This window comes from Sapajus apella, unplaced genomic scaffold, assembly GCF_009761245.1.
Source record: "Sapajus apella isolate SASKATOON/1434 unplaced genomic scaffold, GSC_monkey_1.0 scaffold6, whole genome shotgun sequence".
Classification (NCBI taxonomy): Eukaryota; Metazoa; Chordata; class Mammalia; order Primates; family Cebidae; genus Sapajus; species Sapajus apella.
Window position 1 is genome coordinate 29,150,749 of NW_022436946.1, and position 72,089 is coordinate 29,222,837.

Consider the following 72,089-nt stretch of genomic DNA (forward strand, 5'->3'; position numbering starts at 1 on the left):
GTCATACACTACCCACTTTCTATTGCATAGATTCTGGGCAATTTAAATTTATGTTGCATAAAATGTGTCCATGCAAAATCAGCTTTTTCATTATTGAAGGGTAAGAGAAGGATTCTGGGGTATCTCTAAACATTTATTTTTAGTGCTCTCATTTACTTCAAAGCCGTTCATTTGAGCACAAAGAACACTTCATTATCTCAATGTATATCTTTGAATATTATATTTATCAGAACATCTTTGTTGTTGTTTTTATTTGCTGTTTGGTTGGTTGCTTTTTGTTCCTGTTTATCATATTTTATTCAAACAATTCATGCAAATCTGGAGCATTATGTCTCTGTCAATCAAGTTTTTTCCAATTCTTGGTGTTATTTTTGAATTTCAAGCTTAACTGACATTTAAGATTTAATATTTTTTTTTGTAAACAAAAACTTAGAGTGGTAATCTGGAAAAGAAAAATACCAGTATACCGTCAGCTCTGTATAGTCAATTCATGCTTTTTTGGGAAATGTAAATTTCTTTTTTTGTTTGTTTGTTTTGGGATGGAATCTTGCTCTTTCAGGCTGGAGTGCACTAGCTCAATCTCAGCTCATGCAACCTCCATTTCCTGAGTTCAAGCAATTCTCCTGCTGTAGCCTCCTAAGTAGCTGGGATTACAGGCGCACACCACCACACCCAGCTAATTTTTGTATTTTTAGTAGAGATGAGATTTTGCCATGTTGGCCAGGCTGATCTCGAACTCCTAACCTCAGGAGATCCACCTGCCTTGGCCTCCCAAAGTGCTGGGATTACAGGCGTGAGATACCAAGTCTTGCCGGGAAATATAAATATCTTCCAATAAGACTGATATATTAGAGAACATTTTAAGCATTACTCAATTTTCATGTGCCTATATGCCATTTCATTTGGAAGAAACACTAAACAAATACAGAAACCTTCACTCAGCAGAACCAAGCTGCATAGGAATACACAAAATTCACACATGCACATACATGAGACATCTACCCATTACTTCGATTCACCATCCAGAAAGGTGTATGTGTGTGTTGTTGTTGTTAAAGACGGAAAAGAATAAAACATGTATAAATGTTTATTTGAAAGACCCAGTACAGTTTAGAGAAAAGTTGAAAAAAGAAGAAATATCAAAGAGAGGAAGAGTAAAGATTCAGAAAGATAATGGTGTGGGCTCAATATTATACAAGATAAATTAACCTTCCATAGGAGAAAGGCATTCCACTCATTGTAACAGGAAAGGAGGATCCAGGATGACTTGTCAGCTTGGCAGTGGGAAATGTGATGGTGGGAAATTTGGTGGTGTAGCTTGTCTTACATCTCCCATTATCTTTGTAAAATGGAAGTCAAGGTAGTCTACAGAGAATCAGGGAGGAAGGAAGGAGTCAGAAGTTTGAAGAGAGTAGAACAGGTCTAAACATTAAGAATGCTGATTAGAGACAAAATGTAATGAGCTTGATATGCAAGGCCTAGCTGAGACTGGTGAATTCATGGTAGTAGCAATATGCTGGACCTAAAGTCATTCTAAATAATATATACATTAAAAAGTCTCATGTTATTAAATATTCACTTATTTATTTAAGGGCTGTATGTAACTTATTTACCTGAAACTTCAATGTTGGCAATTTAGATTGTCCTCCAAATTTTTCTGTTATAGCTAGTTAGATAAACATCAGCTATCTCTACCTTTAAACTAATCTGCAATAATCTTCTTAGGATATATTCCTAGAACTGGAAGTGCTGGATCAAACATAATGGTAAAATTTGCATTTTTAACAAATAGAAATAGTATTTAAGATAATTTAAAAAATAAAAAAATGCACATATTTTGAAATGTATTTTTAAAATAATTTTTCAGGGTTTATAATGAAAAAAGTAATTCCTTGTGCCCCCAGACTCGATATCTGAATTCAATCTTAAAAATAATTTCTTGCATTCTTTTATATTTTTTTCCAATCTGTTCCTCCCCATCTCTATCTTATTTTATGCTGCTCTGTATTGACATTTTACTTTTAGACATTACTGATCACTTCTTAAAAGAGAACCTAAGAATCTGGCTCCCTTACATATCACCAGTCCACACACAGGCTCATCATTTACAAACACAAACTTCTTAAATCAATATTTAGAATTTGAAGTATGATTACCAATAATTGGCAGGTGGCCTCATCCTCCTGTCTTTTTCTCTTTGGCAGATTTTAGGGTATTATGCTCATCTAAAATTTGTGAGGGTTTTTTGGTTACAATTTTATGTTCTTTGTCCAGATTGTGAATCTTTTTTATATTTATTAGGCTAAGCAGTAATAATTTTTTTGTAATTGAACTTTTCTTCCTTCCTTAATTCTTAGAATTTTTTTTTGTATTGCATATTTCTGAACAATTTTCTCTTTTTAATTTCCTGTGTCTTATTGTGGAAATCATTATATGCATGCTCACACACAAACAAAAATTACACACACATTTCCCCATCTTTATCTTTTGCTTTTCATGATTTTTTCAACTATGTTTCTCAAGTCTATGAATACCATTTTGTATTTGAGTGTCTTAAATTTTACTGCTCTAAATTTATTTTCTATATCTTTTATTTTTCTTATATTTTCTTCAAATTTTCTTTTTCCTTTGCTTTTGTTGTCTGTTGTTATTTTGTTTTTTGCTATTATCTTTAAAATTAGAGGTTTCCCCCAAATACCTAGCTATCCTTAGCTGTTTCAAATTTGAGACCCAGGCACTAGAAATGTGACTGAGATGTGTTGACTGAAGGTGTCTTGACATGAATAGCCTCTCTTATTTAATTGATGATAGAAGTCTGATATGCAATTATTAAATACATTCTACTTAATTATATCATTTTGTACTATGTTTTTCATTTGTAATCCAATTTTTGTCCCTCTCTTCCTATTTTTATTTCATTTTGACCTTTTTGTTGCTTAATTTCTCTATAAGCTTTTAAAGCTATACCTCTTTGTGTTATTTTTAGTGGCTCTCTGAGGGATTACAATGTATTTTCTTAACTTTTCGTAATTCTAATTAGACTTAATTTTGCACTGCTTCATGTAAAATTTGAGAATATGATGACTAGATAGTTTCATATGGCCCTTAAGTATATTTTAATCTAAGGCGTTACATCTGTAATCCTCAGAGTATAATGTTGTACATTTAAAAAAAATTGATACGTTTTAAAGAAATTAAGGAAATAATATTTTATACTTACACATACACATTTACCATTTCCAATGCTCCTTTCCTCCTTCCTGAGAATCTGAATTTTCCTTTGATCTTATTAGTTTTCAACCTGAGGAATTTCCTTTAGCATCTTTTTGTGATGCAGCTGTGCTGACCACAACTTCTATTAGACTTTGTTTATTTGAAAATATCTTGCCTCAATTTTTGTAGGGTAACTTCATTGAATGCAGAATTCAATATTGACAGTTTTCTTTTTTCCTTCCCTCCCTCTTTTCCTTCCTTTCTTTCCTTCCCTTCCTTCTTTCCTCCTCCCATCCCCTCCCATTTCCTCCCCTCTTCTTCTCTCCCTGCTTCTCCTTCCCTTCCTCCCTCCCTCCTTCCTTCCTTTCTTCCTTCCTTCCTTCCATTATGTTCTTGTACATGCTTTTAATAACATCTTTATAAATCTCTATATAATAATCAAAACATCTCATCATTCATCTACATTCTTCTTTGTGGTTGAGTTTTTATTTTTATTTTTTTGAAAAAAAAATCTGTTTATTTTGCTTGTATCCTAGACATTGTATATATGTGTAGTGATTCTATTCTCTTATGTTTCTGTAAATATTTTCATGGTTTATTTTATTTCATTTGATTGGCAGTTAATTTAGTTGAACTCAAACTCTAAATTATTTATCTGCTTTATGAGGCAGGAGTTGAAGCTTGTTTGAGCACTTTTAGCTTTAGTGGGATGCTTTGCATTCACTCAGTTTATACATAATTTAAGAATCTTCTATTTATTTGTTCAGAGCATATAAGCATAATATTGGATTCTCTATTTGTTACTCTCCTCCCTTTGTGGATTTATCAATTTCTAGCTTCTGTGTTTTCCTCAAACTCTGTCTCGTGATATCTTAGCCAAAAACTTGTCAATGTTCTCTGAATTTTAGCTGTCTGTATAAGGCAGTAATTGGGAAGTATCTTCTTCCAAACAGCCATAAAACTAGAAAACGTATCCAGTACTGCTTATTTCTTCTAATTGCTAAGTTCCCTGCAGTTTGTTTCTGGTTTTATTCATTTTCACTATTTCTAAAAGTTGATTTATTTTAAAAATTGGTCCAGTGTTTATAATTGTTGTCTACAGGAGCATTGATATGATACAAACTATGTCACCTTTGCCAGGAGTAGAACTTCCCCATTTCAATATATGGCAGCATGTCTAACCAGTCATTCAAACTCCAAACCAAAATTTTGTGTTTTAGTGCTTTCTTTAGGTTATGACCACCATCTCGTATAATCTATTGGAAAGTGATATTATCTCAGTCTCCAAAATATGTATTTAATTGGATCACATTATTTTTCCTACTGTCTCCCTAGTTCAAACTATCATCTCTTGATTTGACTGACACAATAGCTTCTTAATTATTCTTATTGCTTTCATTTCTTCCCTAGTACAGTTGGTCATGTCTATCAGCCAGAATGATCTTTCAAAATGAGAAATCATATCACTTTTCTCCTTAACTCAATAAGAATTTTCCATTGTTATTCAAATAAAATCCAGCCTCTAACGATAGTTTCCAAGTCTTTGTAGAATCAGCTCCTGTTCATCTCCTTGCTCGAAGTTCCTAACTCTCTTCTCATTCAACTTCATACTCTTTTACATGTTTTTTCCTTACATGTAGTCGGTTTATACTCACCTCAGAAACTTTGCTTTTTGTCTTAGATCTCAGAGAAGCTTCTTCCTAAGCACCTCAGTAGTGCGTCCTCAATCGAGTTTTCTCTGCTCTGTTTTCCTGTTTTATTTTCTTCAAAACAGAAACAATTTTTCTGATTTTAAATACTTATTTTTGTATACACATATATATTTCCATATTAATGTTCTTATTATCCGTTTTTTTTCTTAACCATGTCACCAAAATATATTTTCAACCATGTCACCAACACAGCTTTGACACATGATGGGTTTTGTTCTTACAGTTTTGTTTAATAAATTATTGCCAAACTAAAATTATAGTAATTCACATTTCTTATACATTTTTGTCAAAAAATTATTTGTTACTTTGGTATTTTGAATTGTTCGAAATCATACATTGTTCGAGAGAAATAACTCTAGGTCCTCATAATCTTCTTTATCTTTTATTATGTTATATCTTCATGGAGAAGTGTACAAGACAGATTCTTCTAGATTGGTAGATTCACAATTAAATGATAGAATCTACATTTTCAATTGATAACTTGTGACCTGAAAGTTGTCCTTAATTTATTTTCCTAACTTTTTATTAGTGAACAAAATTTAAGATTCTAAATATTCACTTAGAATTAAAATAATATATTAGCATATATCTTCATTTGGCAATTAGAAATGTCCCCTAGAATTTGAAATGTTAGGTTCTACTTGTTTGAAGTCAACTCCAAGCCAACAGAAAGCAGAAAACATAATATCAGAGCTATTAAAGCTCTTCAACAATTAAATAACATATAGCTACTTTTCCACAATTAAGCAAAAACTATTCATTTAAATAGCAATGATCTTGGCTTTTCTCCTAGAGAAAGTTATGAGGGAATAAATTCTATAGAGTAAAGTTAAGGAAAAATTAAAAGACACAGCATCTATTCTTTTTCAAAACAGCAAAAAGGCATAATATAGTTGACTTAGTTTTTAGTCTTGTAACACAGATCACTGATGTGTAATAAGTTGATGATTTTGTTGTGCATCATAGAAGCTAGTATATTCCTAAGGTTGGCCTAACAGACCTTAGAATGCACTGGTAGTACTTTGTAACATTATATGCTTCTCTGTAAAACTCTCCTACATATGTTAAAATAATTGTGTTTAAATTTTTTCTTTGGTGATTTGATGAGAACAACACATATACAGATACACCATCACATGTATTTTTGCAAGATAAAAAAAAATCTGTTACATTTGTTGTGCTTTCTCATTAGGATTATCTCTTATTGGAAGTATTTCCTTCATATTATTCTCAAGTTGTAAGTGGTAGAGAAAATGGTGTTGCTTGATTTTTTTTTTTAATCCAATGTTGTTTTTGTACTTTAGTATAGAGACAAACTAAGTTTAATGACAATTTTACAGCTTTTGTCCTGGTGCTAAAATGAAATTGATCAAATGTACATTAGAGCTTTTAGACTCCAAAACATTCAGAAACCTACAGGGAGTTATGCTTGAATAGTATATGATTTATCAAAACGACTGCATTTACAGCCAGGTTACTCATTCTAAAACTCCAATTTACCTGGATCCCATGGTATTTCTCCTTTTTTTATTTATATTTTTCTAAATGGCCTACAGCACTTTTGATGTGAGGTTCTATCTTTTAACTTTTATTTTAGTTTCGTGGGTACATGTTCACATTGGTTCTATAGATGAATTACATGTCACGAGTGTTTGGTGTACACATTGTTTTGTCATCCAGATAATAAACATAGTATTGTAAACTATGTAAACTACCCAATAGGTAGTTTTCCCTTGTCACCCTCCAGCCATCCTTTACCGTAAAGAAGGCCCCAGTGTCTATTTTTCCCTTCTTTGTGTCTTTGTGTTTTATTGCTCCCTTCTTTCTGTCCATCTATACTCAATGTTTAGCTTTTACTTACAAGTTAGAACATGAAGTATTTGATTTTCTGTTATTACATTAGTTTGCCGGGGATAATGACCTCCAGTTCCATCCATGTTGCCACAAAGGATACTGATATGAGGATCTTGGATCCTGAGAATTTGATGTTTTTAATCTGTGATGTCCAGATGCCAAAAGAAATGAAGGCAGTATCTTCCAACTTAAAAAGCAGGTGATTCAATTCCACATAATTGAGCAGTACTACCAGTTATGTCTGGTGATCTGTATTTGCAACATTGCTAAGGGATTATATACACTTACTTTATGATTTAAAAATATTTCACTTCATTCCTGTAGACAGCTAGCATAATTGTGCCATACACATTTTATGAAAAAAAAAAAAAAAGGAAAGGGAGAACAGGATTAGATAGGAACATTTCTAACATTAGATACTCAAGATTACTTTTTAATACTGTAATTTCTGTGAACCTTTTGTGAACAATACTATTATCATGAAGTAATAACAGTGGAGTTTTTCAGGTTATGTTTATAACTTATGTTTCTAATAAACACAGCTTCCAAAAGAAAGACGGGAGGTCTGCTTTTGTAGAGATTTTCTCCATTTATACTGTCATCCTAGTATTTTCTCTTCCCATTATGCTGACAGAATCAGCACATTAACAAAATTGTCTGCATTATGACAACAAAATTATGGCATTATATCAGTAGACCATAAAGAAATGGTTCCATTAGTAAAAATACTTCCTTACAAATTGGATTCCTTTATTACTTTCTGTAGAAAGGATCTATCATATGAAAATATAGCAATGCACTTCTAAATCTAATGATGTTCTTTACTGGTGTTTAGCTGAATGACTATTTCCATTACATGAATAATGATGATCTTCCTTTAGTATTTATAACCTTATAGTGCCTCTTGTTCATACACAGTTTGACGATGCTATATCAATTGTCACACCATTTAAAAGACAAGTGTCCTATTTTTTCCTCATTGATATCACTTTCACTTTCCTCAAGAGAAATACTTAGGAGCATCAGAATACAATAATCTTCGATCCTATTGCATTGTGGCCCTCAGAGAGAATATTGAAGGCAACCGATTAAAAAAAAATGATCCAGAGGGAGGCAGTTTGAGCATTCCAATTTGCAAGTGAATTAAAAAATGCTTCTTCTTTTTCAAAAAGATTATCCATATTCATATAAATTGTTGGCAGTACAGCCGGGGCATAATAATGCCTAAAGTTCTGGATAAACCACAGTACAGTAAAGACAGGTCAAGGAATACATGATAATCTTAGCCCATTTTTTGCCATTAAAGAGACAGTCCTCCTTCTTGAGTTAATGTCTGCTCCCTTTATCCAGATATCTGTATCCATCACTTCATTGAGAACCCTGTGTGCAGATGTTTTGAATTGATGGCATGTTGGGAAAAATAAATTCAAAAACATTTTTTAGTTATATTATGTGCCTGCACCGAAAGTTTTACTTTTAGGCCTGCCTCGCCAGCATGCAGCCCATGTTCTGGTAAACCAAGCTGTAATCTGGACAAAGGTGAAACCACAACAAGGTATTTAATAATAGTCTTTGATTTTTTTTTTTCCCTCAAATCACAAGTAAGATGGTGTTCAACTAATAACATAATGTATCATTTAAAAATTTCAATTCTTCAAGTAGTTTATATATTTAGACAAAATGATTACTTAAAAGTAAAGATTTTGCTTTAACGCAGTAGCCTTATTAAAACTAAGTAATAAAAAAACTGTTATTAAAATATTTTCTTAACTTCCCAAACATATAATGAAAACACTAAACATATCACACATATTATAAATATGTTTACTAATAATATTTGTGTGTTTTAGAAGATTCAAAAGTGAATGCGTGTGATATGGTCTGAACTTCTCCTAAGTTGTTCTGTCTGTCCATTTCCAGGTCTTTTGGTTAGAAAGGGGATTTATCTTACTCTGAGAACACTGCATGGGCACTAGGATACTACTGACTCTAGCCTAGTTTTTCTTGTCATTGTATTTACCATACAGGTAGTGCCTAATATTAACTAAGGATGGTATTGTGTATTGGATATTTGGAGGATATGTTGATTAAAATACAAGATGCTCAATCTCTGGAAATTCATACTTCAGTGGAAAAGGGACACCTTTTGAAAACTCTAATATTAACATTGTAAAAATAATCATTACACTGTTTATCATAAATGAAGGAAAGATTTGTTTCAACAAAAGAAATATAAAAAAGCTTATTTGAGAATAAGACCTGATGTTTGAACTGGAATTTTAGAGAATAATTGATTGAAAGTATAGGTGGCATAGTTGGAGAATACAGTTTGGGTGAAGGATCATCCATGTGCAGAGTGAGAGGTATTAAGGGAATGGTAAGGACACTGATGAAGCTAAGGATATATCCCATAAACCAGGTGGTGTAGAAAATAAAGCTGCTAAAGAATAAATAGAAATTTATGAAACGCTTTAAATTACAGGCCAACATTTTTTTCCCTTTACATTGAAGACAACCTGAAATTTTGGGAACAGGGGTTAACATAGGATCACATCATCTGTTTTAGAAAATTATTCTTGCTGCAATTGGTTAAAAGGATTGTAGGAGAAACCATATATAAGAAGATGAAGCGATAGTTTAGGAGCTGTGCAATGATAGTGGAAATATGGACAGTATATAAATATGACAGAGGGTTTAATAATATAAATAGCAGAATTTGGTGACTAGGTGAATATAGCAGTGAAGAAAAGGGGGAGCAAACAAAACAATAATTATTTTTAAGCCAGTATACCTGAAAAAGCCGAGGTAATAAATACAGATTGGTTGGTATTGCTGACAGTAAGATAGGAGAAAAAAATACATCCTTGACATAAGTGATCTCTTTCTTTTTTTTTAATGAGCTTTGAAAAAAAAAAAAAAAAAAAAAAAAGAGCAAAAACAACTTAAAATATAGGTTGTCGCAGTTCTGACTTAAGGTTTATCTTATGGATCTTGCTCATATATTTTTTTCCCAGAAGCAGTAATTTCTTTCTTTGTTTTTAACTTATTTCAATAATTTTGGGGGTACAGGTGGTTTTTGGTTACATGGATAAGGTCTTTAGTGGTGATTTCCAGGATTTCAGTGCACCTGTCACCAGAGCTGTGTACACTGTACCCAATCTGTGGTCTTTTGTCCTTTATCCCTCTCCCAGCCTTCCCCTCTGAGTCCCCAGAGCCCATTGTATCATTCTTATGCCTTTGTGTGCTCATAACTTAACTCCCACTTAAAAGTAAGAACATGAAATATTTTGCTTTTCATTTCTGAGTTGTTTTATTTAGAATAATGGCTTTCATATCCATCCAAGTTGCTACAAAACATATTATTTTATTCCTCTTTATAGTTGAGCAGTAGTCCATGGTGTATACATACTCACTCATTGGTTGATAGGCATTTAGATTGGTTCCATATCTTTGCAATTGAGACTATGTTGTTATAAACATGCATGTGTATGTGTAGTTTTCAGGTAATAACTTCTTTTCCTTTGGGTAGATACCTAATATGGGACTGTTGGATTGAATGGTAGTTCTGCTTTTAATTATTTAAAGAAACTCCATTGAAGATGGAGATTTCCTTAGTGTGAAAGTATCTCCTTTTCGCCACATCCATTCCAACATCTATAATTTTTGACTTTTTAATTATGGCCATTCTAAGGTGATATCTCACTGTGGTTGTAATTTACATTTCCCTGATGGTTAGTGATGTTGAGTATTTTTTCATACATTTATTGGCTGTTTGTACATCTTCTTTTGAGAATTGTGTATTTATGTCCTTTGCCCAATTTTGAGATTATTTGTTTTTTTCTTGCTGATTTCTTTGAATTCCTTGTAGATTCTGGATATTATTCCTTTGTCAAATGTATAGTTTACAAATATTTTCTCCCCCTCTGAGCATTGTCTGTTTACTCTGCTATTATTTCTTTTACTGTGCAGAAGCTTTTTAATTTAATTGGGTCCCATTTATTTATTTTTGTTTTTGTTGCATTTGCTTTTGGCATCTTAGTCTTGAGTCCTTTGCCTAAACAAATGTCTGGAAGAGTTTTTCTGATGATATCTTCTGGAGTTTTTATGGTTTTGAGGATCTTGCTGATTTTTAATTAAGTCATTTGTTTTCTTTTTACTGAGCTTTTAGTTATTAATATATTCTAGATACAAATTCTGTAATATATATGATTTGAAATTTTTTCAGGATTAAAAATTGTTATTAACAATGTCTTTTGAGGAGCATACATTTTTAATTTTATGGGGGGAAATCCAGTTTATGTTTTAGTTTTTCTTTTATGGATTTGTTTTTAGTGTCCTATCTAAAAAATCCTTCCCTAACTGAAAGCTACTAAGATTTCCTTCAGAGTTTTCTTCTAGTAATTTTATAGTTTTAAGCTTTACAATTACAAGTATGATCCATTTACAGTTACATATTTATACATGGTGTAAGGTGTGTATCCAAATTATTATAGTTTTGTATATGGGTATCTAATATCTTCATTATCATTTATTGAAAAGAGTATTCTTCTTTCAGTGAATTGCTTCTACAGCTTTCTAGAACTTAGTCATCCCTACATGCATGAGTCTCTTTCTGGACTCTATTCTCGTTGATTGATCTATCTCTTTCTTTTTATGCTGATATAGCAGGTCCTTGAAAAAAGTACCTTTCAATCGGATAATGTGAGTCTTCCAACTTTGTTCTTTAAGATTGTTTTGGACAGTCTACATTCTTTACATTTTCAGATGAATTTTAGAATTAGTTTAGCAATTTCTACAAAAATCTTGTTGAAACTTCAGTTGGCAGAATCACTCATGGTGAGCCACTACAGATTACATATTTTTGGCAAGAATTCTACTTCATAAGTGACACTGTGTCAGTAGGGGCCACATGATGCCTGTTTGTCTGACATTTAGTGATCCATTGAAATGTATCACACAGTTAAGGTCTTGTCAGCCCTGTTTCTCCAAAGTAGTTTCAGTTTTCCCACTTTAAACATTATAGTAATCTGTGAGATAATAACTTCACACCATGGAAAATTAAAAATTTCCCATCAATGTTTTCTTTATTGGCTTAGCCTTTAGTCATTATTGTTTTTAAATGCAGAAATAGGGATTCAGTTAACAGACAAAACTAATTGCACTTCTTGTTTATTCTTGGCCTCATATCTCCATGACTAGAACTGGAATTTTCATATTAAAAATTAAGATACACGAAGTTATTGCACCCTGGCTATACCACTGACCAGGAGTGTGGTCTTGAGCAATTTTGTTTTGGCATTTCTGAGCTTCAGTGTCTGTTCCACTTTAATTAGGACAATATCATTTACTTCTTTTGGTTGTTCAGAGCACTCATTATCATATGAAATGAATAATAATAGTGAGTAAAGCAAAGATCACCTGATGGCCATCAGACAGACCATCCAGAAGTAAAACTGCTTTATCTGAGGGATTTAGAAGTAATTAAACTTCACTATCATCTAAAGCAGGCATCTGGTATGTTTGGCTTCCTCCCAACATTTTATAAGTAACAAGAATTTCTATGCATCTCCAGAATGCATGCATGTCAGAACTCATTGTGTAACCCTTGCTGACATCAAGGCACCAAAATGTCTACAAATGTAATCATTTATCATGACCAGCGTGGCTAATGTGGTCCAAATTACCCTTAAACTCCAGCTACAAGGTCTGTAAATTCCCCTAAGGAAAGTCTACTACAGTGTGTTCAGTCCTCCCTTGCTAAAGCTCTCTCCTGCACTCTGTGGCAGTGTTCTTTCTATCTAATAAAACTTTCCTTTTCAAACCTATACTGTTATTGGTAAATTATTTTTACCACCTGCAAGCCAACCACTCTCCATTGCCAGAGCTCTGACACCTCACCAGGCAAATAGCATTTATTGAAAACTAACATGCAAACAAATACGCTAATGTTTCTAATCCTTACAGAAATCCTACAAAGCCAGGCCTGTTAAAGCCCATTTTGCAAAACCAAGATTCAGAGAGATTAAACAATTTGTTTAAGATTACAGATTAAAAGGCTGTGCTGGAATTCAAATCCAGGTCTGCCTGATGTGAGGAAGGGTACTATTAATATTTCCACTTTTGGGGGTTGTCTATCATGACCACTTATAAAAGTAAGCTTCTCTCATAGGGTCTAGAACATTTGCCTGAGAAAATGTTCTGGCAACCCATTGCCTTAGTTGCTTATGAGGCACTGAGTGTGGGGAAGAAGCAACGTAACTGTTGGAATCCTGATTGTCATCGACTAACATGTCATTTCTTATCAAGTCACTTGAACTTTCCCAGATACCATTCTATCAAAGGAGGAATAATATTATTTTGCCCCTTCTACTTTAGGGGCCTGTGTGAATGAATGCTAAGTCAGGTAATATACTCTCATATGCATTGTGTTCTGAAAATTTATGAAGCCTGTGATTGTATCATTTTAATTAATATAATCAATTTTGACCCTTCACCCTTTGCAAAATCCAGGTAATATCTCTAACGACAGGGGACTTCAGCCAGAGTTGTTTTATATGGCACCACAGTAACAGCTTCATCAAATATCAAGACCATCTCGGCAGGATGATTTATCAGTTAACAGGAAACTGAAAGTCATATTATTTTTTTGATACAAGTTGACTTCTTTGCCTTTCCAGGTGGTTTCAAAGTATGCTAGATATCCTTATTTACTTGGACATCTTTGTTTTGAATATTTCCTTTAGGTAACTTTCCTTGAAGAGAGGTCTTTAGTTTTAATTTTCAAGTATCGTTTATGTAACTCTCACACATAGGTACTATGTAGCACAATATAAATAAATAATGATTTGACATCTAAAATCGAAATGTAAAAAATTATTAGTGATTTGGTATACTGAATAGGGAGCCATATCTCCTTGGCCTGTAAATGCTGACTATGTGACTTTTTTTTTTTTTCTGCTGAGTAGTAGAGAAGATATACATAAGAAAGGGAGAAGAAGGAGAGGCTGTTGGTGTCCCTGAGCTACTCTACTCACTTTATAGGTTTCACATCATTTTATAATGCACTAAATGTTTTATAATATTTAATTGATGAATACTACCATAAATCTTATCACTCACTCAAATTATCTCATAAAAAAACTAATCTCAACCTCATTTTCTTCCTATTAGTGATTTACCTGACAAGTTTTTTGAAAGAATTTGGATTTGTGATTCAATCCTCCCTTACAGTATAGAATAAGGGCTAGTGACCTAAGCATAGGCACTAAATTAAACAATTTTAGTTTGGGTTTGATTGGTAATTTAAGGTGGAGATAGAGTTAAAGATGAAGTGCTATGAGTAGGGCAATCATTAGAAGAATGAAAATTTGAAAACCAAATAATGTGTAAATTTGTCAAAGTACAGATAAAAGAAAAAACAAGATTAAAATAAAAGAATAACATTTAATCTGATACAAAAAGTGAAGTTTCATAAAAATCATGGTGAAACTGAAAGGTACCTTTAGGAAAGAAAGGAAACATTTTATAAATGACAATGTGGTAATCCTAGTGCAAATGCTTGAACTTACTGCCTTTATAGGTACCCATAACTTATATAAATTGAAAGGGTATATTTTTTATTACTGGAACTCTTTTCAACATCAGTGCTCTATGACAATAAAAAAACACAAATTAAAACACAGATAAGAGAAAAGATGTTTCTTTTTTTTTCTTTGAGACACAAATAGTTCTAGTGGTAGTGGTCAATGAGCCCGTGAAATAAAATTATTTGGAACTCTGAATGAGTGCCAAAATTTTGTTTCAAACACATTTCTTTTAGGTATATAAGGGTTATCATTTTAATGTTTATAGTCGATAGAAATAGTAAACAATCCTGTCCTCGAGGAACATTTGATGAGAGAGAGTAAAATCAGAAAATGCTAACTTGAAGAAGTCCATGAATAAACTTCTAATATTACACAGTTTGAATAGTTCTCAATGGTTTGTTCAAATGTCCTCAAATTTCCTTTGCAATTCTGCACCTAATTAATTCTGATCTGTCCTATAATTATAGAAAAAATAAGAATAATGCAACAACATATCCAAATATGATTTACCCAAATAATAAAAATAGCAAAGGAAATTTACTATACTACATACATTCATATCCTGTGATGTAGCATGTTTGCTTTGCTGTTTTTATTACTTGGGTAGCCATACTTAAATAAATTAGTGCATTATTAATATTATAGTAAAACCCACTATATATTTTTTTCAAGAGAAAATTGTTATTCTTACAACAATCTATCTACAGATTAATCATTATAATAAGCAAAATGCCTAATTTGTAAGCAATCATAATTGCTTCCAAAAAAAATTTAACATTCCTTTTCATGGACTTTGTGTCCAGTACAATTTAACTTTAGGCATTTTTCTCCAAGTGACGTTTGGAACTCACACATTCCATTAACCATTCATTCTGAACACATTTTCTGTTTTTTCTAACTCACTGAAACATCCTCACTGTACTATACACAGAAATGTACTTTTCCCCAAAGTCCTCCTATTAAGATTCACCTATCCTATAAAGCCTTATTCAAGTTCAGTGACCTATATGCTATTACCTCAGAGCAATCCTTTCTTTCATATTTTGTTCCGTAGTCCTTAGCACTTGTACGGTAGCTTTTAATGTGCTCTTTCTGTATTGTACTTAGATAACGCTCATTTAGCACAATGCCTTGACCATAGAAGAGAATAAATGACTCTAGTATTACTCATAATTATTTAGATGTTGAATATTTAGTCTTTAGGAAATCCATTTCTTTAGTGGATTCTTGATTTTGCAATTTTCTCTATTTTAAAATGCCCTCATCTGAGGGTATTTTGGGAGAAATGAGAAGAATCCCATGAAAATCATTTCAACTGCTTAATCTGATTTGATTAGAAAATTTTAACTAGAAATTAAATTTGACAGATTATAGAATAAAAATATTTGTATTATGTATGAATTACATACAATTTTGTATAGTAAATAATTTGTCCAAAGCGACAGGGCTTGCTTTTGTCTTTAGTTTCTGAATGGCAGTCTTCTTAACACTTGAAATTTCTCAAGTGATAGGAGTGCCTTCCTCATTCATGATGAGACCACACCTGATAGTTTATGACAAATAGATGACTAAGGGTCAAGCCAGATATATGCAATAGTTTAAGTTTGAAAACTGAGCATGCCAGAAAGACCAATTATGTTATTACAGTTTTTGGACTTTGAGTTATTTGAGGTTACAAGATGGAATTCAAACATAGGGCTAATGAATCAATCACCCATGGCTGTTCAATGAGTCGGCAATATCTCTAGACACCCACGCTTAGGTGAGCTTCCTGGATTAGTATAGTAATACTACACACATATTATCATGCATTGACGTGAGAGGGTTATATACCTTATGATGTAAGAAACTTTGCATTTAGGCTGCCGGATTCTGACCTATGTCCCTCTTCCTTTGGCTGGTTCTAATTTGTATCTCTTACCTGTAATAAACAAAACTATGAGTATAATGTTTCACGGAGTCCCACAAGACTTTCTGGGGTGAGGGTAGTGTTGGTAAACTGCAAAACTTGGATTTCTGTCAGAAGTGAGAGTAGTCTTTTGTAAACTCTTCCATCTAACTTTGTAGCTGGACCCCAACCAATTGTAGTCAGGATTGGAAGAGTTGGATGGATTTGATGATCTGGAGGACTGTATTCTCCACCTCTCAATTTGGCTAACTATGAACAAGTTCTATAAAAGCAGAGCATCTCTGAGTTATGAAAACATCTTATAAAATTTTATATTTTGTTCCTACTGTTTCTTGCTCATAGATTTATCAATTATTTTTCTCTGTGACTTATTTATTGAAATATCTGTCCATCTCACTATACTCTGAGCTCATTAAAGTGAAAGACAATTTCAAATTAATTTCTGTACCCAATGCATAGCTCTAAATATTTGGTCAATAAGTGTTTATTGAATGAATGAATCAATCAATGAATGTTTGGAATGGTGCAATTTACTCAAGACAGATATACTTAAGCTCTATCATTAGCCTAAGACGTTGAGATTTTGTGAATTTCAGTATCACACACTGTCTTTTAAACAAATAAAATTATTTTATATAGTAATTTTAGGGCACTACTACAGAGCTAAGAAGTATCATCTTTTAATTAAGAGGACATATATTTGGGAGTCAGAATAATTGGGAGGAAATCACTTTTCCCATTTAAACTCTTGTTTCTTCATCTATTAAAAAAAAAGAATAAGGTTATAATAAGCAGTTTTTAAAAATGGGTGAGAAATATATTATTATTTACTATACTATTATTACTATTTTTAAATTAAATATGTAATATTACTATATGTGTAAGTAGAATATTTAGGTATTATTGAATATACATTTTGATGCATACATATGTATGTATAAAGATTTAGTACACATAAATTTATACAATTTAAAACATTTCCTCAGTATTATAAGAATCATAACGAGGTTAAATAATTGAAAAAATATATTTTAGATTTGATCAAGGTTGATTAATCACTATTTTCTGATGACCTGTCAAAAGGTACAAAATGTGAGAGGCCACTTTCAATCTAAAGCTATGTTTGACCAAGGCCTTTTATTAAGAGCAAGTTGAAAGTCATTTCAGCAGTAGGTAAATTATAGTTCCAAGTAATGTAAATTATTGAATATCTTCAAGAACACAGACATATTTTATGTTCCCATGGAATATAATGCCTTTTCATTTATTCATTTGCTCATTTGTATATTTATTTATTCATTCCTTAAACAAAAATATATTGAGCATCCACTATGCCCCAGGTGTTATGCTAGGTGCTAAGGTTACAGAGATAAATTAAAGGGTCTTTACCTTCAGGAAGTAGCCAACTTATAGCTCAGTTTGTTGACTTTTTAAGAGTTTAGATACATCAATAATAGCTTGTACATGTGCAAATAAACCCACTTGAGAATTTAAAGGTTTTTGTGAGCAGTTTTTGTGAAGGGCTGTGAGAAATGTACAGAATAACAAAATTGAGCTCATATTGCAAGACCCAGAGTCGAAACTTCTTTAAAGTGCTGAGATATTCAGTTGTCGATAAATATTAAATATAGGGATAGTATCTCTATGAGACCAAGTTAAAATGAAAGCATATTGCATACATGTGTATAATTTATGACAGTATCCTCCAGATGACTCTAGTACACTCTAATGCATTAAGCTAATTCACTAGCTGACTTCTTAGACTCTGAATGTATGCTGTAGGACATGGAAGTTCTCACACATGTAAATAAACACAAGTGTACACAGAACCCAGCTTAAGTAAGATCAAGACAATGGAGCAGTTTGAGAGGTCATGTGGGATGGCGATGGCAACTTGTATAAAAAAACAACCATTTCTCTATTTGCCTGGGGATTGTCCTTGCAACTCATACCAGCCTAACAGTTGGGAAAGTGAATGACACAGAGCAGAAACATAAATTTTGAATTTTAACAGCATTAGGATTTTTCATCTTCTCTTAGATATGCTTGGATTCTAGCGTCTAAGCCAAATAAAATGCTATCTCTTCACTTTCATTCAAATGTATGTAACTAGCATTTTTGAAACATGATCTGTATGATGCTCATGGTAATGATGTTATAATACAAAAGTATACTATTTCACAAGTCAACATTCTCTCTGTAAGTAAATGAGTTTATTGAGAACTTTACATTTATTATAGTACTCCAAGCCCAAATATATATAACTAAAATGTTTGCCAGGTATTTATAACTTATAGAAAAAATTTGGCTAAGTGATATTTGAATGACCATGAAGCCAAATGTACGCAAGTTATAAACACATTGGAAAATTTTTTAAAAGAACAAAAGAAAAATGTAAAATGTGAAGATAACGAAATACATCAGACTAAAAATTTTATGAAAGTTTTTAAATTGTTACTAAAACATGTACAAATAGTGAGAATATGTTAGCATTTATAAAACTGTAAAGTTTATATTAAAAAGTGACAAAAGAAGATGTCTTATTTCACTTAATATGCCATATAGAGGTGTAAACAGCATGACTTGCTTTGAGTTAGAAAATGCTGAAAGGAAAAAGTCAACTTTATTCTGTGGAAGAAAAGATCTTCACTTGTCTCAGCAAGAATTGGCTATCTGTAACTGTTTAGAAGTTTTAACTACTTAATGAAAGAAAATAGTAATCATATTTTGGTTGCTTTTATTGAGCTAAAAATTTAGAAGTCTCTCTATCATCACATAGCATAATTCTTTGTATTTACCACATGTAACTATACATGATATTTAATATGGTATGCAAGTCACCCAGACCCCTTACTTCACTTAAAAAAAATTAAAGTATGTTAATTTGTAAAACCATGCATTTAAAAAATTGACAAGATGGAAAGTATCATTAAAATAATGATTTTCATCATTTTGATCTAAGATATACATAACAAATTTTATTAATTACACTGCTTTGGTTAGACAAATTAAATGAGAAAGAAAACATTTTATATAGTCATTAAAGAAAACATTTTATACAGTCATTAAATTAAATATAAAAGTTTGAGAAAAATGGAAACATCTTGACTTCTTAGATTTTTTGTTGTTGTAGTAAATTTTATTCTAAAACCAAATATTGTGTTTTTATTTTAGTATTGTATTATTTGAAACCTAGATTTAGGGAAAACTAGAATTCAGAGTTTTCATTAGCTGCTATTGCTGAGTGATCTACAGCAATTCATTTAAGCTAACTAAAACTGACTCAACTACATAAATGTCTTCCTGACAGGTTTATACTGAATAATACAACAAATAAAGAAATAGAAAATAGATATGAAGCTTATAGCTTTAATACTTGAATTATTATTCTAAGAAATTTCAAGTAATTTCAGCATTTATAGCCCATATACCTTCAAATGTAATTTGATACATTTTATCAGTAAAGGTACATGAACAATAAGGAACAAGTGTAAAATCAATAAATACGTTAAACATGAAGAGGGAAAGGTGAAGCATTCACCATTTAATATAATTATAAACATTTAAGTTTAAATATTTTTCTGAGCTTCCTTGAAGTTAAAATAAAAAGATATGAAAATTCTTACTCCATTTCTTCATGAGAGATTGTGTTTCTTGATCTACAAAGATATTCTTAGAGAAAAAGTAAACTTTTAAAATTCATCTGACTACTTTCTATTTGAGGCATAGCATAAAAAATACTAATGAAAGAAGAATTTTTATAGAAATTAAGCTGATAAACTCTGTACAGGCCATTTTCTTGTTCTAATTTGATGGAAGAATGTCACATAGCCACCAGTCTGGCCTCACTAAATAAAAGTTAACCATTCCCTCTCTCAACCAGGATTCTGACAAAATTTCTCTTCCAGAGAATTCAAGTTTAATCTCTGTTGAGATCTCAGTACACTGATACATCTGCATATTGCAGTGCTTTAAACATTAATTCCTGCTTGCCATTTAACCAGTAAAAGATGAAATAAAGAGATCCCCAACAGCTCATGATAAAGAGAAAAGACTACAATGGAAACATACCATCAGCCAAGGCAGAAAGTCTGAGTCAGCAGGGTCTTTTAAGTCATTGCTAAGTAACTATAAGTGGCTATGAGATTTCCTATGGAAATGGATGGAGAGGCTGTTGTTGAAACGCCCAATCAGACCCTATGGCAGCACTGAAGCCAACAGCTCTAACCCTTCTGTTCACAAAAAGCCCTTTCCTGAGACCTTTCTCCTGTATGTGTTTAACACCCATGGTGGTGTGGAGTCTAAGCTGCTTAGGCATGTCCTGCTGGGTCTTCCGCAGCAGCTACTTTCAAAGACTAGTGCCTTCCACATGGAACAGGACACTCCCAAGGGCACAGCTTAAAGGTTGTCTTTTTAATTTTAAAATTATTTTTGTGGAGAAAATTTTAAGTTATGCTGGGATAAGTTATTATAACCAAGACTAGATTATTCATTAATTTGGACAAAAAAAAACTATGGAAAATCAGAATGGATGAAAAAGCAGTTTGAACGAAGACAAACCAGAATATGCCTGAATATGCCAGCAAAATGCAGAATGTTCTCATCTATGTGCAGGGCAAAAAGACAAATAAGAGTACTGTATCAGATGCCTTAATTATTTAAAACTTATAAATTAACTTATATCCATCTTCCTGTTAATATTCCTACCCAGACTCCCAACCCATTCCCTGGTACGGCCCTTGCACTCGGAAGGCAAAATTAGCTGGTTTCTGCTGCCTGTGAGTCTGAGTGAACTGGATATGCTAGGACAGGACTGGGCAAAAGCTGAAGTCAGACCACGATCTCCTGGACAGTGACCAAAACCACCCAAATCTGGGATTAAGACAGGGTAGACACACTTCCCAAGGAACCATGGTCAGTGAGTTTACTTTACCATCCATTCACTTCTCTTTTCCAGCTCAGGATTTCTAGGTCCCTAGGTGCCTCTCCAAACTAGAACACTAAAGCAGAGTAGAGGGGGACCACAGTTGTCTGGTTGTTGGCAAACTCACTCTACTTGGATGATTCTGAAAACTATCTTTATTTAAATTCTTCAGTTTTTCAATGCAGACATTGTAATTTTCTCCCCTATTTTCTACCTCTGTATTCAGGTACTCAATTTAACATTCTCTCACCTGGGGGCTCATTTCAGCTCAAGTAAACTTCTCAGTCTATTAATATTTACCAGTAACTGAACTGAAGTAGAAAAAAAACTTAAAGGATCAACAAAAATGTCTTTAGGTTTAGATGTTTTGTCTTTGTGATATGAGGGCACTCTGCAGTGCAGGACACAGGGATGAACCCTTCTGGTCCAGACCTAAGGTCAGTACCTCAATGCTGTTGCAGCAAAACATTAATCTTTAGTTTCATTTTGCTTTTTTTTTTTACCTTGTCTTATAATGCTGATTTATTTCCAAGAAACCTTGTCATGAAAATGAAGAATGTATTTTGTCCCTTGAAAAATGGGACTTTAGTCCATGTATTTTCTTACAAGGCAAGCCTGCGGATTCAATGCCCTTGCTTTTTGTTATTTGTCATCAACAAGAAGTAATTACAAGAAAGTGGACCTAAACAAAGTCAAACTGTTATTTAATCCTAATCCCAAGTTTCAGTTTGAAGAGCTTAGATAACCAAAGGTAGTAGAAATGAAATTATCCTGTCCATTTACAATAAACTATTGTAACTATTCCAAGTATAGAATTTCAATATTATTGTGTTTTTTTTTTCTTGGATCTACCAGTACTGAAGAAACACTGATAAGAAAGGAAACATTACAAAGATCTACCTTAATTTTTGTAATAAGTTACAGTTAAAGCTGTTACCTTTAATTATTTTTTAACAGGATTATTCCCATAAGATGCCTAGCCTTTAATACCAATATAAGAGAAAGGGTGTGTGAAATACTTTTTCTTGAGCTTCTTATTCCTAAACCCTATTGTTTCATGACGAATGTCAATGTATTTTAATCTTTGTAATTTTAAATAGGTGAACATACCAATTCTCTGGGATTTACCAACATTGAAAATGTCTGCAGTTTTGAATGACTCTTGGACTAAGAATAGAGTAGAATAGCACTTATTTTAAAATAAGTTATTCCAAGGTCAACTCGTTGTTGTAAAAATATCAGTAATTTAAGGTACCCAAAGGTGTGATAAAACAGAATAGTGGACTTTATAAATACATAGTCTTTAAAGTATCTGCCCTTTTCAGAGTAAACTGTGTTCATTTTAAGACTGGAGAGTTTCTTGGGGGCGATGAATAAATGGGGAGGCTCTACGCCACATATTGGTTTATGTTAATAGTTTATAGCTACATTAATCTCTGAGTTGAGCTCTGAATTTAGTCATTTGGAAGTAAAAGCTCTCTAGAGAGATCATCATCAAGAAATAACTAAGCAATTGTTTAAAACTAAAGGCTGTTTTCTGAATTAATGAAACAACTTTCTGTATGGATAATCTAAAAATTACAGGTGATTTCCTATTTATCTATTGATGTATTTTAATGAATGTGTAATAACCTGAGAAACGAGAGATTTTCCAACTTATAAACTTAACTGAAATCATGACTACAACATGTAAGGTAAAAATGAGTTTAGTTAGTATTTAAATCAATCTTGCTACAAATCAAACATGTCATAATTTTTCTTATTTTTCCTATTTGATGTTTTAAAAGTTGCATCTACCTTACCAAAATTAATCAATTCCTTCTGTATGCTAATTGAATATTAGAACTTTAGTGTTACATTTTTTTGAAAAGCCAATAGTTTAAGTGATCCTAAGTGTATGTGTAAATTCTAGTAATGACAATTTATTCTCTAAATATGCACCATATCTAAGAGATAGTTCCCTCAACCCAAAAATATTTGTCTGTGTTGATTATATTTTCATCCTTTGGAGAAATACCCTACTACCTTTTATTTTTCAAACTCAGAATTTATCCATGTTATTTTTTAAAACTGAGGACATAAAATTATCTTTAGTTTTATGTTACAATTCTACCCTATAATTTTAGTTTTGACAATGACTTCATTCCTTTTAAATGTTTACAATGATTCTTTCATTCTCTAGTGATAAGAAGAAAAATGCCTTAAAACCCAGCTAGAATAATAGTGTGGGGAAGGCTGTATATCCACACACGGAAGTATAAAACTGGACCTTTATTTCACATGATACACCAAGATAAACTGATAACATTAAGTATTTAAATACAAGTTCTGAATCTGTAAAACTATTAGAATAAGTCATAGAGAGTAAGCATTTTCATGTTGGTCTTGACAATGATTTTTTTGGATATGACCCTAAAAACACATGCAACAAAAGAAAAGTAGACAAATGGGACTGCTTCAAACTAACAAGTATCTGCAAAACAAAGGAAACATTAACAGAGTGAAAAGATGATCCACAGATTGGGAGGAAATATTTGCAAGCCATACATCCAGTAAAAGTTAATATCCAAAAATACGTAATTAACTCAAATTTGACAGTAAGTAAACAAATAATCCAATTAAAATGGGCAAAAGATCTGACTAGACATTTCTCAAAAGAATAGATACAAATGGCCAAGAGATATATGGAAATGTGCTCAACGTTATTAATCATCAAAAAATGCAAATTAAAACCACATCCAATTGGATGGCTCTTATAAAAAAGACAAAAGATAAGTCTGGATGAGGACACAGAGAAAAGAGAAACTTTGTACACTGTGGGTGGGAATGTGAATTAGCATAATCATTGTTACCCACAGAAATAAAAACAACCATTAGAGAATATTACAAACACATCTATGCACATAAACTAGAAAATCTCAAATGGATAAATTCCTTGACACACACATCCTTCCGAAACTGAACCAGGAAGCAATTGAATTCCTAAATAGACCAAGAATGAGTTCTGAAATTGAGGCAGTAAACAGCCTACCAACCCAAAAAAGATCAGGACCACATAGATTCACAGTTGAATTCTACCAGATGTACAAAGAAGTGTTGGTACCATTCCTACTGAAACTCTTCCAAAAAATTAAAAATGGGGGACTTCTCCTTAACTCATTCTGTGAGGCCAGCTAATCCTGAAACCAAAACTAGGGAAAGACACAACAAAAAAAGAAAACTTAAGGCGAATATCCCTGATGAACATCAATGCAAAAATCCTCAACAAAAGACTGGCAATCTGATTTCAGCAGCACATCAAAAAGCTTAACAACCGTAATCAAGTAGGCTTCATTCCTGAGATGCAAGGTTGGTTCAACATACGTGAATCAGTAAATGTGATTCATCACACAAACAGAACCAAAGGCAGTACCACATGATTATCTTAATAGATGCAAAAAAAGACTTTTGATAAAATTGAACATCCCTTCATGTAAAAAACTCTCAATAATCTAGGTATTAAAGGAGCATACCTCAAAATAACAAGAGCCATATATGATAAACCCACAACCAACATCATACTCAATGGGCAAAGCCTAGAAGTATTCCTCTTGAATAGTAGCAAAAGGCAAGGATTCCCTCTTTCACCACAGCTATTCAACATAGCACTGGAAGTTCTGGCCAGGGCAGACAGACAAGAGAAATAAATAAAGTGCATTCAAATAGAAATGAGAGGAAGTCAAACTATCCCTCTGTGGATTACATGATCCTATATCCAGAAAATCCTGCTGTCTCACCCCCAAAGCTTCTTAAGAAGCTGATAAGCAATTTCAGGAAAGTCAGGATAGAAAATAAATGTGCAAAAATCATTAGCATTCCTATACACCAACAGTCAAACCAAAAGCCAAATCGCAAATGAGCTCCCATTCACAATTGCTCTCAAAAGAATAAAATATCTAGGATTATAGCTAACAAAGGAGTTGAAAGATGTCTAAAAAGAGAACTACAAACCACCACTCAAATAAATCAAAGATGATTAAACAAATGGGAAAACATTTCATGATCATGGATAGGAAGAATCAATATTATTAAAATGCCCATACTGCCCAAAGCAATTCAATGCTATTCCCATTAAACTACCATTGACGTTGTTTGTAGAACTAGAGGAAACTGTTTTAAAATCCATATGGAACCACAAAAGAGCCTAAGGAGCCAAGGTAATCTTAATCTAAAAGAACAAAGCTAGAGGCATCACACTACTTGACTTCAAACTATGCTACAGGGCTCCAGTAACCAAAATAGCATGGTACTGTTATAAGAACAGGCAAATAGACAAATGGAACAGATTAGAGAACCAAGAAATAAGATTGCACACATACAACTATCTGATTTTCGAAAAACTTGACAAAAGCAAAGAGGAAATGATTCCCTATTCAATAAATAGTGCTGGGATAACTGGTAAGCTGTATGTAAAAAAAAAAAAAAAAAAAGAAAAAGAAAAGAAACTGGACCTCTACCTTACACCATATACAGAAATTAATTCAAGATGGATTAAAAACTTAAATGTGAAACCCAAAACTACAGACACCCTGGAAGACAGCTTAGGCAATGCCATTCAGGCCTAGGCACAGGCAAATATTTTATGATGAAAACAGCAAAAGTAATTGCAACAAAAGCAGCAGTTGACAAATAAAATTTAATTAAACTTAAGAACTTATGTATAGCAAAAGAAACTATGAACAGAGTAAACAGACAACCTGCAGCATGGGAGAAAATTTTTGCAGACTATGCATCTCACTAAGGTCTAATATCCAGCATCTATAAGGAACTTAAATTTACAAGAAAAAAATAAATAATCCCTTTATAAAGTAGGCAAAGGGCATGAACAGACACTTATCAAAAAAAGACATACATGTGGCCAATAATCATATGAACAAAAGCTCAACACCACTGATCATTAGAGAAATGCAAATCAGAACCACAATGAGATACCATCTCACAGCAGTCAAGATGGCCATTGTTAAAAAGTCAAAAAATGGGTCTGGCATGGTGGCTCATGCCTGTAATCCCAGCACTTTGGTTGTCTGAGATGGGTGGATCCCCGGAGCTCATAAACTGGAGACCAGCCTGGGAAACATGCCAAAAGCCCATTTCTACCAAAAACACAAAGAATTAGCCAAGTATGGTGGCATGTTCTTGTATTCTCAGCTCCTCGGGAAGCTGAAGTGGTAGGATAGGTTGACCCTAGAAGATGGAGGTTGCAGTGAACCAAGATGGAGCCACAGCACTACAGCTTGGGTGGCAGAGTGAGACCCCATCTCCAAAAAAAAAGAAAAAAAAAGTCAAAAAATAACAGATGCTGGCGAGGTTGTAGAGAAAAATGAACACTTATACACTGTTGGTAGGAGTGTTAATTAGTTCAACCATTGTGGAAAACAGTATGGCGATTCCTCAAAGACCTAAAGACAGACATACCACTCAATGAAGCAATCCCATCACTGGGTATTTACCCAAAGAAATAGAAATCATTCTATTTTAAAGACACGTGCACACGTATGTTTATCACAGCACTCTTCACAATAGCAAAGACATGGAATTCACCTAAATGTCCATCAATGACAGATTGGATAAAGAAAATGTGGTTTGTATAGACCATAGAAAACTATGCAGCCAAAAATGAATGAGATCATGTCCTTTGCAGGGCATGGATGGAGATGGAGACCCTTATCCTTGGCAAACTATGGAAGAGAAAACCAAATACAGCAAGTTTTAACTTACAAGTGGGAGCTTAATCATGAGAACACTTGGACACATAGAGGGGAACGACACACACTGGGGCCTATTGGAAAGGGCCAGGTGAGAGGAGGGAGAGGATCAGGAAAAATAACTAATGGATACTAAGCTTAATACATGGGTGATGAAATAATCTATATAACCACCCCCATGGCATGTTTACCTATGTGGCAAACTGGCACATCCTATACATGCACCCCTGAACTGAAAATAAAAGTTAAAAACCAGCATGGAGGTTCCTCAAGAATCCAAAATAGAACGTATGTTCCAGCAAACCTGTTTCTTGGCATGTAACCAAATGAAATAAAATCAGTGTCTCAAAGAGGTATCTACACCTCCATGTTGATTGCAGCATTAGTCACAAGAGCCAAGATTTGGAATCGACCTAAGTGTCCATCTTTGGTTGAATGGATAAAAAGTGCAATACACACAGAGACAGCACAATAGAATACTGTCTATCTTTTAAATAGAAGGCCGTCTTGTCATTTGCAACAGCATGGATGAAACTGAAGAACATTATGCTAAGTGATATAATCCAGGCGCAGGACACAGGAAGACAAATTTTGCCTAATTTTACCTAAAGTAGAATCTAAAACAGTAGAAATGGTAGAAACAGAGAATAAAATGGTGGGGGTTTTCAGGAGCTGGGGTAGAAGCATGAGGAGATGTCGGTTAAAGGGCACAAAGTTTCAGTTCAACAGGATGAAGAAGATCTGGAAAGTGACTGTTATAGATTGGCAATTCTAGAAATAATAACATATTTTCTATTTGGAAACTGCTAAAGTAGTAGGCCTTAAATGTTCTCAGAACAAAAAAAATGATTGTGTGGGATGATGGACATGTTAGCTAGGTACATAGGTTGTGCTAATCATTTTACAATTCATACATATATCAGAACATCTGGTTGTATACCATAAATATATGCAATATTTATTAGTCAATTGTACCTTAATAAAACTGAATTTGGGCGGACCTAGTTAGGGGAACAATATGAACCTTCTTCCAATTTTAAAATCTATTTGTGAAACAGCTTATAAGTCACTAGCATATTAAACATGCCTTTTCAAATGTATTGCATCATAATGATACGGAGTTCATTTTTTTTTCCCCATTTATTTGTTTTATTGCATTTTAGGTTTTGGGGTACATGTGAAGAACATGCAAAATTGTTGCATAGGAACACATGTGGCAGTGTGATTTGCTGCCTTCCTCCCCATCACCTACATCTGGCATTTCTCCCCTTGCTATCTCTCCCCAGCTCCCCACCCCCCACCGTCCCTCCCCTATTTCCCCCCAACTGACCCCAGTGTGTAGTGCTCCCCTCCCTGTGTCCATGTGTTCTCATTGTTCAGCACCCGCCTATGAGTGAGAACATGCAGTATTTGATCTTCTGCTCTTCTGTCAGTTTGCTGAGAATGATGGTTTCCAGGTTCATCCATGTCCCTACAAAGGACCCAAACTCATCGTTTTTAATGGCTGTATAATATTTCATGGTGCTTACGTGCCACACTTTCCCTATCCAGTCTATCATTGATGGGCATTTGGGTTGGTTCCAGGTCTTTGCTATTGTAAACAGTGCTGCAATGAACATTCGTGTGCACGTGTCCTTATAGTAGAACGATTTGTAATCCTTTGGATATATACCCAGTAATGGGATTGCTGGGTCAAATGGAATTTCTATTTCTATGTCCTTGAGGAATCGCCACACTGTCTTCCACAATGGTTGAACTAATTTACACTCCCACCAACAGTGTAAAAGTGTTCCTATTTCTCCACATCCTCTCCAGCATCTGTTGTCTCTAGATTTTTTAATGATTGCCATTCTAACTGGCGTGAGATGGTATCTCAATGTAGTTTTGATTTGCATTTCTCTGAGGACCAGTGATGATGAGCATTTTTTTCATATGTTTGTTGGCCTCACGTATGTCTTCTTTTGTAAAGTGTCTCATTTTAAATGTTATTGATACTGTCTTGCTCTCAATTTTGGCCACATTGTTCTGTGTAGTCTATCGATACATTTTCTCTTGTTTCAAAATGTGGCCCCAGGATTTCACTGAGATCCTCAGATTTTGTTATTGTAACTACAAACTAATGCTCTGTATATTTTTCATAATTTCTGTGAAAAGGCACATCTATTGTAGGTTATCAGAAATGACCACTGACCATGACCTCCCAATGATTCTTTATGTGAACCACAGCTTATCTCATGAGAATGTTCTGGGTTCGAAAATATTTTTTTAAAAAATACACTGTTGGATAATTCATTCTTATTTCTTTATCTCTATTCCAAGATTTGGATCATCTATTCAGTCACCCATGGCTTTTTAGTTTCTTCCTACATGCCATGTATGAAATCTGTCGCAGTCGTTTTGCCCAAGTCTATTTTAATTTCGTTTTACAGTTGTAAACTGATCAGCAATGCATACTTCAGAGTTCTCGGTTGGTTTTGATTAAACAGATAAACACATCTAGTGTGACAGAAATTAAATTGCAAGAATGAATTTTTCTCTTTTCTACTTTTATCATAGGAAATGTAGTAGTTCCAAAAGTGGAGAAAGCAAGAACAACTTCAGTGCTTTGGGCTTAACATAGTGATTGAAATGGAAAGTCATGTAAACTCTCTGTGGATGTGTTGTTCCAAGAAAAGCAGAGAATTGTGGAGACGCTTTACATGATGGGATATATAAGTAGGGCCCTGGAGGTCCAGATGTGAAAGCAAACTCCTGGAGTTAAGCACTTAGCTGAAAATTGCTTTCTATCATCTGAGCTAGAAGTAATCAGAAGCTAGGCATGAAGGATTAAATCAAAATATCATTGATGTATACTTGGTTTCTGAAAGTTGGGATTTTTTTCCTCTTTTAATGCCCATGGTAACACCTGACTTTCTTTACAATATGCAGAATTAAAGTGTTCCCATGGTAATTTAGATTTATAAGTCAGGAAAAGGAATGTATTCACAATAAAAACAACTCTTGAGAACTTACTGGGTTGCTTTAGAATATAGTGTAATGCCAGCACATTTTCATCTGAAAAACCAAACCACTGAAAGAGATTTCCATGAATATTTGGACCAAAGAAAAATGAGTCTGGTAAAAGGGAATTAGCATGCTTGATATAAAAAACTCTTTGTCTTTAATCCTGTGCTCACTATCTTCAGTCCTGTGGATGTAATTATACAGCCATGTATAATATGTGGTTCCCCTTATGTTATGAGCGGACAACAAAACCACTAGATGAGATACTGCTTGGCAGGGAATGATAGCATACACTCTGGTGAAGGGTCAAAGCTGTGGAAGCCAAGTAGTCAATTCTTAAGCCAAATATTCATCCCTGTTATTAATGCAGTGATTAGTTTTTGTTTGTTTGTTTGAAAAGCAAATCATAGTAGTCTTGATAACCTTAACAGATGACATTTGATTTAAATAATATGACCTTCTCTATTATAGGTTCTGAACACTCCCTGTATCTTTCAGTTTTTAAGATTCTGTTTTGCAATACAAAAAAAAAATTAGCTGGGCATGGTGGCATGCACCCCTGTAGTCCCAGCTACTCCAGAGGCTGAAACAGGAGAATTGCTTGAACTTGGGAGACAGAGGTTGCAGTGGGCTGAGATCATGCCACTGTACTCCAGCAGCCTGGTGACAGAGCAAGACTCAGTCCCCCCCCCCCAAAAAAATAAAGATTCTGTTTTGCCTTGGAAAGAACAATATTATTCTCCAATATAACTGGAAATGTAAAATTCTATATTTAATACTTTATAGTATGTATTAGAGTTTCCAAAGACAGTTGTCATGAGATTATTGTGGTATGGGTAACATTTAGTGCCCATTTAAAGAAAGCATTATGCTAACACTTTCTAATGTATTACAGCAATCCTATGAGGTAACCATCATTTCCCCAAATTTAATAAGGAGGAGGCTGAGGCTGAAGAGTGTTGTAACTTTTCCATTGTTACACAGTATTGATGGACCTCTCTAACTTCTGAAAAATCCTGTATTCTTCTGTTCTTGGAGCTCTCCTCTCCTATTCCATGTGATTTGGTTGAGACTGTCATTCATTTAACTGGTATGGGGTCCACACAATGGAGTTGGATACATGTCCCTAAGTGCACCATTGGAGCCTGGTGGGGAGAAGTGATATGAATATTAGGAGAAAGTCTCCCTACTTATGAAATTGCTAGCTATAAGAATCACATGGCCAGTATGGTGGCTCACACCTGTATTCCCAGCACTTTGGGAAGCTGAGGTGGGTAGATTACCTGTGGTCAGGAGCTTAAGACCAGCCTGGCCAACATGGTGAGACCCCGTCTCTACTAAAAATACAAAAATCAGCCAGGTGTAGTGCTATGCACCTGTAATCTCAGCTACTCAGGAGGCTGAGGCAGGAGAATTGTTTGAACCCCGGGGTGAAGGTTGTAGTGTGCTGAGATTGTGCCACTGCACTCAAGGCTGGGTAACATAGCAAGACTCCATCCCCCCTCCTCCCAAAAAAGAGAGAATCTCATAAGCCATAGGGTTTGGTGGGGTCCATTTCTACCCCATGTGGTATGAGGGGAGAATTAGCCAACTGAGAAGACAGAAACAAGGAAAGGAAAAAAAGAAATATAATTCTGATGACAGTATTTGAGTCCTTGGCAAAGAGCCCATTCCAATCTCATAACATCACAGTGATAATGACAGGAAAAGCAAAGTCTTAACAATATTGCATTACATTTCAGCCAAAGTGTCATTTTATAGTCATATGAAGACAAAAGCCAAAGTTTGTTGTGGTAGACTTCACTTAATGTGATAGGGCTGACTGTAAACTCTGATCAGATTTTACTCACTTACCGTATTATACTGATCCTACTGTGCCCTGAACATGCTAGGCTTGCTCCTATTTGAGGAATTTTTCTCTTATTTTTTCTGTATGAGACATTGTTTTGCAGAAATCCTTATGTCTCATTCCCTCACCTCCATCATGTCTAAAATACCATCTCCTCTGTTGGTTTTCCCAACAATTCTATTTGTCATTGCATAGTTCTTTAGCCTCTACTGTCATTCTTTTGACTGCTTTTCTACATTACCTTTTCTTATAGCACTTATCATAATTGTTTATCTTCTCCATCACCCCTTACTTCACCAGCACACCATAGAAGGCAAACTGCAAGAGTGGAGGGTTTTTGTTCTCTGCTAAATTGCCTGACATATAGTAGGTGCTCAATAAAAAATGTGTGAAATATTAATGGAAGATAGTTCTACTTTGGTTGTGAGTAGGGTGAGGTGGTTAGATTGGTTGAATAGGGTTCCTCTCTGACATAGTTTGACTCTGAATCCCCAACCAAATTTCATGTCAAATGGTAATTCCCAATATTAAGGGAGGGACCTGATGATCGTTGATTAGATAATGGGGCAGACGCCTCCTTGCTGTTCTTGTGATAGTGAGTGAGTTCTCATGAGATCTGGTTGTTTAAAAGTGTGCAGCCCTTTTTGTTTTGCTCTTTTCTCTCTTGCTTTGCCATGGTTAAACATTCTTGCTTCCCCTTCCTCTTCTACCATGATTGTAAGTTTCCTGAGGTCTCCGAGCCATGCTTCCTGTGGAACTGTGAGTCAATTAAATCTGTTTTCTTCATAAATTACCCAGTCTCAGGTAGTTCTTTTAGCAGTGTGAGAACAGACTAATACAGAAATTCAGTACCAGAGAAGTGGGGCATTGCTATAAAAATCCCTGAAAATGTGGAAGCAACTTTGAAACTTGGGTAATGGGGAAAGGCTGCAACAATTTGGATGGATCAGAAGGAAACAGGAAGATGAAGAAAAGTTTGGAACCTTCTAGAGACTTGTTGGATGGTTTTGACGAAAATGCTGATAATGGCATACATAGTAAGTTTGGGCTGAGGTTGTCTCAGTGGGACATAAGAAACTTCTTGGGAACTGGAGGAAAGGTCACTCTTGCAATGCTTTAACAAAGAGACTGGTGGCATTGTTTCCCTGCTCTAGAGGTCTGAAGAATTTTGAACTTGAGAGTGATGATTTAGGATATGTGGTAGAAGAAATTTCTTTCTTTCTTTCTTTCTTTTTTTTTGAGACAGAGTTTTCCTCTGTCACTAGGCTGGAGTGCAGTGGCATGATCTCAGCTCACTGGGCTCAGGAAATTCCTCTGCCTCAGCATCTCAAGTAGCTGGGACTACTGTTGAGCACCACCATGCCAGCTAATTTGTTTGTTTCTTCTTTTTTTTTTTTTTTTTTTGTATTCTAGTAGAGATGGGATTTCACCATGTTGGCCAGAGTGGTCTTAATTTCCTGACCTCGGGATCCACCCACTTTGGCATCCTAAAGTGGTGGGATCACAGGCATGAGCCACTGTGCTTGACCCCTGGTAGAAGAAATTTCTAATCAACAAAGCATTCAACATGTGGCCTGACTAGTTCTAAAAGCTTTCATTTATTTGCGTAAACAACAAAATAATCTGAGACTAAAGCTTATATTTAGAAGAGAAGCAAAGTATAAAAGTTTGGAAAATTTGCAGCCCAGCCACACATTAGAAAAGAAAAATCTATTTTAGGGGAGGAATTCAGGGCTGTAGAAATTTGCATAAGGAAAGAAGAGCCAAATGTTAATAGCCAAGATGGTGGGGGAAATGCCTTCAGGGCATTTCAGAGACCTTTACAGCAGCCGTCTCATCACAGACCTGGAGGCCTAGAAGGGAAAAATGATTTTGTGGCCTAGGCTCAGGGCTCACCTGCTCTGTGCAGCCTCAGGACATGATGCTCTGTATCCCAGCTACTCCAGTTCCAGTTACGGCTAAAAGAGGCCAAGGTACAGCTTGGGCCATTGCTTCAGAAGGTACAAGTCCCAAGCCTTAGTGGCTTCCATGTGGTGTTGGCTGTAGGTGCACATACGGCAAGAGCTGAGGTTTGGGAGTTTCTACCTAGATTTCTGAAGATGTATGGAAACACCTGGATGTCCATGCAGAAGTCTGCTGCAAGTCCAGTCCTCATGGAGAATCTCTACTAGAGATGTGCAGAGGGGAATTGTAGGATTTGAGCCCCCACACAGAGTCTCCACTAGGGCACTACATGGTGGAACTGTGAGAAGAAGGCCACCACCCTGCAAACCCCAGAATGGTAGATACATTGACAACTTGCACAGTGTGCCTGGAAAAGCCACAGGCACACATCACCAAGTCATGAAAGCAGCCATGGGGGCTGTGCCCTGTAGTGTCACTGGGTTGGAGCTGCCCAAAGCCTTGGGAGTCCACTCCTTGCATTAGTGTGCCTTAGATGTGAGACATGGAGTAAAAGGAGATTGTTTTGGAGCTTCGAGATTTGATGCCTGCCTTGCTGACTTTTGGACTTGTGTAGGGCCTGTAGCCCCTTTATTTTGGCCAATTAATCCCTTATGGAATGAGAGCATTTACCCAATACCTGTACTTTCATTGTATCTTGGAAGTAGCTAATTTCTTTTTGATTTTACAGGCTCATAGGCAGAAGAAACCTACCTTATTTCAGTTGAGACTTTGGACTTGGACTTTTGAGTTAATGCTGAAATGAATGAAGACTTTGGGAGACTGTTGGGAAGGCATGATTGTGTTTTGCAATGTGAGAACAGATGATATTTGGGATGGGCCTGGGGTGGAATTATATGATTTGGCTCTGTGACCCCACCCAAATTTCATGTTTATTATAATTTCCAATGTTAGGGTAGGGACCTGATGGGAGGTAACGATCATGGGGGGCAGATTTTCCTCTTGCTGTTCTTGTGATAGTGAGTGAGTTCTCAATAGTTTTGTTTATTTAAAAGTGTGCAGCACTTCCCTCTTCGCTCTTTCTCTCTCTCCTGCTCTGCCACAATAAGACATACTGGCTTCCTCTTCACATTTTATTATGATTATATGTTTTCTGAGGCCTCCCAGGCATGCTTCCTGTATACCCTGCAGAACTATGAGTCAATTAAAACTCTTTTCTTCATAAATTATCCATTGTTAGATAGTTATATGGACTAATAGACTGTCACTCACAGCAAAAAGATTATTGACTAATTAATAGGCGTTAATGGTAAATTTTGATTCAAACATTTGATTATAAGATTATGTTATTCCCTACCATTGCTAAACATTTTTAAGGGTGTCATTTTTACAACCAATTGAACAAATTGGGGCTACTAGGAAATCTCATAAAAATTCTTGAAGAGAATTTAAATATAATCATATATTATTTCTGATAACAGAAAGAGAACTATATACTGTAGAGATCACACAAAATCTGTGATTATATTTATTATTATAATTGCTGCAGAAAAATAAAATTATTGCTTGAAAATACATTAACTTCCCCCCAAAGTCAGACCTTTTTGAGATTGCTTTCTTTAAGATTGGTCTTCTTTGAGATTATGTGGTATAAACATATTTATTCTATATACAACTATTTTAAGTAGGAGCATTTGGGTTCAAGTAAAAACAGAGTTGTGTCTCTTGAAATGACTTAGATGGAGAAGAAATTGAGTACTGAGAATATAAAAAGGAAATATCATGAGTCTTGAGTAATAAGTCTTTTTAATAGAGCTTTGAGGAAGAGCTGATGAGAAATATGGATGTACAGAAGGAGGACTCACAGCAGGAGTCCTGAGATAAAATTGCTTACCAGCAACCATCTTAATTCCGGGGAGGAAGGACAAATACTATGTGAAACTCCTTGCTCCGAATAGCTAAGCTGCTTTGACATCTGAAGACATGGTAGAATCTGCACTGGAGAGTTTTACCTTTAAGAAGGTCCTAGGAAATAGAATATAAGAGAGGTCAGGAGTCAATAATTGAAGTAACATACAACTATTGTTAACTTAGTTCACTATTTTTCTTTCTGATTTTAGTGGACATGACAATTTATAAAAAGTGGATATAAATATTTTACTTCATTACCCATTTCTATTTTCCCCATAATGCCTTATATTATTTAAATCTTAGCAGGTTTATTTAAGAAAAACAACTCAGTGTGGCTTAAGAGGACAACAGGTGAGGGATATTATGATAATGCTACAAGGTTATATTATGGAATCCTATAATCCAAGGACAGGGATATTCCCAGGTCCAGGAGAAGATGGTGACAGTAGCTGGTAAGCAATTAGGGACATGGATGCAGATATTTTTCTCCTCTTCCCATCCACCAGCTTTCTTCCTGTTTGTCCTTCAACACACCAGCTTTCTACTCTGCTTTTCTATCCTCTCAATAGTACATAGCTGCCCTATTGCTACACAGAATATATGTTAAAGTTCTGACCACATGCAAAGACTTAACTAACCATGTGTTCCGAATCCCTGTTCCTAATTTGATGGACTTAATCATCAGTATCTGGGAAAGGAGCATTACATAGTACATGAGTGGCTGTCAGTAGCATAACTCTAAGTGGGTGGGAAATTAAGAACAGAGAAGGCCTCAGTAGACAACCCGTTAAGTTCTCAATTCTCCATCAACAGGGCTTTTCAGCCACTTAATCCTTCATAATTCTTCTTAAAGCATACTACAGCAGCCTCTCTTTACTTCCACATTCATATACTTTAACATTTAAACCATTCATTTACTTAGAAAACTAGTTTTGGAGAAGAAAATTATTAGCAAAATGTGTTTCAACGGAAGCAACAAAAAGTTTCAAATCATTGAGTTCAGGAAAAAATAATCCAAACTAAAGATTTGTTTAAGTAATTTATCTTGAAAAATAGACTATAACAATGAAACATGTAGTAAATATATATGTTATGTTCACTTGATGCCATGATATTTTTTATGTGGCACATAAAGAGTTGCATGCTAGGCAATCAGTTATGGTTTGTTAAAATGAATAAATTATGAATTGCTTGTGTTTTAATTTAACAGGTATTTTTAAGTATTTGTTATTAAAATTGGTGATGAGTAGTTTCTATAACTTAAAATAAATTTGGAAAAATATTCCTAGTTATAGGAGAAAAGATTTACCAGAATCTAAGGGTCTTTTCAACATTGCACCAATGTACATTACTCATGTCTGTGATCTGCAAGATACAATTTCCATACTCATATTCAGGTTCTGACTTTGCATTAACAGTACAGAGCTGCATGGGCAGCTCCACTCAGGTTTTGCATAGCTAAAGACCTATGGTTCTTTTAAAATTAATTTTTGTGCGTATTAATTTGTTTTGTTAAGATAAATCTTAACTTTAGAGCTACTACATAATTGACGATGATGTACATTACATGTGTGAGGCTCCCTGTTTTCTAAAGGAAAATTATGATTCAATTAAATATTGCATATGCTTCATTAGATCTTAAAATCATCTTATTTAAATATTGAACATCTTTTAAGAATATTGAGATGGCAATTTCCCCATGACTAAAAATGCTATCTCCGTTCTTAAAACTTTAATTTCAGTCATTATCCTGCAGTTGTCTCTTTTCTCCTCAGGGAGCAGCTCAAAGTTTATGAACAACTTCTCAGATAAATCTGTGTATCCATCAGGTCGTTGTGTGGAACAGTCCTGCTTTGGTAAATGTTTATACTTATGTGAAAATATTCTGTGAGCAACGGCATGAATACACCATTAATTCTATCATCAGCAATGTATATAAAGAAGTGACCCATCATAGATATATAACTTTATTTCTAAATTAAATCAATAATTTCATTCTGATTCCAGGGCGCTACTTGATAATGTTGATAATGACCAATGTATCCCCAGCCTAAGAAAGCTTTTGAGATAAGCATAAGATATATATAAATACATATTTTTATTTTTTCTATCTCCCTTTCTTAAGCTACTTGGAAGAAGAAAGGTTGCTTTATTTTTATTTCTTATTTATTTCTAAAGAGAGAATCCTCTTTCCTTAATATTCTTTCAAGCACCCTTTCTGTATTTTATGTGGGGCTCCCACACTGATGCAATCCTGATTATATGCCTTTATGCACATGGGCTCTAAACTGAGAAACTAAAGACAGCCCTGTTGGAAATTTCTGGAAATTCTCTGAAATTCTGGAAATTTCATATGCTCCACTCCTGTTTGAACTTCGAATTTTTTATTTTAATGCAGAGATAATAATATTCAAATCTCTTACCTTGTAGATCTAAATGTCACCATTCCATAATAATATGTTTATAAGACAATCTGAAATATTAAAATTGATTAAAGGAAAGAAATAAAGCAGCCAAACATAAATGAATTCACTAGCTTATTGTGGGGATGTGCCAGTAGAAAATAAAAGAAAGCAGGTAAACTGGACTAATTTTCTTGTCCATAGGACCTCTGGGTAAATAGACTAATGATGCTGGCTAGAAGGAAGAGAACTTGTCCCTGAAATGCCCATGGCAGAAGTTCCTGGATAAGGGTTATGTCTAGCAAATACAACACAAAGCCTGCAAGGCATGGCTCCCTGGAGAATGCCACATAGCCTATACAATTCTGGGGAGATAAAATGGAGATGTTACATAGATTAAATGATCCCTACTGTGTGAGGATCCCTGCAAAGCTCACTTAGAGACTTTACCTATTTTGGGTCAAAGGTGCAGTCCCATACAGAAAGGAAAGGCCTGGGAGAGGCTCTCAAAGATGTATCTCAAAGAGATATCTCTCATCTCTCAAAGAGATGTCTCAAAGTTCAGACATCTCTCTGCTTCTGAGCTATTAGAATGCTTGTATTCTTAAAATTATAAAACTTGCTGGGTAATATTTCTGATTTGTGTTCATTTGATATGACAGTAATTGCCTATGAGTTTACTTAATATATGATAGTTCTGTGGTAGTAATATACATATAATTTTTTATACAATTATAAGGATTTAAATTTTATATAAGTAGCATTTAAAATAATTGGATATTTGATCCAGAGTTTCAAATGCAAGGCTGTTAATAGGGTTCTTTTAAGAGAACAGTTTACGCTACCTTTCATCTGTCTTATTTCTAGCATATTTTTGCAGAAATTTGACGAAATTTGCCTTTCCTGATTAAGCTTATATAGACTTTTACATTCTATTCTACTGTAATTTTAGTGGAGATTGTGGTAGGTTAGAATCTGCAAAAAGAGGTATGTAGTGTTAAATAATCTTAGTTCATCATTTTGAATTAAATATTTGATTTTATTTTATTGTTCAGAAAATGAAAGCTCAGAGAAATTGTAAAATGCTTAGAGTAAAATAGATAACAAGTTTTAGATCCTGTAGTTTGATAAGTTAAAAGGGGGGAAGGGTCATGATAGTGAAAATATTTTAATAAACAATATAAATTTTAAAATTATGACTTTTGACATTTTCAGAGAAAAGTCTAAGATAATAACAACGATATTTAGTCTTTCTGTAGTCCTTAACTGCGTGCTAAGAACCATTCTATGCTCTTTGCATGTATCATCTCATTTAGTTATCACAACTGCCTTATGAGCTGGTGTTACTGTTATTCCCGTCTTTCAGATGAGGAATTGTGGCACTAAGAGATTATCAGCACAGGTTCATATAACTAGAAAAATGACAGAGAAAGAATTAGAAACCAGGAAATCTGCTGCAGAACTGGAGCTCTTTATCTATATGTTAAATTGATTACTTATTAAAAGATTGAGATAAAATGATCCATGTTTATATGAAATGCATTTCTCAAATATTTGATGTATTAATAGCCGGGTTTTTTTTTTTTTTTTTTTTTTTTCATCTTTAGGTAGTCTTATATTTACTTGTAAATGGGATGCCTCTGGCAGGGTGCTGAGTGTTAATTGCCAGCTGGAGAACCTCTGAAAGCCAAAATTTGTGCAGAGCTTATAGCTTGCAGTAAATGCCAAGAACAAAGTGCTCAGACAACTCCAGCTGAGTGGGGCTAAGGGGGTAACTCTTCTGAGAGAGTCTGCCCCAGCATCTATCCACCAAGTATTTTTTGAAAGGGCTTGTATTAATACAAACATCCACTAGATGGTCATTTGAGGTGGGTTGCTGAGGCACCTGTGACCTAGCACAACGTTCAAGCTGCAGTCCGAGGAGGCTGTTTTCAGGGTTCCTTATCACACCACACTCTCCACTGCCTGTCCTGTTTTCAGGGTTAAGGAGTTTCATTCTCGAGCACAAATAACATACACAGTGCTTCAGTATTTTTCCATGCCCTGACCTCAAATGCCATGTACATAAGCTTGAATATGTTGCAGTGCGCCCCCTATAATTTGAAAGCATTAACTCCCAAAGTAAGCTATGCACTCAATTCTATCCATTGACAACAATCTGTCTATAGGTGTATGCAGGGATGCAAGGTAAAAACAGCACTGTGATGGGGATAAGATGGTGAGTTCTTCAGAATGACAGAACATAATAGACTTTGTAGATCTCTGAGGGCTAAGGCCACTGATGGTATTGCCCTTATGTTACAGCTATTGATGAAGGCAGAGATAATGGGGCATGATTAGAGATGACGTAGAAGTTGGAAATAAGTCTGTTATTCTATCATCTTTCTTTCTATGTATCTGTCTATCTATGTGTCTATGTATCTATGTATCTATCTACCTATCTACCTATCATCTATCTGTCTATATGACCTATCATCTCTGAAATTTGTGTTGATTATCTGACAGTATGGCTAGTTCCCATCCTGTTCGACCCACTACAACTTAGTTAATCAACAAAAAGCAAACCTGTTTGAAAATGGCAAAAACAGTTTTTGCCACAGAGTATCTTTAGAGTTTTCTTTTGTCTTTTTGGAATTTTCTCCCACCCTCCATTTTTTCTTGATTGAAAATTGATTAAGAAAAAAGGGAGCGGAAAAGCCCAGTCAGGGTTATGGGGCAAGAATTCCTTTCTAAGTTGCAAAATATGACTATCACACTAGCTTATCACCATTTTATATGGTGCTTTAATCTGAGGCTGATCGTAATGTCATTGTTCAATGCCAATCAACATTTGATCACTTCACTTCCCTGATTGAACACTTGTGGATGTGTCAATTCTAAAAACGAGACAGCCTCTGAGAAACAACATCCATGGAAATCATGTCTGAGTGAAACAGTCCTATTGGTATGCAAGTGAAGAGGTAGCTACAGCTGGAGAATGAAATATAAGCTTTTTACCTCTGAGCAAATATTTGAAAGGGATTACTAGAAACAGAGAAAGGGAGGCATGAGGATATTAGACATTAGAATGATTGAAAAAAGTGATTTTTTTTTTTACGTTGAATTTTCAATTACACGACACCCATAACCTTGGCATTAGCACATCTCATGTCATAAAGAGCAAATGAACTACAATGAGATTTAGTTTGGGTTTCGAACTCTACATTGAATATATTGCCATTATAGAACTTTAGCTTATATTTTAAATAAATTGATACATGGAATAATCGGTAAATTACTAAATCCAAAAAAGATCTTTGACCTTTTTTCCTGTTAAGAAATTTTTGACATGGGAAAAGCAATTTTATCAGAAGAAATGTAACAGAATGCTCAAACTTAGTCACTAGTATTTGGGGCAATATGTGTCTGGATGCTATCCTTAGGCAAGCACCAATTACTCTGGCTATATCCCGGATGACCCAAGGAGCCTCTAGCCTCCTCACTTAGTATGTTCCAAGCTGAATTCCTAGGAGAGCACAATGTAACTATTTTAGAGCTTGTGGTCTGATTAAGGACAGTAGCTGGAAAGTTCTATATAGAATGTCTGTCCCATTTATTCCTTTTCCCCTCCTTTCATTCTTCTCTTTCTCCTTTTCTTCATCCTTCTTTTTCTTTATCCTTTTCTCTCATGGATCCTTCTACATAAATCTGACTATTTATTTGTAAACTAGATGCAGAAGACACTTCCCCAAAAGTTATTTCCTTTTGGTGTGTTCAGGTATTGACATAAATGAGCTGTAAAGACTGAACTCTCTATGCCCTGTTAATAAGACTATTTCCTTCCAGTTTTTAGAACAACAAGTTACACATAAAAAAGTACAAAATAATTTTCACATATATTTTTGGTTGACTTCATTAGGATTTTTAAGGACCAGTCAATCCAATATTTTAATTTTGTCAGTATACATATTTAATGTGTAAAAGGTTTATTTTTTATGGTAAAATATATTTCATAAAACTTATCATTTTAATATTTTTAAGTGTACAAGTAAGCATCCAAAGGCATATTCACAATCTTTTTGTTTCAACTTGTATTTTAGATATAGGGGGTACATGTACAGATTTATTACATGGGAATATTGTGTGATGCTGAGGTTTAGGATATGGATCTCATCACTCAGGTAATGAGCGTAGTACCCAATACTAGCTTTTTAACCCAACCTCACCACCTTGACCCTATAGTAGTTCACAATGTCTATTGTTCCTATATTTATGTCCATGTGTACTCAATGTGTAGCTCCTACCTATAAGTGAGAACATGTGGAATTTGATATTTCTGTTCCTGTGTTAATTTGCTTGAGATTATGTCCTCCTGGTTGGATCACTTGAGGTCAGGAGTTCAAGACCAGCCTAGACAACGTGGTAAAACATTGTCTCTACTAAAAATACAAAAAGAATTTGCCAGGTGTGGTGGTGTGCACCTATAATCCCAGGTATTCAGGAGGCTGAGCAGAAGAATCACTTGAACCCGTGAGGCAGAGGGTTGCAGTGAGCTGAGATTGCGTTACTGCCCTCCAGCCTGGGCAACAGCGTGAGACTCCATCTCAAAAAAAAAATTTGTCCTCCAGCTTTATGCATGCTGCTGCAAAGGACATGCTTTCATCTATTTTAAATGATTGTGTAGTATTCTATGGTGTATATTTACCATATTTTTTTATCCAGTCTACTACTGATGCACATCTGGATTGACTCCATGTGTTTGCTCTTGTGAGTAGTGCAGCAAAGAATATAAGAATACATGTGTCTTTTGTAGAATAATTTATTTTCTTTGGGGTATATACCCAGTAATGGAATTGCTAGGTTGAATGGTAGTGCTCTTTAAGTCCTTTGAGAATCTCAAGGCTGCTTTTCACAATGGCTTAAATAATTTACATAGCAACCAACAGTGTATAAGCATTTCCTTTTCTCTGTGCCCTTACCAGCATCTGTTTTGTTTTGTTTTAACTTTTTAATAGCCATTCTGACCTATGCGAGATCACATCTCATTGTGGTTTCTGATTTGCATTTTTCTGATGATTAGTGATGTTGAGCATTTGTTTATATGCTGATGGGCCACTTGTATGTCCTTTTTTGAGAAATTTCTGTTCATGTTTTTTGCCCATTTTTAAATGGGGTTGTTTTGGCTTATTGATTTAAGTTTCCTATAGATTCTGTTTATTAGGCTTTTTTAAAGGCATAGCGATGGATATTTTCCCCCATTCTGTAGGCTGCCTATTTGCTCTGTTGATAGTTTTTTATTTATTTTTATTTTTTAATTTTTTGCTGTTCAGAGCTCTTCAGGTTAATTAGGTCCCACTTGCTGACTTTTGTTTTTGTTACCTTGCTTTTTGAGAGCTTAGCCAAAAATCCTTTGCCCAGGCCAATGTCAAGAGGAGTATTTTCTATGTTGTCTTCCATCGCTTTTTATAGTTTGAGGACTTACATTTAAACCTTTAATACATTTTGAGTTACTTTTTGTATAGGGTAAAAAGTAGGGGCCCAGCTTCAATTTTCTGCATTTGGCTAGCCACTTATCCTAGCACCATTTATTGAATAGGGGTCCTTTCCCCACTGCTTGTTTTTGTTGGCCTTATCAAAGAGCAGATGTTTGTATGTGTGTAGCTTTATTTCTGAGTTTTCTGTTCTGTTCCTTTGGTTTATGTTTGTTTTGATACCAGTATCAAGCTATTTTGGTTAGTGTGGCTTTATAGTATAGTATGAAGTTGGGTAATGTGATACCTCCAATTTTGTCTATTCAGGCTCCTCTTTGGTTCCATATGAATTTCAGAATAGCTTTTTTTTTTTTTTTTTTTTTCTAATTCTGTGCAGAATGACATTGGTAGTTTGATGGGACTAGCACTGGATCTGTAAATTGTTTTGAGCAGTATGTTCATTATTATTATTAGATAGATTCTTCCTATCCGCAAGTATGCTTCGCTTTTCCACTTATTTGTGTCATCCCTGATTTCTTTCGACATTATTTTGTAGTTCTCCTGTAGAGATTTTCCACCTCCTTGGTTAGCTGTATTCCTAGGCATTTCGTTTTGTTTGTGGCTATTATAAGTGGGATTGTGTTCTTGATTTCACTTGCAGCCTGAATTCTCTATTTCTTATTTTATATATTTAAGGTTTACAACACAATGTTTTGATATACATATTCATAGTAAAATCATGACTACCATCCAGCCAATTAACATATTTATCACTTCACATAACTCTCTTTGTGTGTATCGTAAAACACATAAAACCTACTCTCTTAGCAAATTTTCAGTATACAATGCAATACTATTAAGTACGGTCCTCATGCAGTTCATTAGATCTCTAGAATTATCTTGCATGACTGCAAATTTGTGTAGTGGCAGTCCTCTCACTATATTTATTTAAATGGCATTACTGTAATAAAGAAATTTATTTTATATCAAACATACAGCTGCATTAAAATTCAACTTTTTTGGTCTTTAAGTAATCCTTAAATCACTTTAAACAAAATCTAAAATAGCTTCCTTTCTAATGCAGCCAGAAGATGGGAAAGTCACAGAATGACACAAGGGGATGTGATCTTTACTTAGTCCTATACGAGGGTAACTACTTGCTAGGATCTGCCATAGAGATGACTCATAATTCTCTAAGCACTTTATATGTTTTCTTTGTATTTTGATTTCCTCTGTGTTGAATAAGTGTTCACTTGGTAAACTTCTACTCATCCTCCAATGGCAAGAATAAGCATTATCTAATTTTCTAACCCCTAGAAAAATGAAGAGCATCTTTTTCTATTATCCCATAGCATTTTTATGCCACTTAAATGTAGTTACTTATTGAATACTAGTTATTACTGTACATGTTATTCACTTATAGTTCAGCCTTCTCCACAGAGAAGTAGGTAATTAGCAAGTGAAGTAATATATGAATAATAGGAATAGATTTCACTATTGACAAAGTATAGATTATAATCTTTTCAGTAAATCTTATATATGTGAGAAAAATGGAGCTTTTTAATTTAAACCCATGCTTTATCTAAGTATCCTGATACATTGTGAATCCAAATGTCCTGAAAGCTAAGAATCGTTAGTTTTCATAGAGTTTTTTTCAAAAAATAATTTATTGAGATATAACTTACATACTATAAAATTAACTCATCTAATATACACAATTCAGTGGCTTTTAGTATATTCCCAAAGTTAGGTAATCATTATCACTCCCTAATTCCAGGTAATTAGGAATTTTAATAGCTTTTGGTTGATTTATATTAGTTGTCCAAATGAAAAATAAATGTAGTGCTCATTAGTAGCCACTCTGTATTTCTCCCACCGCCAGACTCTGGCAATCACTACTTTTTGTCTCTATGCAGTTACCTATCCTTTACATTTCATATAAATGGAAACATAATATATGGCCTTTTGTATCTGACTTCTTTTACTTACAACAATGCTTTCAAAGTTCATCTATGCAATAGCATGAATCAGTACTTTATTTCTTTTTATGGCTAAAAAAGTTTGTATACATACATATTTCACATTTGGTTTATCCATTCATCAGTTGTTGGACATTTGAAGTGTTTCCATTTTTTTGGCCGTTATGACTAATACTGCAATGAACATCCATGTACAAGTTTTTGTGTGAATGTATGTTTTCAATTCTTGGAGTGGATTTCATGAAATGCTTACCCCTAGAACAAAGAAGGATTAAATTATATCTGGTATTTTGTTGTTGTTGTTTATGAAAATATATAAGCTTAACAACATATAGTTCTTTGTATTAAAAAGATGCTAAAAATAAAAGTTGTTCTTAATTAAACTATACTAGCATGGAGGTTTGGAAACATAATCCACAGATTTCTACATACTAAGCCGATCAATAAAAATATATCTTCCCTGGCTATATGTAAGAAAGATGATACGTCAAATATACTGAAATATAAAGAGAAAAAATAATTCTTCTCTTACCAGGTTATGCTTCTATGTTAAAGGAAGCAAATATTCATTCAAGCATTTATTGATTTCATGTTATATATGAGCCATATGTAGGGTGAGGGTAATTAAAAGTTATTAAGATAGAATCCTTGATCTTAGAGAGGTTAAAGTCTAAGTTAAGATAAATTATTAAAACAAGCAGCAGATATATAGTGTGTTCAGCTGGTACAAACACAGCTGTAAAAATTCAGAGGAGACAGCTTATATTTTAACTTGCAATGACTACATGAGAATGAAGTTATAATTGTATATTAGTGGGAAGTACCAACATAAGGTAGTTGGCAGTGACCAGTAGATATATGGGATAGAGATCAGAGTGGGAGTCACATATAACAGTCATTTTTGTGTAAAGAAAATCAGCATAATCGTGGATACAATCTTTAAGGAAGAGAACAGAAAAGAAAATTACATCAAAAATGAAGCTTTTGAGTATCTACAGTTAGACCCTAGAAGGAGGAACAGCAAGTAAGAAAAAGAGAAGAATTATTCTGGGAAAGAATAAAATAGATATACAGCCATAGTCCAGGAGAGAAATGACAGAGTTTTGAGTTTTAAGGCAAGAAAAAGGCAACACATGCATGCCCACCCACACACTCGCACCCCCACCACACACATACACACACACACACACACACTTCCTTTTAAAATATATTAAGCTTCTGATGAGTTAGCATTGTGCAAGGCATAAGGGAAAATACAGGAAAGATAAAATTGGGCTTCCACACTCAAGGTGATTATGATTTAGACTAGCATACATATAAAAACAAACATCAAGCAATATAAATTACCATAAAATTAGTATTTAATTATATGTAGGAACTACATGTGTTACAGAAGCATGGAGAACAAGATTAATGAGAGTTGGTGTATTTAGGTAAAGTATATTAGTTAAGACTGTTTTCTTCGGTATTTAGCAGAAAACTGACAAACTGACGAGTTTAATACAATTATTTATCATAAGAACTTTATTTAGACTGGTCAGGGTTCTTTAAACAGCATGGATTTTAATAAAAATCTTCACAATTCTCTTGTTCTTTCTTTTTTGTTTACAAGCTGGCTGGAGAAATGCATTCATTAAATCCCACACTTTCTTTTCATAAAAGAGGGAAACACACAAATGGCATACTTCTATAGTCAGAGAAAGGAATCTTCTCAGAAGCTTAGTGGAGGGCTTCTTCCACTCCTGCCTCGTTGGCTACGTCACATGGCACTTTTTGGAGCAAGGATGCCTGTGAGAGTAAGCATCTGGCAAAGGGGATGCCATGTTTGGCTTTCACAAATCATAACCACCCAATGAGGCTATAGAAGGGTAATGCTTTCCCAAACGTTGGGGAATATCTGCAGGGTTATCTAAACATAAAATGAGGAGTCTATTAGTCAGGAGGAAAAGGTAGCCTTTGGGAATGGTAATTGCCTCAGAATGCTAAAGGGAATTCTAGAACTTGGAAATTTGTTAAATGAATGATAAAATGGTGAGTATTCTAAGTAAATGTATGGCATAATCAAAAGCCCCAGCCACCCGTGCCTCGGAGGTTGATAACACTTCTATCAGGAACTATTAGTGTTTCTTATATTAGAACTGGCTCCTTAAAGAGATGTGAGAAGTGGCAATAACATTAAATCTCTTGTGAGCTCAGCTGCACTAAGTTAATTATCAACATTTTGGCAGAGATGTGGGGAGAAGAGAAGAAAAGGTAGCTGTTAAAGTTGGAAATGAAGAAACTATTTATGCTCTTTTAACTTCTTCCTCTTCATAGCTAGTTATTACTCAAAAATAGAAATCTATGATAATATTGACTAACATGTGAGTGTCAGTGTGGAAAACAACAAATATGTATCAGTTCTCCTCTTGGGAAGAAAAATGCATAAGCCCATAACATCTATTTTCTGCTCATAGGACACATTTTTCTTTTTTACCTCATAACAAAAAATCACACTGGAATATAAGACTTTGTGTAGTGACCAATCCATTCTCATAAAAGTAGCTCATTAAAGTATATCAACAAAGTCATCAAAAGTTCAAATTGAGAATCAGTTTGAAACTTAGGACAATACTCAATGTAGGGAGCATTCATTAAGTCCCACACTGTGTTTCTGTAAAAGCATGTTAATGAATATATTTTAAAAAGGATTATATGGCCTTATCCTGAAATGTGTTGATATACACATTAATATTTCTTTCATACCAATTTTGCAGATTTTTGACCTATTAACTGAATGTATAGAATTTATACTTTAAAATTTTTGTAAAATGTTGCTTTAAAGATGATAAAATAAATATTCTTGACAAATATATATGAAGAAAACAAAAATAAAAATAGTATTTGAATATGTGTTTGGGATAGATGACGTGTATATAGTGATGAATGTACTAGATATACAATATGTATGTCAAGAAACTACCTGCCTTAGAATACAAAATACAAGTAAGTAAATGCATCAATACTGCATTATGACATTTATATAAATCACATTTTGATTATTATTGGGTGTTAATTCATATGGAGACAATTATATGTGAAGAAAATAAAAATGTACATTGTTTTCTTCTCATGAGGTAGAATACTTATTCTGTTAAGAAAGCATTCTCTCTACTCCATGTTTGAAGCCTTAATTTTTCCATTTTACTATAATTTTCTATTAAAAGGTAACTATTTTTGATAAGAATCTCTTAGTATATATTCAATATAAAAGTTTCTGCCATTTTTATTCAACATTTACAAAATATAATTCAGGTTATATGGTGATTATAAACACTATACAAGGGAAACAACCTTAATAAGAAGATGAACATCTGCCTTAAAAAGCAGGTTCGAATTAAACAAATTTAAAAAGTAGGTTTTTTTAATTGAAAGAAAACAAAAACTACCAATTGTAGGAAAACATTAAGTACAGACACATTACCAGTTCAAAATGGCATTGTCTCAACTGAGTAAAAATGCTGCATGCAATGAAAATCCTCAGTAATTCAAAGTAGAGTCAGTTAATAGAAATAAAATTATTAGCTTTCTGGCAAGTTTTAAAACCTTAACTGTTGAATTTTTAAGAGAAGTGTAAAATAAAAATGTTTTTATAGACCAATTTTTAACTGGTTCTTGTTGAGGCTCTTCTAGTATTTGCTGAAGGATTAACACTGAATTTATTATTAATTTGCGTCTGTAACTCAAGGAGTACACCTTCCGAGACTGGAACTAAGTTGGAATAGAAAAGAATAAATAATAAATAACAACAATAATTATTTGCATTTCTCGAACGTCCTCTAGCTGTGGAAGTCAAAGCAGTTCATAATCATTAATTAGGCTTCACAAGATTCTAGTAAGGGAGGCAAACAATGTGGTCCAGGTGGAAAAAATAAAGAACTTAAAGAAGTAACTAGGTGAGGGTCACATATAAGTTAATTACAGATTAATATTCCCTGTGGTTTCTCGCATCCACAGTTCTCTTTTCAACTTTTGATTATATCTTTTTTTTTTAATGTTGAGGTTCCCACATTGAAGATAAAAAATTCTCTAAATATATTTGGCTGTCAAAAATCACTCAGCTACAAATTTGGGGATTTAGCATTCTTTAAATTTTATTTTGTTTGTAATATGTGACGTGCCAGTTTCCATGGCTACTGAAAAGTATGCCATTATTCCCTACTCGGTAAATGATGGGCTCTGAACTCAAAAGGAAACCAACTCTCAAAAAAAAAAAAAAAAAAAAAAAAGATTCTTCATGCTTTTCATGTTACTATTGCCAATGAGCTCTGCAGTTGTGAAGGGGTTGAAACTAAAAGGAACACAAGCTAAAATTTAAAAAGCCAAGGATATATGTAACAGGCTAAATTTTAATTTATTTGATGAGTCTGCCAACATATCAAATGACAACATACGTTTCATATGTTTCATATATTTCATATTCAGGTATTAAGTACTAGTCTTCTGAGCTGGTAAAAAATAAATACAATACATTAAATGAGTAATTCATTAATACTTATTTTGGGGTGAGGGATAGTCCTTAGTTAAGACATTACCTTTACATTTTTTTTAAATCATGGGGTTGAATTTATCCTTAAATGGGAAATGAGTGTGACTAAGAGTAAGGGGGAATTATGCCTAAAGTGAGAAATGTGGTTACTTTTGATTTTGCAATTTGGCCCTTGATACATTCCATAATTTCAAACAAACACCTAAACATAAAAAAAAACTCTAAAAATGTCAAAATTACTAGACACTTATGTTTATTTATGTTTTAGTGTTTTATAGCTGGGCTAAGTAAGCTAACTCAATTAGAACATGACTACTAAATGGGTTAATTTATTTATCACAATACAAGATTCTGTTCTAAAACTGAAATCAACCTAAGCCCAGCCATTTGCATTTGGTATGAGACATTTGGTGCAAAGAGAACCTGAATAAGTGTGTGAGGTGCTTTGAGAAGGCAGTTCTTACAGTTGTGAAACATAATTTAGGTCGCTCTATCCATCTTTCTATATCTGAAATGCTTGTATTTTTTTTCAGGGCAAAAAATTATGATCATAGATAAATGAAAGTTACATTTTAAAGGTTTTTACCAAAAGACAAAAAAAAAATTAACAGGGTAGAGGAAGACTGATAATGCTTATTATCAAGGCAGAGTCAGAAAGATACAAAATTAAGTACTGGAATGGGTGAAAAGACCAGCAGATAGTTTAAAGAAGCAAAAGTAAAGGAAGTTAGCAAAAAGTTAGAAGTTAGAGAGACAGAATTCAAGACAATTTCCTCATGCCCATTCCATTAAGTCTTCAGCTCTTACGCTAATGATAGACTCCTATTTCAGGGAAAAAACAGTTTCTGAGACTTAAAACACCTTTTTCTTCTAATACATACTAAATAAGGACAAATTAAATTAAAATAAAATATATGAATATGTTAGGAATGTCTTGAGTTGTTTAAAAACTTGGATGACAGGAGACCTGAATTCTTACGTTCTATTCATTCTAATTGTCATTAGGGACAAATATACCGCAGGAGGCTCTGGATAACTTTTCCAATAATAAACAAGGAAATAGACCAATATTCTCACAATGCCAATGTTCACACAAACACAAATATCCTCACAGATTTAATACCTCCTGCATATCTAATTAAGAATCAACATAGCTAAATGAATATCTGCCAAACAAATTGGACAATATTTACAATTACTTTACCTATGATTTCAGAAGATGTTATAAAATTTTCTAAATGGATTTTAGCATTAACATACATAATCTTTCCTCCAAAATCAATCTCTAATTTTTGTAGACATCATTATGAGCTCTTAGAGTATGTGTCATTGAGGTGATTTAAGTTAAAGAGTTATCAATGAGTGAATACTCAAGCTATAACAAACTATGCTTTGTACAGTTTATCTATAAATACATAAGAAAAGTAAGTTATAAAATGATTCCAGTATCTCATGATTCTCTTAAATTCTCTGTGAAGAAGTCATGAAATTTTTTCAAGGGATCTTTCTTTTTATATTTGCCTCTTAAATACCAAGATTGTCTGGAATACATTCTTGTCCCTCTTCATCCACTTCTGTAATAATCCATCTTCCAAATTTCATCTATAAAAAAGGCTTCAATTACTGCTAATGTATCTATTTCTGAGTAACAAACTTCATTTCTGATCACCCATAGGCTTTTTCACCTCCATGAACTGTAGATATCTCAAAATTACCAAATCAACGTGGCCTCATTTTTTTCTCTTCCTATACAACTTAAGCTAACTCCTAGTCTTCCCGATTATCCTATAATTTTGGTCACTGTCACCAAAATTCTTCCTGTTCCTCAACTGTCAACATTGCAGTTATCCCTGACTTTTTCTTCTCTCTCATATCCAACTAGTAAAAATGTCTCTTACTTTATCACTTAGATATCTCTGAATTATCTCTCCTTTTTCCTTTTTCTACTACCATTGTCTTAATTCAGTTCTTTAGCCTCTATCACCTGGATTACTGCAATTTAAGGGAATCAGTAACTGTGCCAGTTCATCCATTATTTACTAAATATTTATGGAGCACCAGCTTTGTTTCAGATTCTGAACAAAGTCTGAAAATAAAATAATGAAACCAACCCTATATCTATCGTCAAGATGAGAGTTTAGCATATGAAAACAATGACTAGGATTTACTGTTTATGGAATAGAAACCAGGCACTTTACGTTTAGCATCACCAAGCATCACAATGATTCTACAGGGTAGGCAGTATTATAAATCTCTTTCCAAGGGGAGATTAAATAACGTTCTTTGTTTTAGAGCTAACATTCAAACTGTTGTCTGGCTTCCATGCTTTTTGCTTTTCCACTACACCTCTCAAGTTCAATTTGCAATGCTTGCCTATGCCTGTGTACTTTTGAATAAACCATTCAGGCAGCTTGGCATACTTTTCATCTCATTGGTTAATTCACAAACTGATTTGTCCTACAAAGCTCAGCCTGTGTGTCACATGCTCTAATCAGCCTTCCATGATTGCACCAGGAAAACTTACACACCTTCTTCTAAGTGTGCCCTAGCAATTTGAGCTTGTACCTAGAGGGAAACATATCACACCATATTCCAATTTTGTTCTTGTTTGTCTCACTCTTAATACTGTGAATTCTAGGAAGACAGAGTCTTTTGCACATTTAATCCTATATTCCTCTCTGCTAGTATGGAGTAAGTCTTTAATGAATTTTTCCAGCAGAGTGGGAGTCAAGTGCAGCTGTTCTGAAATTCCCTTAATCTGCTTTTTGCCCACTCTATTGTCTCTTTCTGATCTCATCTCCTGCCCTGCTTTTCCTCACCTCTCCCCATCCAGCCACATTGGCTCTCTCATTATTTTTCAAACATGCCAAACACTCCTGCCTCCCTTGTGGCCACAATACTGGCTTTCCTCACTGCATAGATATGTTTCCTCCATTATTTAATATATTTTCTTCATCACTCATTTAGATCAATTCACATGTCACCTTACCAGGAAAATTCTTGAAAACCCTATATATCACATCACACTCATGTCTGTCTCTTATTCCTATCTTGCTATAATTTTATTCTAACAATGTATTATCATCTGGCATGGTGTGGATTTTTTTTTTTTTTGTATTTATTTTCTGTCTTTTCAACTAGAATGTAAGCCCTCCTAGGTAGAGGCATCACCTGGTTTGGTCCATGGCTTATTTCTAAAGTCTACAATAAAGTCTTGCTCATCACTGGCCCTCAGGAATGTTTGTTCAATTAGTGTTGAATGAACATGCAAGATAGGTAGTGAATATATGTTGTACCACTGCCCGTCTGTTGACGTTATGGTGCTGTCATACGTTTGGTCAGCCTTCACAGATATTCCAGCATTTGCTTTCCCTGTTACAGTCCTCCTAGAGGTGTGAACTTAGCTGTGAGGTCCAAGAAAGCTTTCCTTCAAGACCAAATGTGTGTATCTTATGAGGCAAATTGTACTCAAAAGACTGATTCAGTGGGAATTTTAGAGGAAATGAAATGTTGATAAAGTCTGTTGAGGAAACAGCTGAAGGCAAATTCACAAATGTCCCTCACATTAATCAGATACCATAACAGAAGTAGCATTTTCTTGAGAGATAGGAAATATGGAAGGAAGACCTTTGGGCCTTATGCTACTTTCTGTTTTTTGCATATCTTCCTACAAATACTGGTCTCAGACTATAGATCTAAAGTTCTTTAAGTGTAAACTTTCTGTGATTCCAAGGATATCTGAATTTTTTCAGCTACGTGTATGACTGGAGCTTTAACATCTTCTTTAATGGAATAACTTTGTAACTCTAAATACCATAGCATTTATTATCTGCAATCAGTCAAATGCAATCATAAACAGTCAGTGTGCTTTCTGTTACATTTTAGCATGTGTCTTATTTACTTCACTAGATTGTGAACTCCAGGGGCAAAAAAAAAAAAATACTGACTTTCCTTGCCAAGCACCCTATGTTTTTACTTGGTTCCTAATTCTACATGAAGCATAAAAGAGTGGACAGAAGAGTTTATGATGTAAGCCTGGGTTTACAATATATTGTTCAGGGAAAACCCACATATTACTGTTTTTAGAGAAATATTTATATTAAAAGGTTTATTAGTTAATTTAGCCACCACACTTAACAAGCATATAAAATTCTCAGATTGCATCCTTCAATCTTTTCTTGGTTGTAAACAAGATTTCATGATTCATCATTTGTTTAAAATTGTTTTTCAAGTCATAAAATTATTCAGAGCTGCCATAACTTGAAGTCATCTGTTCAGTTTCACAACACAACCTTTCCACTGACCTTTGCAGGAAAACCAATCCTAATCTGAACTAGCCCTAAACAAGTGTCCTCTGGCACAAAATTATCTTCTATTTGAAAAGTGTCTCATCCCTAATTATTCTACAAGTTCAGGCCTCTAATAATTACATGGATAATCATCACAAAATTTCTTCACGTTTTAGTCAATGTTATCCATTTATTACTGTAACATAGATTGGAAACTGATTCTCATGTTTCTTTTGTTGGCTTTGTTGGAGCAACTAAAAAGATGGCTTATGACTTGGCAATACCATTTTATTCACCTCACTACTGTTAGCAGCATGTTGATGAGACTCTTTTTTTAAAATTATGAAGTGCAGAGTGAGATAAGAGAAAGTTGAAGAAGCCTCCTTGCAATAAAACAAATGCAACACATAAATTTCTTGTTATGGATAGTTGCTAAAAGCATAGATGACTAGCCCACATCTATAATTCTATCTCAAATGTATCTCATAGTACAATGTAAAACTATGATAGAGAGACTTGAGGAGAGAGAAATGGCAGAGATGGAGCTGAGAGAACTGGCCTTTGGTCCACAATAACTTCTCCTGGAGTAGAGTTCATTTGAGGAGGCTTTCCTCTAAAACACAGCACCTTCTCTTTGCAGCCAGAGCTGGAAAGTGCTGATCAAGCTGCGTTGAAAGCATGCACACTGACTGCTTTCTTCATATTCTTGAAAATGCTATTCATTTTACTCTCCACAAGCAATAAATTTCCTCTACTTGATTTATAAAGAAAATGTGAGTGGCTGAAAACGCATTCATACTAAAAAAGAACTGAGTAAAATTAACTTTTTTTCTGATTTCAAAAAATCTTTTTACATGGCATAAAAAAGAGCCTTGGAAATCTACGTTGTTTGTCAAGGGTGGATGCAGTTTTTAAATGTTTCAAAACAGCTGTTTCCATCTTCTTTGTTAATAACAACAACGAAACACCATAATCATGGAGGCTTGATGAAACAGAGGCAAATCAGGTGAGAGTTATCATCACTCCGTGCTTCCTCCTCTTACCCCTTCCTGTTGTACATGCAAACCTGGGTACACTGGGGGAGGTGCTAGAGATGCCAAGCAAAGGTTGAAGTTGTAAATAACATGTAAATTGACCTCTCTAATTTTTTATTTGCCACTAGTCAATCACCCATGTTGGACTTGGAAATTGACATTGTTATGGAATCAGTTTTATGAGCATTTAGGTGAATGTAAGGAGATCTGGAAATGTACCCTGCATTTTTCAGACTCGCTCACCGTTGTTTGTATGATACTGGATAATTTCAGGAAGATATTCTGTAATATAATGGCCATTTTTCATCCACATTGAAAAATATTTTACATGTGTGGAAAATAGTGTCACATAAGAAAAACATTTACAACAGCAACAACAAGAAAATATTCCATAAGCCTTGATATACCAAGAGTAGGGCAGTGGGGTGGTCTACTATAGATACAACCAATAAAGGAAGAGAGTGAATATTGAGAATTTGAAAACAATAAAGCTAACTAAAGTCAGCATTTCTTTATTTTTAGCATAACAGTTCTAAACACTGCCAACGATAATATCCTGCTCATTCCTTCAAATAATTTGGAAGGGGTGGTGGTGTAAGTTCTAAATAATTGGTTATACCCTGAATAGCCTGCTTCCACTGTCCCACTGGTAAACCACTATTAAAAGGGTTGCATTATTAGGTCACATTCTTGCTTTTCAACTTTGAAAGTTTGATTGATTGAGGTTAGTGCTTTTCAAACTTCAAGATGCATACAAATCATGGGTGTTAATATGTAATTTCTGATTTAGTAAGTTTGAAATGGAAACAAAATTCTGACTTTCTAATAAGCTTACAGAAAACATTCCCTAGGAAGATTAGTGGAGCAACTACTTAACATTCTCAAAAAGCAATGAAATAAAATAAAGATCCCAATATTTTCAGTTTCTTAATTTTTTGAATGGCAAGGTATGTTATATTATTTGTTCTTCCAGACCAGATAATCTAATATTTTGAGTTGGATTGTGTTGTTATGAGGTTTTTCTCTTCTTTTTGTCTTCTTCTTAGGTCTATATTTTAATGTTTAATATATTCATCCAAAATTGTTGTGTATGGCCTATTCTAGACACTATTCTAGACTCTGAGACTACATCAGTACACAGAAGAGATTTTATTCTCTTCCCATATAAAATAATATTTTGTGTGTGTGTGTGTGTGTGTGTGTGTGTGTGTGTGTGTGATTGTATATGTTGGGGGGGAGTACAAACAACAAGCAAGAATTTAATAAAGGGAAAATTATGTCACATTTGAGTAGGTAATAAATACTGTTTCATAATGCAAAGTTAGTTGGAAGAGTGGTTGCAATTCCAATGTGGTGGTAGCTAAGCTGACATTTTAGCAAAAGCTAGAAAAAATGAAGGAAATGATCATAAGGCCTTCAGCTGAGGCACACTCCATGAAGAGGTATTTTCCAGGGCACAGGCCCTGAGACAGGCATGTATCTGGTCTATTCCAAAACACGAAAATCCCTGTACCAAGAGCAGAATGAAAAACTGGGAAGGAAAACAGATGAGATCAGAGCAATTATGTGAACCGAGGTCTTTTATGGCCGTTTAAGACTTTGTAAGAATTCTGACATTTACTCTGAGAAAAATGGAGAATACTTGGAGAGGCTTTAGCTAAATAGTGACATGATCGAATACACATTGGAACAAGATTACTCTGGCTGCTCTTCAGGATGGATTATTGGTGAACAGGTTTGTCCAAGAGATTATTACAATGATCCAGGCAAAAAGTGACCTCTTAAGAGGATTCTAATTTTGTTTCTGTATTTGAGAATATTTTCTTTTTGCATTAATTTTTGTAAGAGCAAAGATAATATTCAGGAGACATACTTTTTGTCATCTAAAGTAGGAGTTGTAATTGAATGACAAATCTTTGCAGATCTCATTTCCATCTCTGAGAAAAAGAAAATCAAAATAGGATTGTTTCTAAAAGAAAGAGAACTATACATTTAGCTATTAAAAGAGTAGCTCTTTATTATAGATGAAATTTTTAACCAGTAACATTTGCAACAAAAATGTTTTTATGACATTACATAAAGCATTTTGAGTGTTCTTGTGTAGGATTTAGAAAGCTATTTGTATAACGGTGAAAATATGCAAAAGTAAAATTTAAAGCCTCGTTTTTAACTCTATTATAACATGGAAGCCACGTCTCTTCTTTGTACCTTAGTTCCTTGTCTCCCACACAGGGTAAAATGATACGTGTGCTATCTACAATTTTGCATGAAGATGTAGTGTTAACAAAATACAAACAGATGTAAATTACTTTGGGAAATTAATAAGAATTTAAATGTGGTTAGTGATATAGTTAATTGATAATATATATGATTCCAATCAATTTTAATTACCATTTGTTTTTCATTCATTCAGATTTTCCAATTTATTGAGCATTTGCTATATGCCAGCTGTTGCATTGTGTGTAGGAAAGTAAATATAAATACTAATTTATCCAGAGAACCAGCTGGTAAAGATAGACAACAAACAGGTATTCAGTGATATTAATACAATGATAATGCCAATAGTAATGTTAAGCCTGATGTGCTGATAGAACATGCAGTATTGATAATTGTAAAGTACAGCATCAAGGACGACTTTTCTGTCTTGAAAGATAAATAAGATTCAGAATAGTACATAAGGACGAAGTGTAGGAGACTGACAATCAAGGCATTCCAGGCTGAACAACTAGACTGCATGGAGGCATAAATTTATGTGAGGCCAGGGTGAGGCACTGATGTGTGGGCTGGGGGATCATCTTGATGTCTATGAAACCAGAGAGGTAGGCAAAGGACAGTTTTAATGGGTTTATGTGTCATGATAATAATCTTGGACTTCCTACTGAAAATAATCGAGAGACACCAGTCAGATGAGTGTGGATTGGGTGGTGTCTATTATCACAGGCAGGAAGACCAGAAAGCTTTCTAAAACATTAAAACAAGTAATAGCTATAGCCTGAGCTTGAACCATTATGATGAATATACAAAGTAACACTAAATATGAGAAAGAACAATTGACAGGCATTGAGGACTGGATGTGGAAAGTAAAGGAGATTGAGTATAGCATATAAGAATATTTTCGTACACAATTAACAGAACATACAGCTTACATTTAAACAAGAAATAAAGATTTCTTCTTCCTACATAAGATGCCCAGCAGTATGGATTGCTGAAGCTCTACCATACCATTAGAGACCCAATTTCTCTAGCCTTCTGTTTAATAATCTTTGCTGTGCTGCTTTTTTTTTTTTTTTTCCTAGTCAGAGTCTCACTCTGTTGCCAGGCTGGAGTGCAGTGGCGTGATCTCAACTTACTGCAACTTCCACCTCCTGGGTTCAAGTGATTGTCCTGTCCTGCCTCAGGCTCCCGAGTAGCTGGAACTACAGGTGCAGGCCACCACACCCTGCTAATTTTTGTGTTTTTAGTACAGATGGGGTTTCACCGTGTTGGCCAGGATGGTTTCCATCTCTTGACCTCGCGATCCACCTGTCTTGGCCTCCCAAAGTGCTGGGATTACAGGCGTGAGCCACTGCACCCGGCCTGTGCATCCCTTTTGTTCTTTCTTCGGCCTTGTAATCATAGGCTTCTTGTATTCTATGCCTCACATCCTTTCAGAAAAGAAAAAGGAGGGAGAGGGAAGGTGGCATCTGGAAAATCCTTTTAAATCTCATTGGCCACAACTGTATCTCATGATCAATCAATATGGTTGATGTATTTTTAAAGGGTACATAGCCCTTAAGAGAGTTTGTGTCCTTTGTAGGGACATGGATGAACCTGGAAACCATCATTCTCAGTAAACTGACACAAGAACAGAAAATCAAACACTACATGTTCTCACTCATAGGTGGGTGTTGAACAATGAGAACACATGGACACAGGAAGGGGAGCATCACACACTGGGGTCTGTCAGGGGGAAACAGGGGAGGGACAGCAGGGGGTGGGGAGTTGGGGAGAGATAGCATGGGGAGAAATGCCAGATATAGGTGACAGGGAGGAAGACAGCAAATCACACTGCCATGTGTGCACCTATGCAACAATCTTGCATGTTCTTCACATGTACCCCAAAACCTAAAATGCAATTTAAAAAAAAGAGAGAGAAAAAAGAAACGGGTGAGACAGTGGAGAATTGGATAAGTGATGCGATGTGCAAACCTATGGTGTCTGTCACAAATAGAGGAAGATGGATAATAACTGAAATGGAAGCTTTGACATGTGAAGCATAGGCAGAATATTAATCTTAACATAATATAGAACTTGTCCTCCATTGATTTAGAAGACAGCGATATGGGTACAGATACAGTCTAATGCAATTAAAGAAACCAACACATTGTAATGTCCAACGACACTGAATATCTACAATGTTTCTTTGTCTATTAGTTCTGTCATTGCTTAGAAAAAGGAATTAATGCAGTGATAATTCCTGGGTCTATCCTTGTTTTTATCTCTTTCTCTATACTTGTAGTAAAGGTATGGTGCTCTTAGCATAGAATATAAGATAATAATTTTTATTTACCTCATTACACATGTATAGATTATCCTTCTAATATATAGCATTTGACTTACATGAAATCAACTCTATGCAAATTGTTGCATAAGGCACATAAAATTGATTTAGCGATGTAGAAAATATCTGCATTATGTAAAGAAAACACAGTCACAAAAGAATACAAGTCGAATGCAACGTGAATCATGTCCCCTGTTGATATGTAATATGGTGGCTCTGAGCACAACACACACAATGGCTTTTTTCCCAGAGGAATAAGACCCTTGATTTTAATTTCAAGAATTTCTTTGTTTCCTGTTGGCTCAGCTCATGTTGTTTGGTATTATTTGTGTTGTTCCTTTCTTTACTGCATGATAATTAGAAGGAGAAATCTGCTCTACCACATAAAATAGAGAATAGTATTTCTAATACAGTAGTTTTGGATAGCCATGAATTATTCTAAAAATTTAGAGCTTGTTCTAATTTTTGTAACATAAAAGTATGCAGTGATGTTGCTTGTTCTCATATGTAGGGGAGGCATATTTCTCAAATGCATATCTCTGAGAATGTCTTCCAGTCACTCTGATATGTAAAAAAATGTTGCTTCTTTTCCAGCACTAAGGAATATTTAGGAAAGTGGATTCTATTCTGGGCCACAAAGAATCTTATACATTTTCAAAAACCTGAAAAAAAAGGAGACATAACGTCTATACACTGGATTTTTAAAAATGTATACAAAATTGACCTTACATGAACAATAACCTTGAAAGAAATAAAAATATACACTTAGGGGCTGCAAGCGTACTAAAGGATAATCATTGGGAAAAAATAAAAAATTAAAGGTAATGGAATTATTCCATTATGACTTTATATTATACTTAGTATTCCTGATCTGCCATACACTGTTAGAAGTAAATAGCATCCATTCTCATTATAAATATGTGTATTTATCTCTGTAAGTCACAAGATTTATTTGTTTACAAATGTGAAGTTAGAAAGTTCATGAACAATCAAGATTATTATTTTGCATAATTAATTTAACAATATTTTTAGCTCTGCTTTGGATTAGGATTCCTGGGAAAGAGACTCTGTGATGGAGGTTTTTGTGTAGAAGGTTGTTGAGGGTTTATGTCAGTCCAGTACCTATTGAAGAAGGAAGGTAGCAGGATTGAGCAGAGATATGGCTGGGATGCAGTTACAACAGTCTCAGCTGATCTTTTTTTTTTTTTTTTTTTTTGAGACAGAGTCTCTCTCTATCACCAAGCTGGAGTACACTGGCGCGATCTCAGCTCACTGCAACTTCCATTTTCCGGTTTCAAGCAATTCTTCTGCCTCAGCCTCCCAAGTAGCTGGGACTATAGGCATGCACCACCATACCTGGCTAATTTTTTGTACTTTTAGTAGAGATGGGGTTTCACCATGTTGGCCAAGATGGTCTCGATCTCTTAACCTCAGCTGATCTTACATAGAGCGCTGGAGCTATCATGGCCTTCAGAGCTGTCCTGAATTGGGGTGAAGTTGTATTACCTTTACATCCTCACCTCCATTGGTCTGACATGCACAGGGAAGGAGACATGACCTTGGGCAAAGTGCCTCAGTTAATTAAGAGGAAATATGCTGCACTGCCAACACTGCCAGCAGCTGTGGGGATGAGGATATCATTTTGGGGTGAGGTTCTGGGATCTGTGTATCACAAGAACTATATTTGGGCTATAATTCTTCTAGGTATTTAATATAGTCAGTGAACAAAACCAACGTAGATAACTGCCTTTATGGAGTTTGCATTCTTATATATTTCTCACCTTTATTATTTTAAACATGATCTTATTTAATGCAATTTGTCTTACTTTTTGGATATTAACACCGCAGCTTGCTAGCTTGATTAATTAATACATTGTATTTGTAGGGTAAACTTTCTATGTTTCTACTTCACAATCTGCATTATATTGTTTGAGGCCTTTTTTTTTTTTGGGACGGAGTTTCACTCATGTTACCCAGGCTGGAGTGCAATGGCGCGATCTCGGCTCACCGCAACCTCTGCCTCCTGGGTTCAGGCAATTCTCCTGCCTCAGCCTCCTGAGTAGCTGGGATTACAGGCACGCGCCACCATGCCCAGCTAATTTTTTGTAGTTTTAGTAGAGACGGGGTTTCACCATGTTGACCAGGATGGTCTCGATCTCTTGACCTCGTGATCCACCCGCCTCAGCCTCCCAAAGTGCTGGGATTACAGGCTTGAGCCACCGCGCCCGGCCCTTTTTTTTTTTTTTTTTTTTTTGTTGAGATGATTTTTTGTTCTGTTGCCCAGGCTGGAATGCAATGGAACAATATTGGCTCACTGCAGCCTTCTCCAGGGTTCAAGCAATTCTCTTGCCTTAGCCTCCTGAGTATCTGCAGGTGCATGCCATCACACCTGGCTAATTTTTATATTTGTAATAGAGATGGGGTTTTACCATGATGGCCAAGCTGGTCTTGAACTCCTGACATGAAGTCATACACCCTTCTTGGCCTGCCAACGTGCTGGGATTATAAATGTGAGCCACCATACCCAGGTTTGAGGCCAATTTTTCAAAAACAACATGATATAGGATTTGATTTTCAACAGTTATTGGAAATTTTATTTATTTAATTTTGTTTTCTTAGTTTTATTTTCTTTTTTGGGTTCTTCCTGGTTTATGTAGTATTTTATTTGTACTTATTATCTGTAAGATTTAGAAAGTTGAAGTCCTGCTCTTAATTCTATTTGTGACTGCCATTACAGTTATAAAATTGATATTTAAGCTTGCATTGCTCTCATTTTTAAAGATCAATAAAAGTAACTGATTTATGATCATTTCATTGACCTTGTCCTTTACTTTATCTTCAAGTAGTTGATAAATTAATATCTATTGATATACCTAGACTATTTTTGTACCTTATTAAAAACAGATATCTGATTTTACAAAATTTTGCTTGAATTGTACTTAGTAACCATATATAAAATTATTTCATTATTTTATGTATTTTATAATTTTATGAGCGCCTCCTCTGTGCCAGGCATTGTGCCTATACGGAAAAAAAACCTTAGCAAAAAGAATAGTCTCACAGTTTGCAGTATAATTGATTTTATTGCTCACTTCTTATGTTTTGAAATGTTCAATTTTGCCTTTTTGTATTTATAGTTTTTCTCACTCCTGGGAAAGATAAATATTTCTTTGTCCAGTTTACTTAAGAATTTACATTTTAAAAACTCATACTTCTGGGAATTCTCTGTTGCTTAAACTCATACTTCTGGGAATTCTCTGTTGCTTAAAAGATCAAAAACAAACCTATACATCATAAAATTCTTAAATTATAATACAACGTTTTTATTAATAACACTCTATAGACTTTCTTTAATGTTTAGAGTTACATAGAAGATGTCGCAGTTTAGCCTTATTTTTGCTCTTTTATAGGTAAAACATATTACTTCCTGAGAGAACACTTGCAAGATGTTCTTTTATATTTGAAATGACAAACATATCACAGCGAAATATTTGATCTTTAAGAATAAAGGGATACTTGTAGGCCAAGCTTACTATTTAATTCAGAAAAATTTTCTTTAATTATATCTAATTTTAATTTTTGTTCCTATTCTATTTTTTTCACTTTTTGTGCTAATCATCTTTACTTGTTGTTTTTATTTTTTGTCATATTCTGTAGCATTTTGGGATGGTTTCTCCACATATCTCCTGTGTAATTTTATAAAAAGTTAAACCTGCTTCTTACTATATGAAATTTTTATTTTATTCTTTCATTTGGGGTTTTCTTACATGTCTTTATCAAAAAGTATTTGTTTTCATTTTTTGCATTTTAGTTTACTTACTTAGTATAGCCCCCAATTCTGTTTTAGAGAATAAGCTTTTAGTGGAGTCACTAAGCCTTTTGGTAGAGTCGAATAAGTGTTACTAAAACTTTCCTTTACATCTTAAAGAAAAATTAATTACATAAATATGTTTTTATAAATCCATTATTTTATTTTCTTTATGTTGCATAGTCTTTTACGGAGTCATGATATTTGTTTGTTTAGTCATTTTGAATAGATGAAGAACTATTTAAAATATGATTGCTATCAATTTCCAATGCCTAATAGCTATGTGTCTAAACTATACAATTGTTAGCAGTATAGTTTACAGTTCTCTATAAAGATAAAAAGGTGCTTTCCCTGTACGTGTCTTGATTTCAACACATGTTCTTAAGCAAGTTGACATTACAGGATGTTTTTTTCATGAAATGAATGGATGGATGTTTAGGGAGAGGAATGATCAAACTGGGTTCTCCATGCTTACTTAATGAAACAGAGAGAAACAAGGGAATTTCTATATTCCAGTCATGGGTCAAGACACTGTGTGAATTAATATCAGCTTTTTCCTTTTCTAATGTTACTTACCTTGTTGTGATGTAGGAATTCACGTACGTAGCAGACACTTCAAATATATTATTTTCATATATATGAAACTAACAGGTTGATTAATGGAAACGCTACACTGACTTTGTTGTGGAATCTTTAAACTCTAACAGTTTTTAAAAATTATCTCAAGATTTGGCCTCCTGTATATCTTCGTGAACTTTTAAATACTCAGATCAGTAACAGAAAACTTGATATTTTGCCTATGCAAGAAATATAATTGATAACAAATTCTGTTAACTTTAAGGCTCAAGATTGCTCATCTTCAACCGAGAGGCAATCTTTTAGTTATAAGGATGGGATTCCCAAACTAGTCATGCAACAGGCTGTCTTTAAAGTGCAGTGTTGTAAATTGAAGTCTCTAAACCTTAGACATGAGTATTTTTGACTAGTTAACTTTTTCTTTGTTTTTTGTTTAGACTATCCAAAGGATGCCAGTAATGATGTCAACAGAGATACATGATATTGCTACAATCTTTTCTCTAAAATGTTGAAGGAGAGGGCTAGAATATGTATCTATGATTGACACTAAAGAAACTGGAAGAAATTTTCCTTCATTTATTTAACTTGCTTAGCCGAAAATGTGCTTCTATCATTAGGCAAACATTGTGTCAACATTAGAGCATCTGTCCACATATAATTGAATTTTTTGAACAGTCAATGATTAAATAATTGTGTTTAATTGATAGAATTTATCATTTATAAATAAATGAAAAATAATGTCATTAAAAATAATACTCCAGAAACCAAATTATTATGGAAATATTTCCATATGCATATACTTAATATTTTGGGCCAAGAGATTACTTATTAATGATACACTAGAATAATAGAAACACTTGCGTGCAAGAAAGTAGATGATATTAAAATTTGATTACATACTTCTAATTACATGAATGGTTTGGAAGTTCTCTGTTTAATTTAGAATAGTCAGAAAACAAATGGGTTTGATTATCACTTTTGTTCCTAGCTCAGACTACTCATTCTTGAAATTGTGTACTTTTCTTAAAATATCTAGCATTTTCAATTGTGCTTCTCATTCTCCATTTCCCTTGCAACAATTCTTACTCAAGTACTGATTACTTTATAACTAGAGTATTTTATTTGTTGGAACTTTTTACCCTTTTACCTGGCTCTCTATTCTTTCCACTTTCTACACTGCCAACAGATGCACTTTTCTAAAAGTATTTTGATTATATGCTAATGTACTCAATCTACTTTTGGCAATTCTCTTACAATAGATTAGTATACAATCAAAATTCCTTCATATAAATTTACTTCTTTGTGTAAAGAGAAGAAACTGTATTTTACTCTCTGTTGTTGATCTGTTTCAGATGGAATAGTAGCTCTATCTTTTCTTAATAAATGTCATTCAGATTTTTCTCAATATAATTTTTTTAAAGTCTATTTGTCCTTCCCTTCTCCAATTTCTGCCACTTCTAGGAGTGCTTCTTCCACTTTTCCCAATAGATGTGAAGCATCACTACCTGATTTAATTTTTGCATCTTTCATATATCTTATTTTCCCACTTTCCTTCCCCTCAGAATCTTCCATTTGTGTCAGTTTAAATTTCATCTCTTACATCAAGTGTTCTCTATCATTTATATGTGAACTGTCCTTCCTCTACCTTCTAAAAATGGTTTATTGCCAGTGGACGTCATTTTACTGTTACTTGTCAAATACTATATTAAATTATAATTAATTGAATGCTTTATTTTCTCCTTAAGCAAAGTAAGTTCCTAGCAGACAGGGATATATGTAATATTATTTATATCTTTTGCTATTGAAAATTGGATCTTACGTACAGTAGTTTTCTCAATAAATACTACATAAAATCATGCTTCAAATATTTTTAATTATCTTTTATAAATAATCATAAAATGATCATTAAAATACTTAAATAAAGAAGCTTTATTAACATTGTACTTTAAAGAATAATATATTTTGAGCCAGGCACAGTGGCTCACACCTGTAATTCCAGCACTTTGGGATGCCAAGATGGGTAGATCACCTGAGGTCAGGAGTTTAACACCAGCCTGGTCAACATGGTGAAACCCCACCTCTACTAAAAATAGAAAAATTAGCCAGGCATGGTGGCGGGTGCCTGTAATCCCAATTACTCTGAAGAATTGCTTGAACCTGGAGGCGGAGATTGCAGTGAGCCAAGATCGTGCTACTGCACTCCAGCTTAGGTGACAGACCGAGACTTCATCTCAAAAAAATAATAATAAAAAGAATAATATATTTTAAACAATATATTTTAAACAACTTTCTAATTGTTGCTTCTGTATATGTTAGCATAACATTACCTGCTACAATAGACTCCAGAATTCCAGAGAGCTAACACAGCACTATATCTATTTCTTGCGTATGTGATATTCCAATGCAGCATTACTCATAATTTGTGGTAGAACTATAATGGGGAAGGAATTTGCTTGGTTTTCAGTGAGACAGGGTGATTAATATAGCTATTTTGAACACAGGGCTTCTAAAGTTTCAGTGGGTACTGACTTGGCCAGAAGAGGGGAAAAAATTGGAAGAACAAAACTTGGAGGAGGTTTTTTGGGTCAAACCTGGAAGAAGTGCACAGAAATTCTCACATGCCATTGCCTTAGGCTCAGTTACATGGCTACACGTAACTCACCTAACTGCAATGGAGTCTGGGAGATGGGGTCTGGGAGGTATTTACCTTCAGTGGAAAGTCTGCACTTAAGTAGCAGGAACCTCAGAGTTTGGATAGAAAACTCCTTTCTCTGCTACAGCATCCATCCAACATTTATATTGAAATAGAATAAAAAATAAAATATATATTAAAATAAGGTATATTTAAATATCTGGGAATAATTATACCAATATTAGAATTTTTTTAAAAACAATGGCAGAGATGTAAATACATTACCCTTGTCAAAAGACAACACACCCTTCTGTTCCCATTGTAGCAAGATAATCTGAGAACACTGTATTTGTTTTGATTTGCTTTAGTAGTTTTTCAACTTATTATAGACCTTTGATTTATGAGAAATGTTTTACCCTTTATACCCCAAGAATGATGTAGTTATGAGTATCTTTAAACTGTTCCATAAATTTAAAATAGAATAAAGCAGTCCTGTGGACTTTTGCTAAGATAGGCTTGTTTTCATGTATATTTGGTTACTGAAAGGTCTAAAATGCATAAGCTCCCATGTGGGTTTAGCCTGTCTCTCTAAGAATCAGTCTGTAAGCTCCATAAATAGCCAACTCCTTTCCATTCTGTGTGGGGTTTCCCTAGTTCTCCAAGAAATTATTTTCCCATTTTACTCTGGCTTTTTAGGCCCTCCTTAAGTTAAAATACTACATGGTTTCTTTAGAAAAGGAAGTTGAAAGTACAAATGGAACTAACACCTAAGAACACTTAATTTGCTTTTACAAAGGTGATTTGATATCCTTGGCAAATAGAGTGAGATAAATTTTATTTTATTAGGCTTTTGACTAATCACGGCTCACCAAACACAAAGCCTCATTCAACAACAAAGGAGGCCTATTTGTTATGCAACACTGTCCTCCACGCGCAATTAGAGATAACTGATAGACATGCTTGATATTCACACTTGACAATAAACACAAGTGAATCTTATTTGAACCTTTCAAATAACTGAGGTACTCCAATTTTAAGTTGAGACTTTTCAAGAGGAAATCTAAATTAAACCAAAGAAGATTAGGTGAGACAGATTTGACCAGAGTTTTTCTATGGTCAGAAGAAAAATGAATAATACTTGAAGATGCTTAAAGATACCGCTATATAACTTTTTTTTGGTATAAAATTACACGATTACCAATAACAAGCTAAATATTCTAATGGTTTGGTTTATTACTAAGTTTGGGGCGCAATATGACAATTTTACTATTCTTTACATAAAAAATTCATTAAAATCTTTTTAAATCTATACACCTATAAGGTCAGGTGTGTTGTTTAAATCCTGGGTTTACAGATTACAGGCTGCATGTTTTTAGTCAAAGTACTTAAGCTTTATGAACCTCAGTTTCCTAATCTGGAAAACAGGAATAACACATTCATTTGTAGCATTACTTTTGAGAGCGGCAGAAGGCAACCACATGTCTAGGCATATAGAAGCAAGTCCCCAGTGAAGCCTCACCTCCAAACTGAAGACTAAAGCCTCAAAGCTAAACGACAGGTTAAATCCTTGAACCCGACTGAGAACTCGTCCTTCCATTTGGTGCATTTTCCTCTGATTGATCTCCACCCTTCACCTATTTTACATATATCTACCCTTTCCTAATTGGTTTCTGCACTGTCATGGACACCTTTGAGCAGCGTCTTCATTTTAAACTTTTTTGCATATTCACAAACCAGTCAGCACACACTCCGCATTCTAAGTCCATAAAAGGCCCCAGAACCAGCCACAGGGGGCATTTTTCCCTCCTTCAGGTAGGGGAACCGCTGCCCCACCCCTCCCTGGTATCCTTTCTCTACTGAGAGTTTTCATTTCACTTAATAAATTCTACTCCACTCACTCTCCAGTGTCCGAGTGCCTAATTCTTCCTGGAAGTGAGATAAGAACTCAGACCTAGCTGAGCTGAGGAGCAGAAAGACCACAACACTATATGAATTAAATAAATTAGAATATATAGAGTGTTTAGAGCCATATCTGTTTCATAACACATACTCTATTAAGGTTAACTGACACTGGTTGTCAGTTAACTTTAGTATAACTTTTTCATGATGTTTTATTCTAACTTCCTGGACAGGAAATTAACGGTCCCGTTTTTTATGGCTGGCATTTATGTTCCCTTCTCTCTTTAATATACAGGTGTTGACCTCTAGCAGTTAGGTGACTAATTTCCCAGCCACCTAATCCTATCCCTGCCTTCGTCACATTCCGAAGTACCTTCCCTTGAATTATCAGCAATAAAAAATTCTAAGTTTAAGTCTGAAATGGTATTTTGGAAAGGAAAATTTCAAAAAATCAGTTGATGAAGTAACCTTTTGCTATGTACACCGATTGAGTATAGAATCAGGCTTGTGGGGAAGACTGAAGCAATTTTTCAGGGAAAAGAGACAAGAAGAACAAGAGAAAATTCCTTGAATTTTTATGAGCTTTAATGTCCTACTTCCTAGTTTATATGTGAAGTTGGATTACAATTTTCCTCAGTTTTTCCTCTCATAATATAACTTGAATATTTGGTTTCTGTAGTATGCCAAATAAAAGCTCTAACTATGCTACCATGAACCAGTAAGAGTGAGAAGATGGGTTAAATGCAGGTTGGGAGCATTTAATAATCTAATATTATTTTATAAGTCTCAAAAAGTGGAATTAGCCTTGCAGTTTATCCCAAACATAATTGTCTACAGAATTTTTTTTCCACTTCAAAGAACATCTCCAAGGAAGAACGATCCTTGGGATGACCTCCGTTAACATTGTTATATAAAGAATATATTTGTGATATTTCTCTTTGACATTCCTTTGAGAACTATGCTATGGTTCCGAACAGACGACGTTTTTTAGAATGTCTACCATGCCTTCTGGGAAAATCTGACTCCAATCTATCCTCTGACACCTAAGCAATAATGTGCTGTGCTTCAGGACTCTGGCACCAGGGCTGTCAAATCACAGACTGGCCAGCGGATGTACTGCCTGGCAGGCCATATGAATTGAATGATTTGAAGCAACATTCATTCTCTCTGGAATTTGAACTAGAAAGTACCAATTTAATTGTTGTAGGCTGAAAGATTCAGAGCGAAGGACACCTTGGGAAAGATTTGCAGCCATTGGAGTGATTGCATGTTGATCTTCAACTACTGGCTTTTCTGTTCAGGCCCTCTGTCCGGGAATTGCCTACCCCACCTCAAGGGTGTGTTTCCAGCAGCCATGCTTCACTGGAAGGTCTTACTTCTATGATCATATTTGTAATTGTATATTTCCTCCTAAGATGGAATTGGAACTGAGAGAAAGGCAGGTTCTTCACATTGGTCGGCTTTGCATGTGTGCTTATGAATTCTGGATGGATCTATTTCATCATGCAGAATAGGGAAGAGAGAAATCTGGATTAGAGAGGGAATGAGAATAAAGAAAACACACACGTGAGAATCAGAGACAAATATTCAATGCAAAATACTCCTGGTTCTTTTCTTGGAAACCAGTTGCATTCTTGCCTTGGGATCTTACCTGTGTATACCATTAATATCCCTCCTCTTAAAACTAAGCTGTTTTTAGTGGGATCTTGTTATATGCAATCAAGAATCTTAATGTAAAAATCACAGGGTGTCCTTGGTAGGGAACAGAGATTATAAGTAAGAAAAAGCTAGGAGATAATGAGCAGAAATTAAAAAATTATCAGTCCCTAGAAGAGAATGGAGAGTTTGCATCGAAAAGCAGGAATACCCTGAGAAACCCCATGTAGCCAAAGAGGAAGTTAGAATAACTGCTCCTCTGAGCTACCTCATTCTATCCAATGTTGCAATTCCAGTTGAGAGGTTTTCCTACAATTCTGGCTAATTTTTTCTTTTGGTAATTTTAGAAGAGAACTGTTTTAACCAAAGCAAAGAGATTATCTGAAAAGTTTTCATTGCAGGGCAACTGAAGTGAAGTAAAGCAAGAATTCAAGTGCATAGATGCCCTTAAATTTGCCTGTGTCCATCTATCAAACGATACAGAAACCACAATAGCATGCATGCTTGATTAGCAGTCTCTGAGTAAAGGTTATGCTGAGATATGCTCTGGGCTAGACACGCCACAAAATGTGTGGATATTCTTATAAGGAGAAACATTTTCAGATTAAGATAAAAGAAACCTCCAGTATGTTATTTCAAATCTAGCTCACTAGGGATTCATTCTATGTACTTGTTTTTCAGTTTCTGCCTAGTAAAAGTGTGAATACCACTATTAACTTCCTCTGGTGTTAGAAATGAGTAAATAATGAAATATTTCAAAGGAATCTGAATTCCTTTACTAAGAAAGTCTAAATTAATAAATAGAAAAAACATAAGAATTTTAAATTAGCTATACCTTTTTAATTTCATATAAGTTTAGCATTTTAAAATTTCAGTTACCTAAAAAGAGAATAAAGCTCTGTGTCTGAGAGCGCAGATAATTACACCCAATTATGTTAAAACACAGAGCTAATTAGATTTCTTATTGTTTCAGTATCTATTTCACTTCCTTTCTCTAAGTCTATTTTTTCCTCTCCATTATCAAAGTTGGCCAAGGAGGAAACCTTCATTTATTAAGGAGTTGCTTGGAATGGGATATGCATTGAGACTGACTTTATCTGGGTTCAAGATTTTATGCAGAATTAAAAAAAAAATTAAAACATCACACACACACGCATGCACACAATTCACTGGGCACACATCAATTTGTTTTTACAAATTCAGCATAGTCATGTAATCACAGCCTAGATCAAAGACATAATATTACTCCTCAAACCTTCCTATTGTCCTCTTTCAGATACAATTTACTCTGCAGAGTTAACCACTGTCTTAACTAAACACAATAGATTAATTTTGTCTGGTTTGTTGTTATAGATTTGCAGCCGTACAGTATGTATTGCTTTGGGTCTGGCTTCTTGCCCTCAATATTATGTGTGTTAGATTCATCGGTGTTCTTGCATGTGGTTGTAGTGTGCTCATTTTCATTATGGCATACTTCATCCTGTTAATATCTCACAAATTATTTATCCATCTACTGATGATGGCCATCTCCTTCATTCAGGCTTTAAATCCATATGGCTGTTCAGAAATTTTTGTTATTTTCACAGAAGCCAGAATTTTATGTTTCAGTTCTAGCTAGTACTTTTCAAAATTTCTGAGTGGCTAAATGATGGGCCATCACCTCATAGAATACCGATTAAACTTGGTAGA